Here is a 70,818-nt window from a genome sequence, read left to right on the forward strand (position 1 = left end):
TTTCAAAACCTTTAGGTTGGTGGCGACCAATATAGTTCCCCCTGGACAAGACCTTGCAGGGACTACTTGAACCTATGCCCCAGAGGTAGCTTTAGTAGCTTCAGAAAACTAGTCTAGAATGTTTAGAATTTATTCTAGAAAATCGGCAAAACCTTTTTTTAGAAGTTTATTTGGAAAGTTTATTGGAAAGTTGATTTTAGAAGTTATTTGTTTATTTGGAAAAAATGAGTAAAAATTAACTTTCACTTTGTTGGATACCCTACGAGTTGTTGTCGGCCTTCGAAAATCTGAGTCGGGCCTAAGCAGAGCCAACAGGCCTTGAGCAGCTGCTGCCAGCGGCAGCAGGAAACAGGAAACTGAGGAGCAGAGACATAAAATACTTTGCCCAAGGTCAACCATGAAGGACATAATAGAACTAGGAATTGAACCAAAGTGCCTCTCTCTTCACTAATCAATCTGCTTCCAAGCCAATATGATTCACGTTTCTATTCCGTGATATTTTATAGAGTATCCCAATTTCACTGTCATCACAGCCCTATACGAGCCATATTGACAGGGAAAAATCTGTTATCAGACGGCTAACAGGACTGATGGGGGGAGTCCAGTCCCTGCCCAGGGACTCCCATTCCGGGTTTTCCTTCCCACCCCGCTTGCCCCCGGAACAGACTCTAAATTGTCCCCTGTGGCCTGTGCTGATCCTCAGGGCCCGCCCCTCTGGAGGGTGGTCTCCTCTGAGCTCTCCGGTGTAAAAAACATAAACCTCCTGCCTCCCAAGATCTCCGAGTGCCGCTTGGTTCCTCTGCCAGGTGGTGTGGACCAGATTCCGTAACAATGTCATCTCCGTTTTTACATGTGAAGAAAATGAGACTGTGAACTAACATAGCTTGTTCAAATTCACAAAAACTAGGAAGACATAAAGGAAAAAGATCAACAGTTCGGTGCAATCTCAAAGCCCATATCCCACCAAGAGAGCAGAAATAGGTTGTATTTAGAAGAACAAGGTATCAAGGAAATGGTAACTGAGTGAACCCCAGCTCTAAATGAACATATTAAATGATCACATGTGAACTTTCATAAACTAGCCCCCGAGGCTACAGGGGATTTTTAATGACTCTACACATTGTCGGAAAGGGGTGCCTAGGTGGCTCAGTTGGTTAAGCATCTGACTCATGGTTTCAGCTCGGGTCATGATCTCATGGCATGATAGGGAAAATATAGGATAAAATAGGCAGGGAGGGAAAGGTTAGGACCTGAGGTTCCTGGGTGGAAAAAACCACATATTTTGGAAGAGTGCTGGGAACGTCTGACCCCAGCAAACTCCCTCAGGTCTAAGGCTTCTGTTAAGAATGTAATAGACAACGACCTCCTCCTCCTCAGGTTCCCCTCAGGAATTTGACAGTCAAAATACCTAACTAACAGAAGTAAACCATAAAACTTATGTTATACGAGGGACAGTATGACCATAGTCTGACTCCTCACACAATGGAATCAAGCCAATCAGGAATGGGCAGCCCAGCACCTAGAGTTAGCAAGCCAATAGGGATGGAACCTGAGGAGAAAGAAGGGGGAAATGATGTGGGGGACCAACTGGAACCTTCTAAATCAAAGACCCTTGCCTATGGTCAAGGGCATTCACTTTCAAATGTCCCCTCTCTGCAAAGAGAGCTGCCATACTATTCTTAACTTTCTAATCTTATACTCTAATAAAAATTGCCAGCTGCACATTTTCACTTCTCACATTTTCACATCCCACTTTTTTGTTCTTCAAACCGGGGAGACAACAAACCCCGGGGATTGAGGTAAAGAATCCTGCAAAACTGGTCCCTCAGATCAAGCCCCTCATTGGACTCCGAATTAACATCACAAAGCCTGCTTGCCCTCTTTCTCTGTCCTTCCCTCGCTCACTCATTCTCTCTCTTTTTCTCTCAAAATAAATATTTTTAAAAATTATCAGAAAATATTGTTTTTATTTTAATCCAAAATGTACACGCGCACATCAGGCTTGTCTTTCCCTATTCCATTTTATAATCAGAATTCTCTCTTCCTTTCCTCCATCCCTCCCTCCCTCTCTCTGTCTGGCTCTGTCTCTGTGCTCTGTCTCTGTCTCTCCTTCCCTCCCTTCTTTCCCTTTCTTTCTCTCTTCTTCCTCCTTTAAATTCTGGACAAAGGAGTTGTATAAAAAGGTTACAAAGTTTCCTGCTTCCCCCTAGTGGTATTATTCTGGAAGTGGAAGTCGCATTGGGAAAAATAGCTAATCTTTATAGAAAATAGAAATAAAAGGACACTTAGACTCCCTTAAAGTGTTTGGAGACAGGGAGCCAATTGGATGAGCGGAAAGAACCTGCGATCACGGACACTCTATTTAACCTCACACAGCCTCCGGAAATGCACGTGTGATGTGGAAATTAAACTGTCTCCTCACAGTTGTCTTGTGGGTTGAGATAATATACTAAAAAAAGGGTCTTGAAACACAGTACACTCCCAATAAAAGGTAACAATTATTTAGTTTTGACGGCTCTATAAGGTAGGAAACTGAAGCTCAGCACAACTTGCTCTTCTTTTTTCAATTGTTTATTTATTGGGTGGGGGGTGGAGCAGGGACAGAGAGAGATGGAGAAAGAGAATCCCAAGCAGGCTCTATGCTGTCAGTACAGATTGTCAGCGCAGAACCCTATGCGGGGCTTGATCTCATGAACCTGGAGATCATAACCTGAGCCGAAATCAAGAGTCCGACGCTTAACCCACTAAAGCCAGCTTCCTTATTCTTGAGCCAGCCAGCAAGCTGTAGAATTAAGCCCATAGTCCAAGTTTTCAGACTCTAGGGTTGTTCGTCACACTTCCATCTCCCAGATTAATAGTTGATAATGAGGAAACAAAGATTTTAAAAGTCTTAAAGGGATATCTATTTTATCGTGTTTTCCACTAAGTCCATAAAATATGCATTTCAGTGATCTGTGGGCACATCTCCAGAATTGCACTTAAAGTTACAAGAAGAGAAGCACACAAAGATGTGTGTCTGAAACAGGCTCACAAATCGTTACTTGCAATAGCACAAAGTTGAAAGCAAGCTAAATATAAGATATTTATTCAAGGAGCCTTGGTACAAATAATGATAATTTTATTTATTTATTTCTTTATTCATTCATTCGTTCGTTCATTCATTCATTCATTCATTCATTTGATTGATTTCTCAGGGCCAGAAGCTGTTTTAAGAATTANATTTATTCATTCATTCGTTCGTTCATCATTCATTCATTCATTCATTTGATTGATTTCTCAGGGCCAGAAGCTGTTTTAAGAATTAAAAACAGGTTAAAGCGTTCAATGAGGTAGGTACCATTATGTTCCCTTCACTGATCAGTCTTTTTCTGAGACAGATCCCTGGGTCCACTCCATATTTCATCACATGGTAGCACCTATGGTGGAAGACTGTGCAGCTATGGAAAAAAAGTCATATTTTCAATAATTATTAAACTATATGGAGATGTGCTTACATTAAAAATGTTAAGGGAAATAAACAGGATGAAAAATTCAGTCCTAAGTGTGTGTGTCTGTGTCTGTGTGTGACACAAAATCTAAATCTCAATAGTACCCTTGTCCAGGTAATAGGTTATAGGTAATTTTCTATCCTCTTTTATATTTGTCTGAATACTTTGAATTTTCCTCATGAGACACAATTGCTGTGATCATCAGAAAATTTAGATTACAAACTATTTTAGGGTGCTGAAAAAATACCATAATTTCATGTTTTTTAAATGTTTATCTATTTTTGAGAGAGAGAGAGAGAGAGAGACAGAGTGTGAGTAGGAGAAGGGCAGAGAGAGGGGGAGTCACAGAATCTGAAGCAGGCTCCAGGCTCTGAGCTATCAGCACAGAGCCCGAGTCTGACTTGGGGCTCGAACTCATGAACTGTGAGATCATAACCTGACCCAAAGTCAGACACTTAACCGACTGAGCCACACAGGCCACCCCCCAAAAATACCAGAATTTCTAAGAACAAGACTTAGTCTCTCTTCACAGTTAAATAATAAAATAGGAAGCATTAATGGGAAAGATCTGCAAGAAAAACAATTACCCCAATGATTGGGAATAGAGGAAACATGTTCAAACTAGAAAGGGAAGTACCCGAGAAAGAGTGTCTAACAGAACACCTGAGCTGCATGAACTTAGCACACTGGACCTTCCTTTTGATTGAGGGCAGCTGTTCAGAGGCTGTCTTCTGACCTTGGTCATAAGGATTCACTATAGACTGAAATAGTGTGGATAGAGGATCTGATGCCCTCAGAAGAGAAAACAGAGAAGAGCTGTGACCCCAACAGGTATAATTTCTGGATTGGAGAGTTTCAAGGGTACCATGCAAAAGCAGCAATGAGAGCCTTCTTTTTGACAGTCACCCTAAAAGGTGAGCTGCTCCTCGTCAGCCCCTTCTGGGCAGGGCCAGCCTATCAGTAGCACCAAATGTGCCTGACACAGGCCCACCTTGAGGCGGTACCTTTCCAGCGACTTGTGTGAGCCAATCATGTCACGCACAGTGAAACCCTGCAGCTCAAGATAATGTCGCCGGGCCCCAGACACTGTGCAGCTGGTGCCTTTTCCTGTCTTCCTGAAAAAGTTAAGGTTGAACTGCTGAGCCTGACCTTTAACAGGCCTTAGGAATTCCCCCCACACAGACTAGATAAGAGATTTTTTTTTCCCACTGGAAACTTAACAAGTTCACTTTAGAATCCCTTATTTGGTGCACAGATCTGGCTATTTCACAGAAATATCGGCTCTGCAAATAAGTTGGAGTTGATCTCCCCCCTCGGAAAAGCTGCTGGTTGGTAGTCATCAACAAGACGCGATCAGGGAAGGTTCTTGCTGAGACTCATGCAGAGAGAATCCTGAGGGAAAACACAGAGCACTCATTTCAGGATGAAGCTGCAAGAGCAAAGAAGTACTTTTAACCCAAACCAGTACCATCCACTGACCAACAGATGCAGGAGGGTTCTTTGCCCAACTACGACGACGGCCCCTGTGATGAGAATCTGGCTCCTTCCCAGGCGGCTTCCTCTCCTGATGCTGTTCTCTGCCCTGCAGACACCCACCCGGAGTTCAGAGGTAGGGCACACCTGAAGAGGAGACTTCTTTATGGTCAGTGCCCCAATGGGACACTTCCCTGGTGACAGCCTTTAAATGGCCTTGGGTTGCTTGGGATCTAGTTTCTTTCAGACATTTTAACAAATAATGCTAGCGAAGGGGGTTGAAAACAGTGATCAAAATTTGCGGAATTCGTTAGAGTTTATAAATTTGGCATTAGGGAAGCTGGGCGAGTAGAGTTATTCACATGATTCTCCATAAAATGTAAGTAAAACACTGTTTCTGTAGGATAAGTGATGCAAAATAGCCTATTTGACTTTAGACTGTGTCATATGGATCAAGTCAAAAGAAGTATTATGATTTAAAGTTCTGCATAAGGGGGGAGTCTGAGTGACTCAGTCAGTTAAGTGTCCGACTTTGACCCAGGTCATGATCTCATGGTTCATGGGTTCGAGCCCCGCGTCGGGCTCTGTGCTGACAGCTAGCTCAGAGCCTGGAGCCTGTTTCGGATTCTGTATCTCCCTCTCTCTCTGACCCTCCCCTGCTCACAGTCTCTCTCTCAGAAATAAATAAAACATTAAAAAAATTTTAAAGTTCTGCGTAAGGAAAAATCACCTAATGTTAAGAGATAACAGAGTACATATTTGAGATAGAGTACTATATTAAAGTTTTTAGAGCTTACAAGATTGAACAGAGCATGGTATTATTGATTTTGGATTCTTTTGGCTTAAAGAGATTCTGTAGAACTATCTGTAAACCTTCCATAAAGAATTATTGGTTAAAATCATTAAACAGCCTTAAGACTCTTCCATTTTACACACCACTAGACAACTTCGCATCATAAATAACAGTTAAAACACCAAATGGTATGTTTTTGAGTGTTAGCTGCAACATCTTTGACATTGACGGGATGAAATCTTATCTCCTAATATAATGAGTTCTGGCTATTAGAAAAGCATAGTTTCTTTGCCAAGAAGAAAACATCTTAGAATGTGGATAATTGAAAACGAGGCTCTAAAAAAATGGACTGATGATGCTTAAAGAATTTGTATTCAAATCTCTAACACTTTAATACAGACTAGATATTAATAAGTAACATTCAATGGACTACCCATGAGAAAATGTCTTTTTCATACCCCTGTCTTCTAAGAGGAGGAATTGTGCGAGGCACACTCCTGACCACTGTCCTAACCCCCGAGAGCTGGGCAAATTTAGTTGACTGGTAACATCAGGATTAATAACGGAGTATTCTGAGCCTGACTCTACTCTTCTTCCTGGCAGTTAGTCTGACGGCAACAGGCATGAGCTCTGTGTTCCTCCATGACCAGAATCTTAGTTTGGGCAGGGCCATAGTCTGCAGCAAAGTGGGCAAGTCTGCCTCATTCTGAGGTTTACTCTTAACAAATCTACTTTAACCTTCACATATGCTTTTTTTTCCCCCCTCAAGTTTTTCAACTGGTCCGAAGAGAGGGCTGTTATATACTGTGGCCCCCTTGGGAGAACCCAACATTACTCATCACTGAAGGTTTTTCTTAAATAAAATTCAAAGACTTACTATAGGTTTTAGGTATTCACAGAGAGAGATGTTTCTTAACACCCATGAGAGAATGTGAAGGAGTCAATAAGAAGGTATACATAAACTTTAAGATTACAGGTTTTTTTTTCAAAGTACTCCCTATGCAAAAGTACTGTTTCTGGTTATACAAGAAGGGTCACTTCCTCCCTAAGGAGAGGAGGTCTTTTTGAGCTTTTAGTAATATTCATCAAACCAAATTCAATCTCTAGCACAGGTCACTGATACAGGAAGTGCTGAGGTAGTGTGTAATGATTATGAGTGAAACTTACTTCAGCAAATAAGTTTTGAGGCAAAGACTTGCTTTTTTGGAGTATAGCAAGTCAGCCATCACATCTACCATCTGAAATGAACAGTTAAAATCAAGATTTTTCTTTTCTTATAGGTTGCCATTAACATCAGCTTTGACTTGGCACCAAATTCTTTTGATGACCAGTACCAAGGCTGCAGCCAACAGGTCATGGAGAAGCTAAGACAAGGGGATTATTTCAGAAAAGAACTAGACTCACATAGAAATTACTCCAGGGTCTGGAATAATGCCCACCTAACATGGTTGAACCAAGCAAAAGATCTCCCCAAGAACATTAATATGATACATGCTGTGGCCATCTTGGTTTATACATCCAACAACAGCATTCGCACAGACTTCATCAGAGCCATGACCAGCGCTGCCAGGACTCCACAGCAGTACCAACATTCATTCCATTTCAAATACCTACACTATTACCTGACCTCAGCAATCCAGCTGCTAAGGAAGGAGAGAGTCGGGAAGAATAACTCATTGTGTTATGAGGTACATCATGAGATGGAGGCTATCAATTTGGAAGCCTACAGAGGTGCCACCATCCGATTTGGCCAATTCCTCTCCACCTCCCTCCTAAAAAAAGAGGCACAGAAGTCTGAAAAACAAACTCTATTTACCATATCCACCTGTCTGGGTGCACCTATAGAAAAAGTCTCCTTCAAGAAGAAGGTCTTGGTCCCTCCCTATGAGTTGTTCAAAGTTGTAAATATGAGCTACCACCCAAGAGGAAATTGGTTGCAATTGCAGTCAGCTGGGAACCGGAGCACATTTAACTGTCAGCTGCTGAAAGGTATTATATTATTGATCTACACTGACTCCACTCTAATCGGGATCACAGACCACTGTTCTTTTATAAAAAGGTATTTTTTTCTGGGTAGGCTTGTTGAGGGAAAGACCAGAACCATGGAAACTGGCCTTCAGGAACGGTGAAACTGACAAATTAGAGATAACCTGCGTTCTGTCTTGGTTTCCCTCCTCTCCTTTTTCCTCAGCTACCTCTACGGGGGGAAATGTGTTTCTGCAATGGGGCATTCTAGACGCAGAGAGTAAACCTCTACTGAAAAACCTAGCACATAAAACACAGCATTTTTACCTTCTCCCTCAAACTCGTTTTTCTTGTGTGTGTGTGTGTGTCGTGGTCATCACAGGAATAAGCAGTGCTAAAAGTAAAGCAGGAAGCCTGATTTATTCATTCACTCGTAACTATTAACTATCTTCTATGTTCCAGGAACAGGGATGGGAGTCCCCAGGCGATACGAAATGAATAAAGCAAGATCACTATGATAGGGAGATTTGTAGTCGAATGAGAAAGGGAAATATGAACAACTGCCCACACTCGGAAACACTAAGCAACCCACCAGATGTTTAAGCAATGGCTGTGGCGTCCCAGTGTAGGAAGCTACTCATTATCTCTGGAGAAAGTGAGAAAGGCTTCACCATAGGGGACCACACCGGACTTGAAGTAGGAATGGGGGGGGAGGTTGTCGGTGAAAGAAGAGAGGAAAAGTCATTTCAAGCAGAAAGCAGCATATGTTGAATCACAGAGATTTCACATAGCCAGTGTCTTTAGGGAGTCTTCACGATTCTGGATGGTTGGAATGGAGGAGGGGTAGGACGTAGGACGAGTAGAAAGGGAACATGGGATTGATTGGGCTGCGAAGATTCAAATGAGCCAGGCCATTAAAACTCTTGTATTCTATGCTAAGGACTTTTCAAACCTCACGCTACAGGTAATGGGGAGTCATTGGAATTTTCTAAGGAGTGGAATATCGATTAGAACAGTATTTTAGCTAGAGCTCTGATGATACCATGAAAAAATGCACTGAAGCAGAAGCAATTGGAGACATCACAAAACAAATACATAGACATATTGTTAACAAAACATAGATATATTGTATATATATCGTTAAGACCCTTTTTAGAAAAATATGTGGTTGACTCCTTTCCATCCCTGTATGTTGCCAGCCACGGTCAGTGCACAAAAGGGTGGTGTTGTGGCAAGTGCTGTGCCCTGTCTGATCCAGAAGGAGGACCGTCCTTACCCACATGTGCACTCCTTGCCACTCACACAACTGCCGTGTCTACCTTTGAAATACTCCTGAATCTTTCTCTACTCCGTCATTATTGCTATTGTTAGTAATTCCGGCTGTCAGCATTTCTCAACATTTTGGGGCTGCAGTGTCACAAAAAGCCTGAAACCGTCATCCACGCTGAGGTCTGGGGCCTGCTCACTGTGGGCAGTCTGCAAACACAGACCGGGGGAGAGGTGACCTATCAGTACTTTTATCTCCTCCTTCTTCTCCTTGGAAGTGTGGCAGGCAGCAATACGTGTGAAATGAGTATCTGTTCCACAGAACCCCTGTTTTGCAGAGGAGAGTATGAAACAATAGAGTATGAAGAAGACAGTGAGATTTTGGTAATAAATGAGAACATTCACAGCCAGTTTCCAGGATTCTTTGGAACTACACTTGACCATAACGCTATTGTTTCATCCTCATCATGATGAAGTTGAGAGAGAAAAATTTTTCTAGTAGGGCGATGAGCACAATGAAATATATTAAGTAAAACATTGTAGGACATTGACACAACCCATATCCACCTATCTCTACTTATTACCAAAAAATTATATTAATTTCATGACGTTTGTAGCTCTCAGGAAACAGATATAGGAGTATATAATAGAAAGTATTACCCATGTTCCTTTCTCTGTAAGTCTCAAAGAAAAGGTATTTCGAGACCCTCCACATCAAATTAATGATCTCTGCTTTCCTGCCAGGAAGCTACTCAAGCACAACTTTGGGTTAAGGTTGAGCTGGGGTAGCCATGCATATCACTAGATTCTGGAAGCTTGGTTGGTCTTGCTGGATATCTGAGATCACAAATCATACTTAAGGGAATCAATAGTCTTGTATTGCTCTGTAAGCTGTTTGTGGGCAGGGATGTGACTACATAGTATTTAAGAGCTTGGCATGGAATCCAGGCACTTTGACCCCAGATCCACTCTGTCTAAATTCCTATCCGACTGGTGCCGTGTTTTAGCTGTGTTCTCAATCCAGTTGCTTAAACTCCCTTTGTTTCTTCAGCGATGGAAGGAGCATCATAACAGACTCCCACAGGGCTCGTGTGAAAATAAAATAAAATACTAAAGTGTTTCTACACTCCCTAGTATATAGTAAATGGTAAATAAGCATTAGCCAATGTTAATTTTAGTCTCCTGGCACATAGAGGTGCTCAATCTGTATTTGTTGAATAAGTAAGTGAATAAATGAAGCATTCTCTTTCAGTGCTTCTACGTGACCTGGGCTTTTTGGGTCAGATGACCAGATAACTCAATCGACTAAAAACAGTTTCAATACTTACTAGGACAAGAGAATATTCTAGAACCCTTAGTCTCAATCCCTAGTCAAAAAATAAGGAGCTGTAGCCACAATATAAATGATCTGGAATGTGGTCGCTTGCAATGTGAGTTATTATATCTAAATTTTTCCTAGAAAGTAGCCAACTGGCAGTCTTGGGAAGAGTTTGTAAATGGCGGAATGAGATGACCACTGGTCATAGAGGGTGATGTTTTGCTTGGTAGGCCAAGAGGAGTTGGAGCCTCTTCCCAGCCAGCACGACTACAAAAATGCTTAGGAGATTGAAAGAGGGCGAGGAACAAGCCCAAGCTGCTGTGATGCCGTTCCTCCTTTGACTTCTTTGGCTCTGACTGAAAGTTGCAGAGAAGGCTGCTCCATCCTCTGGTCCTGCCTTCCCTGAACCCCTTAGGGAAGCCAACTGAGGGAAGCCTCAAGGCTGCCCTTGGCTGGTTGTTAGCACAGACATTTTAGTTGAGTACAAAAAGACTACATAATCTTGAGACAAACACAACCGATATCCACCTATCTCTACTGACTACAAAAAAGTTTGATGACTTTCACAATGCTTGCAGCCATTCGCTGCAGTGGGATTTGTTTTCTCAATGAGCAATCTATTTCTGAAACCTTCCTTAAGTCATTTCTGTTAACTATCAAGTAACACTCTACTTATCCCGACTTCTTGGAGCAGTATTGGATTGATCCATACATGACCAACAGGAGGGGGAAGGTGGTGGTGTGTTTTTCTTTTCCGGGAGTCCTTCGCTGGAAGGGAGTCAGATCTGTGGACTCGCTCCAGACCTGTTTTTCTAGATAACTGCTATTGTTCACCATCAATCTCTGCCGTCTAGGGATTCACAGATGGTACTCTACTGATATCAGATTCCTCATGAAACTGGAATCCTCTCAGGTGACTGTTTCTTATTCTTTCCATTTTTTTCCTAAGCAGAAGCCACAAGATATTCTATGTCTCAACAAGTCCCTCTCACCTACTGACTTGTTTCATCTCCTGTTCCCCCTTAACCTGACAGACACCATATCTGAAAGACAACACGAAGACCTTTAAAATTGGTCAGCCAGGACACTGTAATTCTCCCACTGAAAGGCAGTAGATTAGAGAGCATAGCTTCTTCAGTCCTTCAATTTATTTCAAAATTGGCTCTGTTGACTTGTAACTATAGTTCCCAAGTTCAAAGAGTACCCAGGAATCTGTCGCCTTTGGAGCATCAAAAGGTCAAATTGGTAACATAATATATTTAAGCGAGTCCATTTGAAAAAGAAAAATTGTTTAAGGCATTCTAAACTAACAGCTCTCCATTCTGATACCTCTCTCACCCCTCACATGACCTATACTGGTTACCATAGAAACAGATGTTTTCATGCTCACTGAAACACTCGAAATATGTTATGTTAGTTATTTGTCCTTAAACGTTGCTTTGTTTAAGAGAATAATCCTTGCCAAAAATCTGTACACACACAAATGCATGCTCTGGTTGGATTCACAAGGAAGGATTTATTTGTTAAAATGTTTCACATAATCAAAATTCTTAAGCACGTTTCTAGAAAAAAAAATACAGTCAATTGTTTGTAGTAAGCCTCATTTTTACATGGTAACTTTGCCAGTTACTAGCAGTGAGGACATAGGCAAATGGCTTAGTTCCTCCGTGCTTCCATATATTTACATGTAGAAATATAAAGAAATTTTAATTTCAGGGGGAAAATTTAATAAAAGCCTACCTTATAAGATTCTAGTGAGTATAAAATGACTTATGCCTGTAAAAGCTCTTAGAACAATACGGGACACGTGTAAGTACTCCAAACTTTCAGCTACTGTTACTGTTAGATATTATTTATCTTATTAACTTCCTGTTTCCTGTGTTCTTTTACTCTGGGCTTTATCTCAAACTAGTTTTCCCTATTTGTGGTATCACATCTTGAAGGAGAGTGTCTATCTCACCCGAATGTATGAAACAATGAGTGACCGAATGACTCTAAGAGACCACAGCATGGTGGAAAGAGAAGCGACTTTGGAGCCAGGAAGGGCTGGACATGTGTTCGTAGCTTCGTGGCCTTTTGTCCATGACACCCTATAAGCCTGTTTCTTTACTCATAAAATGGGGGCGAAAGGGGATGTGTGGTAGTAGTTGGTATCCACACTCTCAAACACAATTGAAAAGCTCTGCAAAGTACTTTGCACATGAAAGTGGAATAATAGTTTCATGGCGCAAATGTGTGCTTCAGTGACACTGACAGTGAAAACTAAAACGAAGGAAGAGGCGGAAGAAACAATGCTTACCATTGTTTGAGTGCCAACTTTTTCCTAGAGAACTCTCTAAAATGGTGACACTCATTAATCTCTGCATTTTGACAGAGACGAGCTATAGATAGCATCGATTCCAAATACCAGATCACCTAGACACACTGCATGTCAGTTTTGGCTCTTTCTGGGTTTTTTCAAGGGATTGACGCTTTCCTTCTGAGCAATCTGATATAACTCACAGAGTCAGAGTTCATGAAATAAAAGGTATAAAAATCATTTGTTTCTCCACAGGCTGTACACCTTAAGGTAGAGATGACCAAATTTAGGTTATAAGACACTGATAAAATGATATTTATGTAGCAATTTCGTTGACAAAAGGTTTTCACACACATTATCTGTTGAATTCTTACAACTACCCTGTACATTGGGTTACTGACCACACGTACTGATGTGAATACTGAGGGTTACAGACGTTCAATGGCTCGTGTGAGATCAATCGGCTTATAAATGACAAAAGTAGGACCCTTTCCCATGTTTAATGACAAAAAGCCCATGACAGTGTTCTCTATAGAGTGTTCTCAGGAGATTTATTTGTCCGTTCAAAAATATTACTGAGAATTGGGGCGCCTGGGTGGTTTATTCGGTTAAGTGTCCGACATTGGCTCAGGTCATGATCTCGCAGCTCCTGGGTTCAAGCCCCACGTCTGGCTCTGCGCTGACAGCTCAGAGCCTGGAGCCCGCTTTGGATTCTGTGTCTCACCCTCCCTCTGATTCTCCCATGCTCACACTCTGTCTCTCTCTGCCACTCAATAATAAATAAACATTAAAAATGTTTTTTTTTAATATTACTAAGAACCTACCATTAGTCTCAATCCTCTCTGACTGTGACTGGATTATATAACTCACTTTGCATACACATAAATTACAAATATATACACACACACATATAAAAAGACAATCATTCACCACTGTGCATGCTGTTTAACTCGAGTGTTTTTTATCACAACCCATTTTATCACATTATTAAAGAGTGATGGTCATGACAGGGCATTAATGGATTGCAAACTCCAGTTTGAAAAATACCCCACTAGGGTACAGAGGGAATACAAAGCATGAGTAGATACTCTAGAAGAAAAGTAAAAACAAATACAAATGTCAATTTAATGTGAATTATCCTTAAATGAAAGAGTTTGTAGATTGCAGAGAATTTAATTCACATATGTTTTTCATTTATTCTCCTAAATAAATATATTGTCTGTGTAAAAGAATAATAAAGTGTGAGGTAGAAATTTAATGACTGTAAGAAAGGCAGAGAAAAAAGAACAAGAGAGGAAAGAAAAGTTACTTTAAGCCGACAAAATAAAATTAAAGCAAGTTTTTTTTAATATCCTGGCTATTATGAAGGGGGCTTAACAGGTAAAGGGGGCTTGAAGGATGAGTATGCTTACAAAATAGTGATATCTGCATGTCTGTTTCTTCTTGGAGCATCATTATAATAGCCATGAAGCAAAGTGGAGTGGTGGTGATCTGGGTATTTCCAAAAAACCTCAAGATGCTCTCATTTTACAGATGAGAAAATTGAGGCCCAATGAAAGCGACCACCATGGTAAAGGTCAGCTAAGGGCAAAGCTTCAACACGAAAGCTAATCCCTTCCAATACCTGTAATTTCTACCTGCTCTATTGGTTCACTGTCGATCAATATTTTCTGATAACTCTGCAGTAGAATCTTACCCCATTAAAAAGTGAGAAAGGGCAGGGTCAGAGGTGCTTGTAATCTCAGCCTCAGTGAAGAGAAAACAAAATAAAAAGTACTACTATAATGAATAACCTGCTACAGTGGTATTAATACTTCCAAGGTCCCTGTGAGAATTCAGATAATACAATTTTAACACAAAGTTTGGCAAAAGCTGAGAACTCTGCACACACTACTAACTTTCCTTACCTACTCTTATCGGTGAAAACTGGGGTTTTAAACATTGTATACATAGAATTCCAAGAAATTCCAGGAAACTCAAAGAATTTTATGCATTATTATGTGAAAGTAGTGGAAAAATATGTCTCCATCATCGGGTCATCCGATCAAATGAGATGTTCAAATATTAAGACAATCACAGAGGGGCACCTGGGTGGCTCATTCGGTTAAGCGTCTGACTTTGGCTCAGGTCATGATCTTACGGTTTGTGGGTTCGAGCCCCGCATCGGGAAGGGGGCTAGCTCAGAGCCTGGAGTTTATTTCAGATTCTGTATCTCCCTCTCTCTCTGACCCTCCCCTGCTCTCTCTCTCTCTCTCTCTCTCTCTCAGAAATAAATAAATCATTTTAAAAAAAGACAATCACAGAGCCAAATGTCTTCCTACCCCAAACATCTTTTCTACCCTAAATAATCAGTGAAGGCTGGGTAAAAAGGAGACTCCACTCTTTATTTAGAGCATTTTTAAAGGTTTCCATCTTCCATCTCATTCTATATCCTCACCCCATTAAATTCCCAATTTGTAGTGATACCTGACATGGTTTCTTGTATTCCAGTCTTGCTACCAGGAGCCACACCTAACTGGCTAACCTTCCCCATACTTCCTGTGGAAAGCATGCAGGTGTCGGCAGTACACACACACACACACACACACACACACCACCACCACCACCACCACCACCACCACCAAGCAAGACTGTGTGAATACTTTTGGCCCACTTTGTCATTAAAACATGGACATGCATCATATGGAGAAACAATAGAAGTGGTTAAAAAAAAATTTGAACCAGACTCCCCGAATTTGAATGCTTGCCTACACCGCACACTAGATGCGTGATGCTTGGTAAAGTTCTCCACGTTTTGTGTCTCCATTTTATCAACAGAAAAATGGGGATAATGAGAATAAATGCTTCATAGATTTCCTGTGAGGATTAAATGAGTTCGTCTATAGCAAAGTGCTTAAAATAGATCATAGCACAGAATGAGTTGCTTAATCAACGTGAGCTTTCATAATGATGAAGCCGATGGTAATTAGGTGGGGGTAACAGTGATGGTGAGAGTGGTGCTGATGGTAATAACGATGGCAAATCAGGAGATCTCAGACGCTGAGAGCTGGGGAACCCGGAGTAAATCTCTNGAGATAGAGACAGAAAGAGAGACATTTCATTTATTTATGTATTTATTTATGTATTTATGTATTTATTTATTTATTTATTTGAGAGATAGAAAGAGACACAGAGAAGTGGGAGAGAGAGGGAGACAGAGAATCTGAAGCAGGCTCCAGGCTCTGAGCTGTCAGCACAGAGCCTGATGCAAACAAGCTGACCTCTGTTAGAAAATATCTAAGAGAATATTTTTTTAAGTAGCCAACTTCAAATATTTTTATTAGGAATCTTCTAAGTTTAAAAAAGGGGGGAATCAAAGGAGAAGTGGGGTAGTTAAAAAAAAATCTCTGCCACCTAAAACATCTCTTATTTTGTGTTTGTTTTTACAGCTTCCAGCAAAAAGTACAACCCGGCTCCCATGGTTATTGCTTCTCTCTCCTTCTTGACCAGTGTCGTCGTCTCTTCCAAAAGTAGAGTATAAAGGAACCTTGTGATTTTGCTTTCTCTGTGCCCTTTTGCTCGATGCCGGCCAGGGCACCCTGAATACCCTTGGGGAATCACTCCGTCCAGCCCTCTACTGACACAGAGCTGACACAGCCCACTGCCTGTGAGAGGACCTGTAACTCCATATATTTCTTCTCCATGGACACAGAGATTCATACTGAAATAGAAAAGGGCCCAATCAGAGCGAGTGAGATACAATCATGGTACTTTTTTGACATTGGGATCGNGGATTAGCCTGGAGCTACTAAGCAGCAATCTTTCTACCTACCAGTAGGGGAGACTCTATCTCCTTGAGTATGGAGCGAACACAATGAAGGAAGAATTGAGAAATGAAAAGACACCATTTTGATGAGCCCCTAGATCCAACTGTGCCTGAAACTGGACTGACTCCTGGGCTTTTTTTATTACATAAATCAATAAAGAGTATGTTTGCATAAATAATTTGGATTGAATAACCTACCTTAAGCAATTAAAGGAGCTATGAATACAAGGATTCTCCGTGATTTTTATTTAGCAATCCTAAATAGAAACAAACCAGAGAAGCTTGAGTTCGAAAACAGGGAACAAATTCTCCATTAGATGGAAAAGCTTTGAAGCCCAGAGACATAACTAAAGTGTGAGATTTTTATCAGCATTCAGGACTAAACCAGTGTAGTCTCAGATAGGAGGAAATATGAGAACTTGAGAAATAAAAGGGAAAGTTAATAAAAGATGCTAGTGAAATCTCATTCACTGCCAGTAATGGGGTGCTACACGTGTTTCTAAAATATGACAGAAGGTAGAATTTAAATTCATATATTAATTTACAGAGGACTTTATGGCAAATTGAATTTTAAGCCAGCATCAAAAATTTAAGTACATTTATTAAGAATGTATGTAGATGTGTGTGGAGATAAAGATGTAGGAGAAAAAAGTCGGATGATAACCGAGTACATATCAAAGATATATGGAGTCCCCACTATGTGACAATAATTAAGTAAAAGCAAGTATTAATCATTGAACTTCACAGATGGGAATGTTCTCCAACCTACCTCAGTAGTATACAATATGAATGGGACAATGGGCTTGTTTTAGCTGATTTCCAAAGACCTTGCATTGGGCTACATGGAGTGAAGGGGAGGGTTAGCTCTATACCTTTGGATTTTGCAAGTCCATGCTACTTAGCCCCTCTGAGATTTGGGCAAGAAACAACAAAAGTGAGGTCAGCTCAGTTGACTCCAGGAGGACTGTGCCATGAGAGACGAGACTCGTTGGGGAATTCGTTGCATAAAACCACGTGGTAGAGAATTCAGGCATCTCATACTATCATTCGTTACATGGAATTTTGAGAAAAGGGCCAAGTGCATCTCTGTCACCTAGCCTACATTGGCCCCTATGCCTAATAAAGCAATAAAATTTCCATAAACACAATTCTCCTGATTTATTGCCCAGGGACCTTGGCATGTTAGTGGCTACTGAGTAGAGTTCCGCAGGCCTAACTGGGAACAAGCTTTGCTGTGAGCCTTAGCGAAGCAGTAGAAAAGCCTTCCAACATCTTGCATATTTTTTTTTCTGTGCCACATAACTGCACTTATTGCCATACTATGTACAAAGCCTTTTGGGGATTAAAAGTTGAATATCGTAGGCCAGATCCTCCATGAGTTCACAGTCCCTAGGGAGAAATTGAGAAAAGAACACAAGTCAGAGGAAATACCAAAAGAAAGGGAGAAATCAAACCTTCTGCTCATGACAGTTCAAAAGAGAAACTCCTTCTAAGTCAAGAGGAGAAGCCAGGAAGGCTGCAGGGAGGAGGCAGCATTTGAGCGAGGCCTTGGGACACGGGGATTGGAGCAAGGGGTTAGAGGAAGAAGATAGTAGTGTAGGTATGTGTCGAGTGCTTAGTGTCATCACGCATACACATAAGTGCTTGGTGTTTAGAGAAAAGTGAGTCCCTCTGGCCTATGGTTGGATACAGCTTTCTATCAGAGGTGAGGCTTGAGAGAGGGGTTCAGATGGGTGGAGAGACCTGAGTAGAAAAGAGACGGAGGACATAGGAATGAGCAGTGTATGTAAGGGTCCGGAAATACACTAAGCGCCCCTTACGGATTTGTTGGAAATGAGCTCTAAGGCCTGATCCCAATCCACGGAATCAGAAACCGGGAGCCTGTTTAAGAAGCCCTCCAGGTTTGTGACTTATGGGATTATGAGCCATAAGGGAATAGCCTCCTGCTGCTGTTTTATAGAACAAATCTCTAGAGACAGAAGTTATTCCCTTGAATTATGTAGATTTGTGGGGTAAGGATGAATGCCCCTCGTTTGCCCTCCCTCCATCTTTCCCTATGGTCCACAGTTTTTGTGCAAGAAAACTGTGCAGTGGACCGTTGATTTAAATCAATTCGAAGTCTAAGTTCATGAAATTTTAGGAGACTACTTTCAAAAATGCCACTGTAATTTCTGCTCCTTTTTCATTCTGGGATATCTTTGACGATAACATGGACGCTCGATTGTGCACAAATTCACGTGGACTGTTAAAAGAGCGCGTGTTATAAAGTTGCATAGTATTTAACTCCTATAGTAATTTTTATTAAAATAAAACATGCTTCTCTCCTTTTGTGTACATAAAAAATACTCTGGCCTCATTTATGATTTTATTTTTATCTTTATAATTTAGTGTTTTAATATGCCACCTGGGTGGCTCAGTTGGTTAAGCGTCTCACTTCAGCTCAGGTCGTGGTCTCACAGTTTGTGTGTTTGAGCCCCACATCAGGCTCTGCTGACAGATCAGAGCCTGGAGCCTGCTTCAGATTCTGTGTCTCCCTGTCTCTCTGCCCCACCTGGCTCACACTCTGTCTCTCTGTCTCTGTCTCTGTCTCTGTCTCTGATTCTTTTTGAAATAAATATTAACAAAAAATAATTTAAAATGTCTATGTGTTTTATTTTGTTTTGCTTGATGGCAGTTCACTTTTTCTTCCCCACTTGGGCTTCATTCAGTTAGGTCACACTGTGCTCATGGCCTCTGAGGAAGACTGAAACTAGATACGAGGTAGAAACTAGTGAGTCTTCCCCATGTTGCTTTTCAAAACTTGGAGGTATTGGTAGAAAATGAGAGGAACCCAAAACAAAGAATTTGAGAGAAACATTAAACAAGAGTAGTAGGTTTGAGAAGAGTGAGGCTTTGCCCCCCTCCCCCAATATCCCCACAGGCCGGGAAGCGGCCGCTGAGAAGAAGTCATCAGAGTGGGTAGATTAGTGGTCCTGGGTGGTGGGGAAATGTCTGTGAGAGGCACTGCCGGTGATGGCCAGCCTCACAGGGGCCACCAGCTTCTGAAAACCACTCTTCCTGGTGGGACCCCCTCCCCCGCCCGTTGTAATATCCTGGAATATAGCCTTAAGCCCAAGAGAAAGCAGGTGAAAACCAGAATACACGCAGTTTCAGAAAAAGTAACAAAGTGAGAGCCATGCCTCCCTCCTCCCATATATATATGTGTGTATTTCTGAACACAGGGTAGCAAATGGATCAGCTCAAGAACGTCCTCAAAACAAGACAGCTATTAACAGATGCCTATCGCAAACAAACAAGGTTTCAGCTTTAGAGCTGAGAGAAAATGCAGACTCCAGTGTATTGAAACGCCTCCTTTTTTCAAGCCCTCTAAACCCTGGAAATGGTCGAAATCCCCGTGGCCCTTGCCACAGGACATTCTGAAGGTGCAAGGACATTAGGGAACAAGGAAGAGATTCCTAATTTAAAATTATCGTGGTGATTCCAGTGACAGCCTTGGCTTTGGAGCTGAGTTCCTGACTCGGGCGATCAGAAGTGCAACTTCAAAGTAGCCACGACCGAGGAGGTGACCTGGGAACCTTGGTGGAAGTGATTGCGTCACACACTAAAACGTACCTAGAGTGCCATCTTCCCCCTCTCCATCAAACGCTCACCATTTCTTTCCAGTTTAGTTTCTTACGCTGCAGACTTATTTTTAAGTGTAGGGAAATATGTTTTCTCTTTAAAGAAGATGGGACTTAAAGCTTTACATGAGAAAATGTTTACATGAGGAAAAACTTAGGTATTCTCAGAAGAAAAATTCCAGTAAAGAACTAAAGTTACTGGAGAGCCTGGGTGGTTCAGTTGGTTAAGCCTCCAACTTCAGCTCAGGTCATGATCTTGCAGTCTGTGAGTTCGAGGCCCACATCGGGCTCTGTGCTAACAGCTCAGAGCCAGGAGCCTCCTTCAGATTCTGTGTCTCCCCCTCTCTCTGCCTCTCCCATGCTCATGCTCTGTTTCTCTGTCTCTCAATAGTAAAAACTTAAAAAAAAAAAAAAGAATAGGGCAATGTTGAAGGCATACACTCATTCTCATTGAATGAACGCCAAAGACTTTCTGGTAGGCAAAGGGACTTGTCTAAACTTTCTTTCCTCATACAAGCACATCTCAGAAATCCTACTTCTACAAGTGTTTAAGTCTCTGTGAAAGGTTACAGCACCTCTATTTTTCAACCTCAAGTAGTTCCTAATCACAAAACCTCAGTAGGAAACAAGACAAGAATAAATCATTTGCTCTGGTCTTATACAAGTAAGCAAGAAAACTACTACTCATCCTTCATTGTTCTTATTTAATTCTGGGGACGCCTGCGTGGGTCAGTAGGTTAGGAATCATAATCAGGCCATGATCTTCGGCTGAGGTCATGATCTCATAGTTTCATGGGTTCAAACCCTGCATCGGGGTCTGTGCTGACAGCTCAGAGCCTGAAGCCTGCTTTGGATTCTGTGTCTTCCTTTCTTTCTGTCCCTGCCCCGCTCATGCTCTCTCTCTATCTTCCTCAAAAGTAAAAAATAAACATTAAAAATAAATAAATAATTCACTTCTAGGTAAATCATACCAAAAGTATTTAGTGATGGCTAAGACGAGTTAAGGCACTGATGTTTCAGATTGATATAAAACAGACAGAAATGCAGAAGTTGATTTTATATGTGTCTCATGCCTGAACAGTAGTTTCTGCCAGATTATCTAATGGTAATGTTGACATTTACCCGGATTTCACACTGCAGAATCTAGAAATAGAATTACTAAGGGTATAAATTAGTTTGTAGTTATTTTAACTATGTTTTAAGATGACATGTAACATTTAGAAACATCCTCAAACAGAATACATTACCTTGATTTTCTGAACAAAATGTTCTTTTTAGTAACTGCCACTTCAAGCAGGCCTTCTCTGATTATTTTTATTTGACTAAAGCAAAATTTCAGGTAAATGGTCTGCTGGGCGACTACTCTTTGCACTTATGTCCGAACGTAACACATTTCTGGCACCGAAGGTCTTGGAACATACTCAAAAATTTCACAGGATTCGAACTGATTCGCTGACTGAAATGAGCACGCCTACTGGCCATTGGCCTTCTTAGGCGCAGACGTCTTGGTTTTCATGGTGCTTACGACTTTTTGGAGGACCTCTAAGATTGGTAGCAACGTTTTGACAACTTGCTCCAGCTGATCTGCAGCAGACTTGATGGTATTCTTGGCTGGCTCAGTTTTTAGCACATCCTGCAACTTCTTCAAGGTGTCGACTGTACTGATTTGGGGTGGCCCTGGACTTGTGCTTTTCTCAGATGTGATGGCACCTGATTGCTCTTTGGTGTCTTTTCTATAGAGGTCACTTACCCGAAGATTTATGATGGGATATTTTGTCAAGAGCAAGGCAGAAGATTCTAAACCACCCAGGATGTTACTACTATTCAGCACAGAGATAAGGATCGGTGTGTGGACATTTTTGAACACTTCTTTAGCTGACTGATGCAACTCCTTTACATTGGTGCTCTTCTCAACCATGGAACAAACAGCTGTTGCAATCTGGGCACACAAAGGTTCCTTTTGCATTTGGTCATACTTTGCCTCCAGTACAGATTGCATCTCCTTAAAAATTTTGAACATTTGTTCAAAGACACCCTTAATATCACCATCCTCTTTCACAGTCATGTGGTTGATCTGAGTATTCATACTGCAGTTAAACAATTCAGCAAGTATGTTAGTGAAGGAGGCAAGATCTCGCATATGAAAGAACAACATTTGGGCAGCTTGAACCAGCCTCTCTCTATCCTTTTCTGATTCCGAAGACATTTCTCCAACAAAAATGTTTCAGCACTGCAAAACAAAACAAAGCAGTAATCTGAATCAAAACTAATATCATATTTGTCAACCATGGAGAGACTGAAAGCATAATATAAATGTGAAGGTAACTCCTGTCAACGGTAGAAAAGCTACCCAAGCTATAAAGCAGAAATGATCCTGTGTTTTAATAAAAATAACAGCAAAGATAATTTAAAATATATATGTATTTATTTTATATATAAATTTATAAGGTAGGGGTGTTTTAATGAACTTAAATCGCACATTGGATAGAAGGTGCTGGATCCACAACTGGATGTGCTGGTATATGGAGTAACATTATCCTCAGATATTACACTCAATAACTATTGAATCGAGTGGAGAAGATGGTATACAGCTTACAAATTACATAGAGGGCCTCTGGTCCCATTTAAGATAGAGCAAGCACACTCCACCCAATCTTTCTTATTGAGCACAGCTAAAACTCCTGGACAGAATACATAAAGTAACTATCCGACAGCTCTGAGAGGTGGAGAACAGCAGACCAAGGAGGCAGAGTGCCTCACTCCAAAGAAGATCAAGGCCATCTGATGCAAACTCCATCAGAGTCTGTCTTGCCTCAGAATGTTTCTGTAGCTTCATTACAATTCCTCCTCTTCTGCTACAGAGAGGAGTGTTGGTGTCTCTAACCAACGTTCACAAGTAGAATTCCAGAGCAGGATTAAAATCCTGTCCTATAAAAAGACAGGATTGTGAACACTGGCCCGGGAGTCACAAACTAGCCATCCACAGGCAAACTCCAACCAGCAGGTGTGGTTTCTTTGATCCACCATAACGTATTTTCAAAACACGTATCGACTGCTAAATTTAGAAACTGAAAGAGAGAAATCAGGATTTCTATTGATTGAAAAACATGAGGTTAACTGGCAGCACTAAGCCCAGGTTATGAGTTAGAAAAATTGTCTCGAGCTATGGCTGTCCTTCTGAAACTAGACATCTACCGCCTACACCCTACTGTCTTACACAGTATTTCAGCTACATACGTTTTGTACATTTACTGTAGGCATTGGAGTCGCGTTTTTGGCGATACCCACTAATGTACCTTATACAAAGTAACCTTCTTAAAATCCAAACATCCTTATGTTATCTCATAATAAAAAATCTTCAATAATTCAGTATTGCCTAGAGAATAAAATACAGTTTCCTGGCATAGCATTTAAGGTCATCTACAAACTGTTTTCAATTTTCCACTACTTGCCTTCCCTCCACTGCTCTCGTATAGATCCTGTGCCACCAGCCTAGTGGATTATGCTCTATATAATGCTCTGAAAATGCTCTAAAAATGCTCTACAATATTTTGTTAGCTCCCTCCACCCGCATTATCTCCTCCCACACCTTCCCCCTCCACACCTATTGAAATTGTACTTATCCATCCATACTTACTTCCGATACACGGTCTACACAGCTTTCTTCTCTTTTTTTCCCATATGCCTGTACATGGTAAGTCCTAGGGTATGTCAAGTGCAAAATGACCCTCTGGAACAAAAGTAAAATTACAGCTCACTTAATCCTTTTTTAAAACTATAAAGTAGCACCTCTACATTTTACACATCCTCTAGTTGGACTTGATTCTATATTCTCTACCCACTCAATAATAACAGAAATTAGTGTTGTTAATATAAGAAGAATAGCTACCATTTAGTGAGTTTTTGCCATATTATACATGCATTTTCTCACTTAATATATACGACAATCCATAAATTACAAACTAATATTCAAATCACACTAATGAAAAAAATTAGATTCAGTGGCTTTCCCAGGGCTACACAGCTAGTAAGTGATACTTTAGGTACACGAAATCAGGACTGTCCAACTCTAAGCCTGTAATTTTTCCATTAAGTTGTATGGGGATTGAGTGATTTTCCTGCTTCTGAGGTGTCCCTGACTGCTGTAGAGGAACCAGTGGGTATTAGGGCAGAATCTAGAGGAAGAAGCATAAAAGACTCTAAGCTTTTATTTATTTTTTAATGAGAGAAGACAGGCACGTGCGCGCGCGCACACACACGTGGGGGAGGGGCACAGGGAGAGGGAGAGAGAGAATCTTAAGCAGACTCTGAGGTTAGCTAAGAGCCCTATGCAGAGCTCAAGCTCTCCTCGCAGTGAGATCATGACCATGTCAATTGGTTAGGCGTCCAATTTCAGCTCAGATCGTGATTTCACCGCGGCTTGTGAGTTGGCGCCTGCATCAGGCTTTGTGCTGACAGCTGAGAGCCTAGAGCCTGCTTCAGAGTCTGTCTCTGTCTCTCTTTGCCCCTCCCCTGCTCACGTGCTCTCTCTCTCTCTTAAATATAAATAAACAGTAATACATTTTTTTAAAGAGTCAGGTGCTTAACAGACGGAGCCACCCAGGCACCCCATGATTTAAGCTTTAACAAAAGGAGTCAAGTTGGTCTTTCAGGCTTTTCTATTGTCAAGACATTCACCAACACAACGGGAGACAGTGCGAAAGAGCAGAACTTCTACCCAGGGAAGAAGAGCACACACACAAATCACATTTGGCTGCAGGTATCTGGATTTACACCTCTTGAGAACCCAAAGCCACCAGCAACAGATGGAGGTATAAATGCAACAGAAGCTAAAGGAAACTTAATGTCTGGAACAGCACACAAGACAGGATCCCAGAATCTGAGAGCTGCAATCAAAGAGCCAACTTCTCTGCTGAATGGAATTAGCTCAGCTGTACAGCACTTCAACAACGAAGTCCATTCAAGAACAGAAAATTAAATGTTTCACTGCTTTATTGGTCTTTCTAATTATACTACTTAACATACACTAATTTTATATTAATATAGGAAATAGAATTCGGAGGACTAAGAATGCAGAAATAGTCAATAAACCAGACAGGCAGAGGGACCCAGCAGAGACCAGCAAAGCTATAAGTCATCACATTCCATGGAAACATCCAGATGAAACCAGATGAAAAAGCCCTTCAGCAATACTCCTAAACAACTGCTGGGGCTACTAAACTCAGACACACAGTAAGGTAAGCAATATGCATATTTCTACTAGTATTGATCTGATATTCTGTTTCTCCAGATTAAAGCGTGCCTGAAATAACATGTCAGTCTTGAATCTTAGCCGTAAATATAGTCACAAAACAACTTTGTTTTAAGAGGATCTGATGGCAGCTTCCTTGTGATTATTTATTTCTCTGAAGACACCAGATTAAAAAAATAATGAGAACAGCTCATATGACTGATTAAACCAGAGGGGGAGATAATGCAGTAAAGACATCACTATTAGAAAGGATTAAAGAAGAAATGATACCTATGTGAATGTGCACTGCTTCTTGGACTGTAACATTTCCTTTTATGTCTTTAACATCAATATAAGCACTCAGTATCTGTGAAAGAAGAAATGTACAATCTCCTACTAATTAATTTCTATTGCTTCTGTTCCTTCATAAGTTATATCACATTCAAATATCATTGGCATTTGCTGTGTGTCTCCAAATTGACTGTTACCTTCTTGAGGGCAAGAAACATTGCCTACTAATTTTTTTAAATTCCTTAAAGCATACAGGTAGAGGATTCTCACTTGAGTATTTGATACATCCTTGATATTCTGCTCCCTAGTCAGAAATTTTTTTTTGGGGGGGGGTAGAAATAGTTAAGGAGAGGGAGGAGGCAAACCATAAGAGACTCTTAAATACTGAGAACAAACTGAGGGCTGATGGGGGTGGGGGAGAGGGGAAAATGGGTGATGGGCATGGAGGAGGGCACTTGTTGGGATGAGCACTGGGTGTTATATGGAAACCAACTTGACAATAAACTATAAAAGAAAAAAAAAAGAGATAATACTCAGACACCGTACAATTGATACTTGAAAAAAAAAAAGAAATATTTTTTTGGAAGAACTCACATCCAAAAGAGTGTCATCACACCATGATCAGCTTCTTATTTCTGTTTTTTTTTTAATTTTTTTTAATGTTTATTTATTTTTGAGAGAGAGACAGAGCATGAGCTACGGAGAGGCAGAGAGAAAGAGAGAGAGACAGAATCTGAAGCAGGCTCTAGGCTCTGAGCTGTCAGCATAGTGCCTGATGAGGGGCTCAAACTCACGAACTGCAAGATCATGACCCGAGCCAAAATTGGACAGCGCTTAACCGACAGAACCACCCAGGCACTCCTGATTTTGTTTTTTTAATTAAAGGCCAAAGTTTTGATTTATAGAAGGAAGGTCAGAACTAGTTAGTAGCTGTTATTTTCTCCTGAAAAGCTTCTGGCGTCACCCATACTCTCTTCCCACGTTCCCAAAGAGGTGAACCTTGTGTGACCCAATATAGATAATGAAGAAAAGTAACAACTGGAGAGCTGTAAAACCTCAAGAGCACTAATGACTAAACACTAGAGGCTGAGAAGTGATCTTTTTCTTTCTTTCTTTAATTTGTTATTATGGGAAAGTTCAAACATACACAGAAGAGGAGATAGTAAAAAAAAAATCCGATTTACTCATCACTCAGCTTCAAAAATAATCAAAACAAGGTTGATTTTATATCTTCTGTAACCCTACTCCACTCTCCCTTCCAGATTATCTGGAAGCAAATCTCAGAGGTCAAGCATATCATTTTATCAATAACATATTCACTATGTATTTCTACAAAAGCAAAAACTTTTTGAAATTTAATTGTGTGCTCCCCAAATTAACAATATTTAACAGAACCATCTTTGACTTTGAAACATACACAGAGTCCTGTTGTAAAAATTTATTTTTTGATGGTAGTATAAAAGTTTTTGTAATGCAATTGGCAATACTTATCAAAAGCAATAAAAACTTTATTCCCCATGGATTACAGACTTCTTCTGGAAATTTATCCTGAGGAACTAATCCAGATAATTGAATAGGGAAAAAAAAAACAAAAACCTATGCATTAAAATGTCCATTAGAATATTATGATAGGGAAATAATTGGATATTTGTTAAATTATGATAGATATGGAATATTTTATATAATTATTATAAAACTAGAAGTAAAGTGTTTAAGTAAATTAATATAAGATTAAATTTTTACTTACACTGTTACTGCAACTTTGTAAAACTACTTGCAGCTTTAAACAAACTTTAGAAAGGAATAACCAAAAAAAAAAAATTAAGATGATAGGTTTATGGATGTTTTTCTTCCACTATTTTAAAGCGTTCATATATCAGTGCTATTGACTTTATATTTTGAAATACTTCTTTATCCAATCTTTTACTTTTAATTTCTTCATGTTATAATTCTAGCATCTTTCAAAACACACATCACATGTATTTCTCCATGAAGCTTCCTCTAATCACTGCAATATAATTTTCCTCTTTAAATTTTTGTGACACTTGACATTTAACTACTGTTATTTCACAAAAGTATCCTGAAAATTTTTTATTCGAACATGTGATAATCAACACATTTTCACTTTGTGAGGTGGTTCCTTCCCTGACAAAACCTAAAGCATTGTATGGCATCACTAAATAAACCTTAACTTTTAGACACAACCATCAGTATATTTCTACCATTTATATGCTCTTCAGTTTCGACTGTTGACTTCTCATTTCAACAAAGTTGACAAGGTCAATTTCAGTAAGAATCCATTGAAACTAATCTTTGTTTACATTCCAGTTTCCCAAGACAAAAACACCTGTGATTTACTAACTTCCTTTTAGCAACAGAACTCTGTCATCAAATAAAATTTTATGCACCCACAGTCCAAATACGGCAAGAAATCACAGCTGCTTCGGCAAAGGCTCTGGAAAAATAGGCATGCCAGAGCTCATGAGCTCCGCCTGCTGGCCAGCAATTCTCCATCAGGCTGCCCCAGGAATCTTGAGAACCTATTTCACAAACTAGAGCAATAAAATAACTCAAATAACAGTACAAACCCTGCTGTTCAGCAGTAGATGGTAATCACATAAGGGGAACTTTTTTTCACTGCCAGCGAAGGACTATCATGTGATAACAAATCATGTAAAAATCGCATTTACCACACAAAAGGTGCAGGTAGTATGACCTGGATGAGGTATACCACTTAGCTACCTGTAGGTGCTAATCTTTAAACATCTTTTATAAAATGACTTTGAAATGATTTTTAAAAGATTGAATTTTGAAGTCAATATTTAAAAGGTCATCCCCGGGGTGCCCGGGTGGCTCAGTCGGTTGAGTGTCCCACTTCGGCTTGGGTCATGATTTCATGATTCGTGAGTTCAAGCCCCACATCGGGCTCTGTGCTGTCAGTGCAGAGCCACTTCAAATCCTGTCTCCCTCTCTCTCGGCCTCTAGCCTGCTTGTGTGCTCTCTCTCTGTCTCAAAAATAAACACTAAAAAATAATAAATAAATACATAAATAAATAAAAGGTTATCCCTGAAATTGCAATAAAGATGGGGGAAATATATGGCCCAGACTCTTCTTAGGTAAGTACAGTATACTGTTGGTAAGACATCACGTGAGGCATGCGTAAGTAACACGTATGATCTTCAAGAACATTGGCTCCAACTAATTGCAAGGCTCTTGTTTTGCTGAGTGAAGCAAGCAATTTGAGGGCTGAGGTTAAATTGTCACGGGCAATAGTAGAAATGCCGCACGTTGCCACCTATTTTTCCACGTGGTGTATAACTTCTCCTCTAAATATCAAGCACTTATTTAAGAGTAACAGTTCGAAAGTGTACAGCTTGTTAACCTTCCCTAGGTGACTGAATGTTTCCATGTGGCCCTACTGTTAATACATATTAACCAGTGGGTTGTTTAAATTTGAATGTGATGGAAGCAAACCATAAGAGACTCAAATGCACAGAACAAACTGAGGGTTGATGGAGGCGGGGGAGGGGAAAGTGGGCAATGGGCATTGAGGACAGCACTTGTTGGGATGCACATTGAGTGTTGTGTGGAAACCAATCGGACAATAAATTATATTTTAAAAATTTGAATGTGATAAAGAAGATGTGGTTTATGTATACAAGGGAATACTACATGGCAATGCGAAAGAATGAAATCCTGCCGTTTGTAGCAACGTGGATGGAACTGGAGGGTATTATGCTAAGTGAAATAAGTCAGGCAGAGAAAGACAGATACCATATGTTTTCACTCATATGTGGAATTTGAGAAACTTAACAGAAGACCATGGGGGGAGGGAAGGGGAAAACATAGTTTCAAACAGAGAGGGAGGCAAACTAAGAGACGCTTAAATAAAGAGAACAAACTGAGGGTTGATGGGGGGCAGGGGGGAAAATAGGTGATGGGCATGGAGGAGGGTACGTGTGCGGATGAGCACTGGGTGTTGCATGTAAGCCATGAATCATGGGAATCTACTCCCAAATCAAGAGCACACTGTATACACTGTATGTTGGCCAACTTGACAATGAATTATATTTAGAACAAAAAAAGGTAAAAAAAAAAAATTAAATAATTTGTAGAGATTAGTAAAAGATTAAAATAAAATAATAAAATTAAGAAATTAAATTAGAATGTGCACAAGTCAAGCACCAACCCTATGATTTCAAATGACACATTACTTTCAGGTCAACATGTACTTTAAACATCTTAACTACTTAACTAGATTAGAAATGCCATAAAAGTAAGGACCACGTAGTTTTCATTTTTGTGTGCTTTCTAAAGCCTAGCATGCTTCCTTATACGTAGTAAAGTACTAGTCCATCAGATAAATTGTTACTGAATTATTAAACTGCTTCCTTCACCAGCCTCTTCAAATTTCACCTGTCCAAAAATAATTCATTAGTTGCACCTTAAAACCCTACCTCTTCTCCACCTAATTCTCTAGTGTTTATCTCACTCTTGGGATGAAAATAATCTTGAACTGTATTCAGTACTGGAGGAAACTTTTCAACGCCCTTCCCCAAGAGAAAAGGAGCTAGAAAGGTAAGCCCAACTCAGAAAAATAAAAGTCCTTTTTCATTAGACTTGAAAACCAATTCTGAGCACGTCATGATGTCTCTTATTCAAACTTGTAACTGGCACAAAATTATAGCTTGATATCTAGAAAACAGGAAGGTGGCTATAAACATGCATGTGTAAGGGCTTGGGTATATAAAAGAAAGAAAATATAATTGAAAAAGTACGATGTCTTTCAGGTAAGACTTAAGTTTTTTCATCAATTAATTAGCTACTATTCTTTTACTGTCCTGTTCAAAGTTGTTTGCTCATTTAGCTATTAGATTACCACTGTTTTCCTTATTGATGACAACACTCTTTGGAAATTCATACTTCATTTTTCTTGCATTTTTCCCCGTTTGCTTTTAGTTTTGTTTCTACATGGTCATCCTTGTTAGTCAGAATTTTTTGTCACCTTTTTCCTTTGTGTGACCTCCTCCACATAGACATCTGAAAATTATCCATTTTCTTCTAGGTATTTTATCATTTTTTACATATATTACATTAACTTTCTTAAATTAATTTTTTTAATGTTTTTTATTTATTTCTAAGAGAGAGAGAGAGAGAGAGAGAGCGTGAACAGGGGAGGGTCAGAGAGAGAGGGAGTCACAGACCGAAACAGCCTCCAGGCTCTGAGCTGGCAGTCAGCACAGAGCCCGACGCGGGGCTCGAACCCACAAACCGCGAGATCATGACCTAAGCGCAAGTCGGACGCTTAACCGACTAAGCCACCCAGGCGCCCCTCTTAAATTAATTTTTAATCCCCCCAAACTAGTCCGTTATGCCAGGAACATTTATAGAATAATAATTTCAATTACTCTCAGTTTGAGATTCTATGTTTATTATATATTAAATGTAAAGAAGGGTCTGTTTTCAGAACTATTTTGTTCCATGAGTCCATTTATTCTTATACCTGCACAATACTGATTGTTTTTGTAATGTTTTAATACTGGGGGAGGAAAAATTCCCATCATTACTTTTCCTGAAAAAAATAGGAAACCCCACCTATTTAGTTTTGTTTACTTTTATTTAAACCCTTGGGAGAAAAGAAAGAGAAAATGGTGTCCTGTATATCTGTGTGGGATCTGGTACATATTCTCTTTAGGTAAACAATATCCTGATTGTTATTTTATGATTAATTCATCAAGTTGTGTTAACACTGGGAATTGGCTGCGAAGAAACTGACCATTTGGAACCATTCACCCTCCCGCTCAGAAGGAAGGCTCATCTCTCCACCTTCCACCTTTTCTGGAAGCTATGCTTTCAGATAATGGTGTATGATAACTGCTAGAGATATCCTATGCTTCTCTTTTTTTAAAAATTTTAAATGTTTTATTTACTTCTGAGAGAATGAGAGAGAAAGCATGAGCAGGGGAGGGGCAGAGAGAGGGGGAGATGCAGAATCTGAAACAGGCTCCAGGCTCTGAGCTGTCAGCACAGAGCCCGACGCGGGGCTCAAACCCACGAACCATGAGATCATGACCTGAGCCAAAATCGGATGCTTAACGGACTGAGCCACCCACGCCCCAAGATATTTTATGCTTCAGGGTAAGAAAGACTCCTCTCACCTAAATATCTGAATAGGAATATAGTTGATGATCTTCCAAATTCAAAGTCAGAAACTGGAGTTTTCACTTCATGATAATATCTGAAAACTAGAAGCCAAAAAAAAAAAAACCCAAAACCAAATTTAATGGAAAATTTCTAGAAAAGAGAAATTAAAGTCCAGATTCATGGTTATTGAAGTGCAGTTTGCAACCCTATGGTGAGTTTGGGAATATTTAATAAACCCTCAGCAATTTATTTAAATGAACTTGAGTTATTTTCTAAGTACAGTTTCGTGGCAACTTGTGTAATGTGTTTGTGTGTGCGTGTGTGTGTGCGTGCGCGCGCGCGCTGGATCTGCATCAAATATAAAAAATGAATTTCTGACAGGGTCACCTGGATGACTCCATTGGTGGAACGTCCAACACGATTTAGGCTCAGGTCATGATCTCAGAGTTCGTGGGTTCGAGCCCTGCGTCCAGCTCTGTGCTGACAGCATGGAGTCTGCTTGGGATTCTCTGTCTTCCTTTCTCTCTGCTCCTCCCCGCTTGCACTCTTCCTCTCTCAAATCAAGACTTTTTTAAAAAATGAATTTCCTACCATCATCAAGTTTATGCTATCAGGGGTACCAAAGCATTTTTTCTAAACTTAACAGCATAAATGATTATGTTCCCAATCCATTTTTAAAAAGTGTACCGCTTTGCATTTCCAAATTATATCTTTATGACTTGGAGAGTAGGTTGTTTTCATGTTAATTTTCTTGAGAAAAAAGTATCTCCGTTCCTTCATTCCATGCTTGTGAGGTTCCTCATATCTTGGCCAAGAGCCATGGTCCCAGAATAGATAGGGCCTGAATTCCTCAGGATGTTGTTTACTCAAGACAGAATGTGCCAGACCCCACACAGATTTCATTTTCTCTTTTCTCCCAAGAGAATTTTAAACTAAAAATAGAACTGCCAAGCACGTCATAAGCCTATTCAAGGTATGCCTATGGAGTAACATTGTTCTTACAGGGCTCAAACTTTTTCACCCAAATAAACTCAGAACATGCTTGTTCCATTTTTCTCTACATAGTACTCTGAGCCAGAAGTACAAACACAAGGAGGCTCCTACCAGACATATTTTATTCATTTGATGGTGGGCTCTTGCTACTTATTCCTTACCACTTTCATGAAATGGCATTATCTTCTTTCTGAGGCTAACTCTAGCTTTTTTTTTTTTTTTTTGAGAGAGAGAGAGAGAGAGAAAGAGAGCAGGAAAGGGGCAGAGAGAGCGAGAGAGAGAATCCCAAGCAAGCCCCATGCTGTCAGCGTGGAGCCCTACAAGGGGCTCAATATCACAAACTGTAAGATCATGACCTGAGCCGAAATGGAGAATAAGATGCTTAACTGATGGAGCCACCCACGCGCCCCTCTAGCTAATCCGAATAGTGCCCAAGTGCATTATGGACAAGTCTAAATAATTTAACTTAGAAGCTTTGCAAGTGGACACTACAGAGGTAGTCACAACTGCACTGTCCCCTGCACCATGCCCACTTTCTCTCCAAGGGAGATTTTAATCTAAAGAATTTTGAAGAGGGGCGCCTGGGTGGCTCAGTCGGTTAAGCATCCGACTTCAGCTCGGGTCATGAACTCGCAGTACGTGAGTTCAAGGCCCGTGTTGGGCTCTGCTCTGACAGCTCAGAGCGTGGAGCCTGCTTTAGATTCTGTGTCTCCCTCTTTGTCCGTTCCTCCCCTACTTGCACTCTGTCTCTCTCCTCCTTCTCAAAAATAAAGATTAAAAAACAGTTTTAAAGATTTTTGAATATATGCTCTTATCATGAAAATTTTGTGTAAAGATTCTAATGTTATATCTACGTTGCCTTTGGATGTCCCCTAGGTTTAGAGAACAAATAATTGCCTGTAAGGACATATAGAGTGACTTGAATAGTATAAATTAAGGTAACAGTATACAAACAAAATTGGATATTATTAGCCCTGTAAACTCAGAGATCTTAATATTCTTCTGGCCTTACTAACTTAACTCCAAATATTAAGGAAATCAGTCTGGTAGGTCTAGTCAATGTGGTGACGAGGGTTTGGGAAAATTAAGGAGCCCTGGGAATCAAGAGCTAACTACAGCCTATGTCAAACATTATTAAATATTAGTTAGAAATAGTCACAGTTATTTGTTAATAATCAGATCTTGAAAAACACAAATGTTCCCCATCTAGGATTTCTCTCCACCACAAAGAGCTAGCACCTCAATTAATGCATCAATAGGTTGCATTGTTACCCACACTTTCGTACAGTGACTCAAAGTTTCGTAAGTGTAACTGTTTCAAAGAACCTGTTGCATTTTCAGAGGAATTCCTTAGCTTTTTTTCTATTCATAAAGTAAAAGATTTCCTGGGCAAATGTATGCAGACAACAGATACTTTTCAAAAGTTTTAGTGAAGATTTACTACTTTATTTTTCAGAGATTATATTTGAAATATGGCTCAGAGTGACTTCCTCTACCCCGATAACCCAAGGAGAAGGCAAGAAGTCAACCGTCTTCACCAGCAGCTTCTCGACTGCTTATCTGACAGCTTCCATGCCACCAATAAGCTGATTGGGGTTTTAAACACGCACTTGGGGTGCAGCCTGGCCTCTATTGAGATGCAACGAGGTGGGACCATCAAGGAAAACTGTGATATCATCATCCAAGCCATGATGAAAATCCAAAAAGAACTGCAAAAAGTTGATGAAGCGCTAAAAGACAAACTAGAGCCAACCCTTTACAGAAAACTCCAGGATATTAAAGAAAGGGAAACCGAGAAAATTGCAATAGTACAAAAGGTCATTTCAGTCATCCTGGGAGAAGCTACTTCTGCAGCCAGTGCAGTGGCTGTTAAACTTGTGGGCTCAAATGTCACAACCGGCATAATTAACAAGTTGGTCACCATATTAGCTCAAATTGGAGCTTCTCTCCTTGGTAGTATAGGAGTTGCTGTTCTTGGCCTTGGCATAGATATGATCTTCCGTGCTATCCTGGGAGCAGTGGAGAAAACACAGCTTCAAGCAGCCATTAAAAGTTATGAGAAGCATCTGGTGGAATTCAAGTCAGCTTCAGAAAAATACCATCATGCCATTACTGAAGTCACCAACACAGTGAAACACCAAATGAAATAAACAGCCCCTGTGCCACTTCTGCTTCTCAATATCAGTGTTTTGCTTCTTTGATTAGGTTTATTTTCTGTAAGTTTCCAACATGGACATAAATACAGTTAACAACTTGGAAAGATGGTTTAGAGATGCTGAAACGAGAGGACTCTAGAGTTTTGAGTCAACGATGAAAGCCTAATCAGCCGGTGCTAGACCCTGTGAAGTAAAATTCTATCCCAGGATACTTTCTTACAACATTACGTTTAATGCTATTGTGGAAGAGCAGGTGTAAGGGTTACCTTTTCCAGTTCCCTGAATCCTTAAAATTTACACGGAACGGGCTGACTTTTATTTCTACTACTAGCTTCAAACATCATTTAGTTCTAAGGCGATGTACTTAGTAACTGCTGCCTAGACTCAAACTGTGACCTCTGAATGAAATAGTTTTGACCATCAGTTTACATCCATAAACTGGAAGAGACAGAAATACAGTTCACAACAATTCAATCATGAAAGAACACAATGGTTCTGTAACTTCTACTAATTACACACTATAACCTGGATGGCTTTTTTAAAAGATAAAAGTTAAAACTAAAAAGATAAAGGCTCTGTTTCTATAATTAAAACCAACCCTAAGCAACTGTGGTGTGATGATTAAATATCCCTCATGTGAATGAACACTCCGGTACATTTAAAAAGAAACATGCATTTAGGATGCAGGGGAGGAAGCTGTTACTCTTTCAAGAATTTGTCACTTTGTTATTTAAAGGAGAGTTATAATTTTTATTACCCTAATGAGTTTTCAGAAAGATGAGATTTCATTTTCAATACTATCAGAATGGAAGCTCTCTCTGCTACATAAAACTTTAGGTGGCGAATTTCACTAATTACCTGATTTCAGAAAAATCCAGAAGCTAAGGAGGACTATGGTTCAGTTCATTTCTGCAGACACAAGTGTCTTTTGCCAACTAATAACTACCCACTGAGACTCTTAGGTTCTACTTACAAAATCATTAAGTTATTGACGCAAGAATGTGTTTGCTATCGTTTATTTTTTAAGATCTTGAGATTTTAAAAGCTCAACATATCCCCAAAATTAAAAAGCTAGATCAAACACTTTAATTTTTCAAATGTACTCTTCATTTTCTTTCTCTTCTGTCACTGCTTCCTAAGCTTAGTTGCAAACTAAATTTCTTCATATTCAAAATTAAATCTTATTTTTTTTATTACCTAACTTACAAGTTTTAAACTACAAGACCTTGTTAATGCTCTTTCTGGGATTCAAAATTGGATGGAAAACCAAATCGGGAAATTTTCTGAGACAAAGGTAAGGAACCGATCTTAAATGGTTTAAGTGCACATTTAAATACTCTGCTGCTAAAATTAGTTATATATCTCCTTCAATATTTTGGTGTATTTACACTAACTGATAGTAAGAGCTAACTATAGCTAACATTTTCCTGTAAGAAATACTAAGATCAGAAATAACCAAGAGGGTCTTTTAAAAGTAAAATTTTAGAATATTTAAGTATTTAAGGTTACCTTTAAAGGGAAAGGGGGAGGAGTCTTAGACAAACAGCAGATAGACCGTGAAGGACGAAAGCCTAGACCCGTGATAATCCGTATATAAGTATAGTGACATCATAAAAGGACTTCTAGTTGGTGAGAAGACCAAAAGGGAAAGAAGCCAATGCAAATCAACCTCGTCACTTGTAGATTTAAAACTGACTTCACTTGTATCTCCACATTTCCTCCTCAAAAAACTTATTGTAGATTACTGTAGATTAACTTATCGTCGATGAACAATCTGGAACTCGAACACGGGCACTAACGTGTTCAGGTCTACACAATGTTCTGTGTGCCTATACATTTCCAGACGGACGCTAGGAAAGAGCAATAAACACAGTACCAAGCGTTACTTGGGGGTCTGTTTTCAAACAGACACAATGAAAAGCGATCGCACGCGCTTACATCACGAAAAAAAATCCAAAACCCAAAAACGAATACAACTCCGGCCAACAGAAACAGACCAGAACAGCCCTCTAACTGGAACCGACCAGGCTCTCGCAGCGTAACCGGGATCCAGGAAATTAAGTCAGAATGTCTCCGTCCGAGAGGGAAAGTAGTCTTCTCATCAGCCAATCACCTATCCCACTTGCTTCGTTTTGCTTATTTCTGTTGGTTTAAAGAAGTGTCAGTTAACGTGGTTCTGCGCGATGGGGGTGGGCTCTTACCAGAAAGTCAACCAATCGGCATTAATTTGGAGCGGAAGAGACTCTGGTCGCGAAGTTCTTGGTTCCTCTCTATGGTACCAGGGCCGAGAACCGCTGAGATCTTCGGCCTTAAGGATAGGAAGTGACGTAAGGATGGCGGAGGGGCGCGAGGTTTCAAGATGGCGGTGGCTGGGTTGCTGACCGGGAGGCAGAGGTGAAGGCCCCTACGAGGTAAAAGAGGCCGAGAATCGTCCCATCCCCGCCTCCTGCAGCCCCAGGAGCCCAGCAGAAGTGTGAGTGCGCAGGATTGTTCCACTCCGTTCCTCCCTCTTTCCCGACCCTTCTCCGGACCCGCGCGGTTGCCTCGGGGACACCAGGCCCCTCGGCCCCGCTCTTCCTCTCCGCGGTCGGGGTCCCCCGGGTCGGGGGCCGGGGGATCTTGGAGCCAAGGGCGGTGTGGCTTCCAGCGTCTAAGCAGCCGTTCACCCGAGTCAGTCGGCGCCGCCTCCCGCCTGTGCGCGTTGACCGGCTGCTTTAGATTTGACGTCTTGTCCCTCGAGTCAGGGTCAACCGTCGCTATGGTTTCGGCAGTTGCTGCTGCTGTTGCTTCTCTTGGGGAACTGGGCTCCGTCCCCCTGCAGCCTCTGCGGTTAAATTTCGTTTCCCCGCCGTTTTGTGGCCCAGTTTGCCGGTCGTTTCTGCGTTTGAACGAAAAGTCGTTTGTGCACACTAAGGCTCCATTGTCTTCCGTAGAAATTCTGTGTAATTTGTATCTGTTCTTTGTTACAGTTGTGAGAGAGGAGGGTCAGAACATGAGCTTGAGGGTAATTGAGAGAGAACAGCAAAAAAGATACAAAGCATCAAAGACAGGAGAGCCTATGTTTCTACTAATTTTGCTTGTTTCCACCTCCCTTCTCCCCAACTCCCAGTGTTTCCTGTGAAGGAAATCCTGCGCAGGGTAAATTAGTTGCCATTCGAACAGCTCTGAACCATTTAGCCGAAATTATGGCGTTTGAACCCTTGCTGAAAGGGCATTAACGAACTTTCCTGACAAAATCTTCCTACGAGGAAGAAGGGGAGGTACAGTTGATTGTAGAGGCTACTAAAAATTCTGCTTCATGATCTTCCTTTCCCACCCTTAAAAGTCTCCTTTCAAAAGGAAGTAAATTTGGCAACTTTATTATTGGGAAAGGTAAACATTAAAAAGTTAAACCTTGATTGGAACAAGAAAAAGAAGTAATATGTCTCAGATTAATAAAAGTCTTGACTTGGAAAATATTTTCCCTCAAACACGACCATCCCTTTCAGTTTACCTTTAAACGCACAAATCAAGAGTCAAGTGGGTACAGTAGGAAAATGTGTGTCTTGACATTTTTGGACACTCCTTTATATAATCCTTTCGTTTTTAATATTTGCACCTTTATGTCTCAAGCTCTTGAGAGTCAAGAATTCTATCTGAATTATAGCAGGAAAGCTGAATTAAATAGCCCTAAATTAATGAGTTTTTACTGTCTTAAAGATGTTGGGAATAAATGGCCAAGAAAAACCATGGAGAGAGGCAAGGCGGAGCTTTGTTGTTTCCAACCCACATCATTACCTCCATTCTCTTTCACCCTAAATATAAACAAAGGGAGGGTGTGGGAAAAGGACTAAAGGTTTTTTATATGCATGTTTTGTCCCATATTTTTGAAGCATATTCTGATTTTCTTCAGTTGACAGAGTCGGTCTGTGATCCATTTTAAAAAGTTAATAATCAAAGGAATGTTTCTTTTCAAGAGGTTGGTAGACATTTTGTAAATAGAGGAAAAATAAGCTATTTCTTTGTCTTTGCAGTTTTGTTTTTTAGTTTTTTATGAATAAGTAAATCACACAAGTTGTCAACATGGGACGGAGATCTACATCATCCACCAAGAGTGGAAAATTTATGAACCCTACAGACCAAGCCCGTAAGTGTCCTTTAGTATGGAATGATAAAGAAGAGGAGTAATTAAATTGCAGACATTAGAGAATCTATTATGCCTCAATTATAAAATCAGCTGTGCTAGGAGTCCGTTGTATAAAGTTATCCAGTGTTCTTGTGGGCACATGATGAAAATTAAACATGCAAAAAAATTAGTGCCTATATTTTTTTAAGTTTGCTTATTTATTTTGAGAGAGTGTGTGCGTGATCAGGGAGAGGGGCAGAGAGAGAGAGAATCCCAGACAGGCTGTGCACTGTTAGTTTAAGACATGGGGCTTAAACCCAGGAACCACGAGACCACGGTCTGAACCGAAACCAAGAGTCAGAGGCTTAACCTACAGAGCCACCCAGTACCTACATTTTTAACTTGATTGACTTGCAAAGCGAAATTGGCTTAAAATTTTCTTCAGGTATGCGAAATTTTGAACAAGTTAGTTTTGTAAATTTGTTTAATATTTTATGACATCTTTTTCTTTTAGATTCATAGTTATTTTTTAAGAAGCTTAAAACAAAAACTTCTCAGGACGTTTTTGGTTGACATAATTGAAGGGTGCTGTTGGCATCTCGTGGGTCGAGGTCACAGATGCTGCTAAGTATTCTGCATGCACAGGACAGCCTCCCACAATAGGAATCGGTATTAAGTCGGAGAGAATGTTAGTGTTCAAGATTTGAAAGTTTTATATTTTCTCTCTCTCTAAAGGAAAAGAAGCCCGGAAGAGAGAATTAAAGAAGGTATGATTTCAGAAGCATCCTATGAGCCAATAAGTGGCGTTTGGCACATCTTACTGTTTGGGTTTAGTGGATTTCAAAACAACGTTTACAATTATTTGTCAGAAAAGACACTTTACGTTGCTTATAACAAACCATAAAATTTACTAAGCCAAAATACCGTATTTGGAAACTGAACTGAAAAAACTTCGCAGATAAGCTCATGATGAGTTATCGTAACATTGTGTGATTATCTTTCCCACTGAGTTAAGTAAATATCTTTGAAAGGAATTTCTTTTTGCTATTAAAGCATACTGCTCTGTGAAAAGCTACTGAATTAGTGAATGGAAATAAATATGATTCTAAATTGTTTTGTGGGTTCCTTTTTGTCATTTGGTAGCTGTTGGCTTTGTGGTAAAGTATTTTCCCAGAATAAGAAAGTACTTACTTTTTAGTATCATGCCTTAACACATTGAGAGAATGCAGATTTTTAACCGTTTTTAATTAGGTTTTCTTATTTCATTGTTTAGTATCAAATATGCAAGTTTTTTCTCTAATATATAATTCTAGAATTCAGCTTAAAAAACTAAGAATTTTTAAGTAATTGCTAAAATCCTCACAAAATTCAAGGAAATACTTGCCTAAGAAAGCACACATAGTAAATAATGTTTATCTCTCTTTGTCTGAAGTTGAAACATTTTTGAGAGCAAAAAATTACATAGCTTTGGTTATGGTGGTTGAAATGAGATCAGAAACGAAGGAGAAGTTCAGCTTCATTTTAAATATGAAATGAATAGATTCTTGATGCAAATTGAAATAAAAACTCCTATGAGTGTCCAGTTTCTTGACATAGTGCTCATTTGTGTCTCTAAGAACAAAAAACAGCGCATGATGGTACGAGCTGCAGTTTTAAAGATGAAGGATCCCAAACAGATTATCCGGGACATGGAGAAATTGGATGAAATGGGTAAGAATTTATAAAAAGGCTAGATTTCATAGCAGGGATAACAAACAGTCTTCTACATAGAGGCAGATAAGCAGGTGGTAATGAGTAAAGCAGCACAGCCATGAGAAAAACAAAAGCATAATTGCATTTGACAGGCTTAGTTTTAGTGTCAGGAAGACAAAATGGAGGGGTGGGGAGCGATTTGCACACTGAAGATCTTATCTAGAGTAAGATGAATGCCATTATTTAGCTTGAACTAATTGTTACCAAAGTAATGAAAGCCTATTTTGACCAGTTCATTTTTCTAGAGAAGACTGAATTCTGGTTTTTGAAATCTGGAGGTTTTTGTGTGTTTTGGTTTTTAATGTTGGCAACTACCATGTAAATCTAAATATTACATCACCATGAATTTATCAGTTTCCCATTTTTCCCAATGAGATCAGAGACATTTGACCCACTTAGCAAGGTGGCAGAAGTCATCGAATGCTTAAAATCTAATTTTATAGAATATCGTATTAAGATTTCTCCCTATTTTCACATTTTTTCGAGTAATTTCACTCAGTTTCTTCCTGTGCATCTTCAGTGTCACAACTTTCTTTATAACTGGAATCACACGAATAACTTATCTTTCCTTGCGTCAAAGTTGCATGAGAATTGTCTGTGTGATGCTGCCGTTGGAAATTTTATCCCAGCCCACAAAGACCCATTTTTTAAATATCAGAACGTGGGATTTATTTTTCTGGCTCCTCTACCATTTTTTCATTGAATTTAATTTTTATTTTTTAAATTTGTATCCAAGTTAGTTAGCATATAGTGCATTAATGATTTCAGGAGGAGATTCTAGGGATTCATCCCACACGTATATAACACCCACTGCTCACCCCAGCAAGTGTCTTCCTTTACTGCCTCTTGCCCATTTAGCCCATCCCCCCACCTCAGACCACCCTCTCAGCAACCCTCAGTTTGTTCTCTATATTTGTTTCATGTTTTGTCTTCCTCCCTATTTTTGTATTATTTTTGCTTCCTTTCCCTTAGGTTCATCTGTTTTGTATCTTAAATTCCACATGTGAGTGAAGTCCTAGGATGTTTGTCTTTCTCTAATTTCACTTGCATAATACACTCTAGTTCCATCCACGTTGTTGCATATGGCAAGATTCGTTCTTTTGGATTGCTGAGTAGTACTCCATTGTATGTATATACCACATCTTTATCCATTTATCTATTGATGGACCTTTTATTAATTGCGTAATTTCTACCTTTTTTAATTGCACAATAAAATTATTTTTCTAAGTTTTTTTTAGCAAAAGTTCCCAATTTAAGTGGTTTGCCAAAAATCAGATAGTGAGTGAAAGACGTACAGTGGATCTCAACAATACATTAAATGGGTTTAAAAAATCCAGTGATGTGGGGTTATGGTATTAGAAGCTTTGTTAAATAATGTGGCAAAGCTTGTACGTTTAGCCTGGGCAAGAGTTCTGGGTCAGATTGCGTGATCTCACATCTTCCCCAGTTCAGCTGTAACTGATCCGTTTGTTGCCTCTGCTTTAAATATTTCTGTGGACAGTTGTTGTCCGTAAGATGTCAAGACGTTACCTATTAAAATGACTTCAATAATTTATGTGGGTTTAAAAGAAGATAATAGTCATAATTGAGGTTTTTTTTTTTTAATGTTTTATTTATTTTTGAGAGAAAGATAGAGACAGCATGAGCAGGGGAGGACCAGAGAGAGAGGGAGACACAGAATCCGAAGACAGGCTCCAGGCTCTGAACTAGCTGTCAGCACAGAGCCCGACACAGGGCTCTAACCCACGAACCATGAGATCATGACCTGAGCTGAAGCCGGATGCTTAACCGACTGAGCCACCCAGGCGCCCCATAATTGAGGTTTATTGAGCTCTTGCTATGTATCAGTTTTTTGCCAGATGTTATTTAATCCTTACAACAGCTTTTGGGTAGGATTTTACACGTATTTTATGGGTGAGGAAACTCAGACACATACTTTCCTCGAGGTCCTGCTGTTAGGATGTGGCAAGCTCGGATTAAAGCACAGGCATTCAACACTTGTATTAATCACACTAAGAATAGTGTGTGATGTAAGACTCTGTCTCCCGAATAAATCACCAAGGTTAATAGGATTTAGGGAAGGAGATCATTAAACTTCCTGTCTGTAAAAAAGAACACTGTTGATCAGGGTTCTAATTACAATTTATAAAACTTACTCAGTTTATAAAACATAGTACAGCCTAGTTTAGGATTCCCTCTGGTAAATCCCAGAGGGAAGCCCTCCTAGAAAACACAAATATTGAGACTGTCCGTCTGTCTGGTCTACTCTCTCGTTAGCCTCATTGAGTAAATTGCCATTGAACTTCTTGGGATGGAAGGTGAAATATGTGTGTGGAATTAGTGGGACACAAGGTTATAGCTTTAGGTATATTTTATCCCTCCTGTAAAAAGCTTCACTCTCTCACATCCACATTTAAAATCTCAGAGAAAGATCTGGTTTCAGTTTGGATCATGTGCATTTGCTTTCTGAGTCTATCACTGACAGGGTAGTGGAGAGAGTCCGGTATAATTGACCAGGCAAGCCCAGGAGTCTTGTGCTGATGATCCCTCTTGGGGCAGACGACCTGAAATGAAGCCCTGTGTTGAACACATGGAAAGAGAAAGGATTGTATGATAGGTAGACACCAGTCCACTATAAAAATAATTAAGCGGTGAGCTAGACACCACTGGATATTTTATTTGTGACCCCGTTTAGTCATCAGAGCTTTGTTGTAAAGTAGTTGATGTCCCCATTTTCCAGACGAAGAAGCTAAAGATGATAGAATTCAAGTAAAGTGCCCAGGGTCTCAGAATTAAATGACAGAGTTCAGGTCTGACTGAAGCCTTACTATAGCAAGTTGTTAGCATAAGGGAATGAAACTTGATTTTTATTACAGTGATGATGAAAATCAATTAATTAGGTGATGTTTTTACAAAAGAAAGTAAAATTAATGGCTATCTTAGAAATGTTGAATTTCAACAAATGTTTATTGCACTTTTAATTTAGAAGTGTATACCTGGTCTAGACCCCTTTTAAAAGTTTTAGCATATAGGGAGATTGTATTAAATGATATAGCTAGTTGATACCTAAATGAAATGACTTACTGTGTTTAATTTGAGTATCTACTCTTTTCTCTTAGAGTTTAACCCAGTGCAGCAACCACAGCTAAATGAGAAGGTGCTGAAAGACAAGCGTAAAAAGCTGCGTGAAACCTTTGAACGTATTCTACGACTCTATGAAAAAGAGAATCCAGATATTTACAAAGAATTGAGAAAGCTAGAAGTAGAATATGAACAGAAGAGGGCTCAACTTAGCCAATATTTTGATGCTGTCAAGGTAATCAGTTTCTTTAGAGAGAAAAACTAAAATGTGTTTAGATTTGCTCTTAAAGTTGTCAGTGTAAGAATTGGTCATATTAAACTTCCTCTTGACAATTTTTTTTTAATGTTTATTTATTCTTGAGAGAGCACAAGCCAGGGAGGGGCAGGGAGGGAGGGAGGGAGGCGCAGAATCCAAAGCAGGTTCCAGGTTCTGAGCTGTCAGCACAGAGCCCAACGTGGGACTCAAACTCATGAACCGTAAGATCATGACCTGAGCTGAAGTCGGATACTTAACCGACTGAGCCACCCAGGTGCCCCTTCTTGACAATTACTTACCAAACTAAACATACACCTGCCCCATGAGCCAGCAAATCTAATGCTACATATTTACGCAAGAGAAATTAATCCATCTGCCAACATACTAATAGCTAAAAACTGAGAATAGCCCAGATGTCCGTTAATAGGATAATGGATAAACAAACTACTGTATTTATAAAATTGAATGTACTCAACAATAAAGAAGAATGATCTACTGATCATCAAAACTGCATGAGATAAAAAAAATTTTTTAAAGGATATGTTGAACTTCTTTCATAATTACCACGTTTGTATGACATCCTAGAACAGGCAAAACTAATCTGTGGGTGGAAACATAACCGTGGTTGCTTTGGGATATTGTTAGGGATTGACAGAGAAGTATGAACTGTATGCATTTGTCAAAACACAGAATGTATACATTTCACTGTGAATTTTGTTTCAAAAATGTGGGAAAAAATGGTATAGTTATTATAAAGTAGGTAGTATAGGTCCCATTTTATAGATAAGGAAACTAAGATAACTTAGTCACACAGCTAGTATGTGGCAGAAATTCAGCAAAGGCAGACTAATTTTAGAAACCCGAGCTCTTCCATGGATTATATGCTATTTCTAAGTTAATTGGTAAGTGCTGTTGATCATCCAGAATATTTAAAAGGGTGGCTTTGCTGCTAGATACTTTTAACAGTTGGATTTCTATAAATAGCAGCTATTTCAAACCATAACCCGAAAGGATACATTGATAATAGGGGAGACGAAAACAACAGTTTTGTCTTTTAGAGGTGCTAAGGGTTTTTTTTTCCATTCGTTGACACATTTTGGAAATATTGACAAATATTGATTTTTTTTTTTCCTGATATTTACGTGGAAAGCAAATCCACTTTATGAAACAGCAGATAGTGAATTTTTAGTGTTTAGTTTGTGGATTGCTCTTATCATACTATTGAAAAATTTTCTTGTTTCAGAATGCTCAGCATGTGGAAGTGGAGAGTATTCCCTTGCCAGATATGCCGCATGCTCCTTCCAACATTCTGATCCAGGACATTCCACTTCCTGGTGCCCAGCCCCCCTCCATCCTTAAAAAGACCTCAGCCTATGGGTAAGGAAGTGGTGGCATAATCAGATAGCATTTATTGAAAGGACCTTTTGACCAGTGCCAAAATTATTGTAGTGGGAAATAAAAGGTAATGTGAATGTAAGTGGTGCCTCACTTGATTAAATGTGAAGAAATCCCTTAAAAATATTTGAGAAGAGGAAATAAGTATCTCCTCATTATTAATGTGATAACTAAATTTTTCTTCACAGACCTCCAACGCGGGCAGTTTCTATAATTCCTCTTCTTGGACACGGTGTTCCACGTTTGCCCCCTGGCAGAAAACCTCCTGGTCCCCCCCCTGGTCCACCACCTCCTCAAGTCTTACAAATGTATGGCCGTAAAGTGGGCTTCGCCCTAGACCTTCCGCCTCGTAGGCGGGATGAAGACATGTTATATAGTCCTGAACTTGGTAAGGAGTGACTGTTCCTTTTGCTTTTAACAGCCTTTCCACTGTCCTCTTTTAAGTTGGCTCTGTTTAACATCTGGTTTGCTATTTTCAGAACTCGGGAAATAAATGAGGTTTACATTTATTAATGTAAATTAATATGCTGTGCTACTAGCAGATGGGTAACTCCCAGAATTTACTAAGTAAAAGCATTATACATAAAGAGGTATAGAAATGTTTTTGTGTCTTAAAATAGGCTCTGTGTAGAGCCTATTTTAAAAAAAATTTTTTAAATTTAAATTTTTATTTAAATAAAATTTAAAAAGAAATTTACAATTTCTTAAGACTCAGATACTTGTTTCCTTTTCAGTTTTATTGTCATCAGACTAGAGCATAGTTTCATACAGCCAGTGATGGTATATGTGTGTGTGTACACAAGTTGCCACATAGAATTTGATTTCAGATTTAAACCTTATAAAAAATACCTTCTGTTATCAAAAAAATTTTAAAACTGTTACCATATGGGAATGTTGTTGGACTGTATAAAGAGCTCATATCATATACAGAATCTTTTAAACAGTTAAGTTATTCTGCGTTAAATAGCAGTTTTCTGTGCTTCGGTACACCCTGTGTCGTGGAGGGTCCAGTCATAATGCTTGTTTCCTGCTCCTTCCTACTTGGTCAGCTCAACGGGGCCATGATGATGATGTTTCCAGCACCAGTGAAGATGACGGGTATCCTGAGGACATGGATCAAGATAAGCATGATGACAGCACTGATGACAGCGACACTGACAGATCAGATGGAGAAAGTGAAGGGGATGAGTTTGTGCACCGTGATGATAATGAAAGAGAGAACAATGAGGAAAAAAAGTCAGGTATGTGCTGATGAGAGGTCCATGGTATTGATCAAAACTAGCACACGAGACAAAGGTCCTGACTTATTAACACACCTGTAAACGTGATTGTGAGCGTCTTGAAAGAAGGGATCGTAGCCCTCTCTTCGTCGCCATTTGTCCGTCTCAAAAGTTCTCGACACACGCTACCTACTCCGTGGGTGTTTGTGACAGAAAAATAGATCAAGCAGCGTGTGTAATAATGAAATCTATGTAATAAAGTCCACTTTGGGAGAAAAAGGTAAGAACTGTTTCAGCAGCGTGAGGATGTACTCTTGTGGGTGTGTGGAGGGAGAAAGGAGGATAAGCACATAACCACATTGAGAAAGCCGTATTCGCATTGTTGTTTTTTAATAAGCCTGTTTAAATATTTTACGTTTTCTGTGTTGTATCTTAACACGAACCAGACCATAATTATAATTCAGGTACACTTGCAAGTGGGGTCATATAGTGGCAACATCCAAAATGTAGGTTACGTGTCCATTTGATTATTATAAAATCAGTCTGCATTATGTGTACTTTTAAAAAGTAGTTCTGACATTCATCAAGAAAATGTTAAGCATCATGATAGAAACTGAGTAGTGCAAAGTGTATAATAATCTCTCACACCTTTGTAGTCTTGGAGTGTATTTTAAAATTGTTTTGCTAACCGACAATACCACGTTTATGTATTAGTAATACTACTGATGCATTTATAACAGTGACAAATCTTTCCTCTGATAATTTCTTAAGAATCATGGTTGCAAACCAAGAAGGTTGTTTACAGGGGTGGATAGAACTGATCATGAAAAATTATAGAGGAGCTAGCAGTGGACAGAGGGGGTGGAGGTAGACAGAGGGGGTGGCAGCGGACAGAGGGGGTAGCACTGGAAAATAAAATGTCCTTAGAGCCACAGCAGCTCCACTTTTGTCTGGCATTGTGTGATCCTTTGCCTCATTTTCCTCTTTTTCGCCACCTTTTTTTACTTAATGCATACCCATCAGTGTACATGTGCTGCAAGTGGCTATCCTATGACATTCATCTAATATTTGTTCATTTTGTACTGTATGCAAGGAATTTTCCTAGACAAAGGATACAAAGTGAACAAAACTAAAGTCCTGCCCACATGGAACTTTGTAAATGTTTACCAACAAAGACTGCTTCTAATATTGTACCCTATAGCAAGAGGTTTATGGGGCGCCTGGGTGGCTTAGTCGGTTAAGCGTCCGACTTTCGCTTAGGTCATGATCTCGCGGTTCGTGGGTTCGAGCCCCGCGTCGGGCTCTGTGCTGACTGCCAGCTCGGAGCCTGGAGCCTGTTTCAGTCTGTGACTCCCTCTCTCTCTGACCCTCCCCTGCTCACGCTGTCTCTCTCTCTCTCTCCTAGAAATAAATAAAACATTTAAAAAAAAAAAAAAAGGTTTAATAGCGTCTAGTGGATAGCTCAGTTTATAAGGTTGAAAAGGTCTCTTCTAATCCTACTTTGGTTAAGAGTTTTTATTATATTTTTAAGCATCTAATGGGATATTGTTATGGTTTTTCTTTGTGTTGTTTAATGTAATGAATTATATTCATGGCCTTTCTAATGTTAAACCTCACCTTGCATTTCTGGGACAACCCTGCATGTTTATGATGCATTTTTTTTTTTAAAACATTGTTGGACTCAATTTGGCTATATAGTTGGCCCTTGAACAATGTGGTGGTTAGGAACACCGACCCTGTGTGCAACCAGAACATCCGTGCATACCTTTTGGTTGCCCCAAAACTGAATAGTCTGTTGTTGACCAGAAGTTTTTACCTATAACATAAACCATTGATGAACATACGTTTTGTCTGTTGCATGTATTATATACTACAGTCTTGCAATAAACTATGTTAGAGAAAAGAAAATAGTGTTAACAATTCATAAGGAAAGTGCAGTTTCAGTACTGTACCGTATATATCACAAAAAATCCATATGTAAGTGAACCCACTCAGTTCAAACCCATGTTATTCGAGGGTCAACTGTATTTAATAGTACGGTAGTTTTGGTATCAGGGTTGTGCTGGCTTCATGAGTTCTGGATTGCATTCCATCTTTTCCTGTGCTCTTTTACAAGAAATTTCTTTAATTGCATGTTTGGCTGAATTTCCTTGTAAAATTATTTGGGCCAGGTTAAAAAAAGATTTTTAAGTACCATTTCAATTTTAAAAGTTCTGGTCTTACCATTGCTGTGGCCAATTTTTGTATTTTATATTTTTATAGAGAACTGTCTCTTATCAGGGTGTTCAGTTTTACTGGCATAAAGATATTGGTAATATTCTTTAAGTTTCTAAAATTTATAGGTTGAAATCACAATTGCATATGTTTACTACCAGTTGGCACTTCTTTTACTACCTTTTATACGGCTATCTCTTTCAGCACTTAACTTCTGCCAAATATTGTGGGCAGCAGTCCTATCTGGTGCTTTATGGTATTAGATAGTAAGCATTTACTGAATTTTTTGTCCCTAACCCACCCCATTCTCTCCTTCCCCTGGCCCCTTAGGTCTGAGTGTAAGATTTGCAGATATGCCTGGAAAATCAAGGAAGAAAAAGAAGAACATGAAGGAGCTGACTCCTCTTCAAGCCATGATGCTTCGAATGGCAGGTAAAACTGGGAAAGAGTCGGGAAATCACCTTGTGGGTGTTTCCTCCTGCTAGGTCCTTTACATATAGTTTCCCAGTTAGTGTCTCAGCAGCCCTAAAGTTTTGTTTTACAAGTTAAGGTTTGGAGACATTAAGGTTAGCTGCCCAAAGTTGCCCAGCTAGTAAGTTGTTACGCTGGCTTTTAGATCCAGATCTGTCTTGTTCAAAAGCCCGGACGTATTTCACTCTGCTCCACTAGCCTAGACGAGTGGAGTACTGTTTGGGTCTTCCACATCTAAGGCTTTTATTGAAGAAGACTATTGAGTTAATTTTAAGAAAGCGCTTAACTGAGCCTGTGTCTTCAGGCATCACTTTTTTACGGGCTGTCAAAAATGAATCCGCTCCATTTACCTGGTTTAACATTTCTTGTAGGTCAGGAAATCCCAGAGGAGGGACGAGAAGTAGAAGAATTTTCAGAGGATGATGATGAGGACGATTCTGATGATTCTGAAGCGGAAAAGCAATCACAAAAACAGCATAAGGAGGAATCTCTTTCTGACGGCACGTCTGCCTCTTCACAGCAGCAGGCGCCGCCGCAGTCTGTTGCTCCTTCTCAGATACAGGCACCTCCCATGCCAGGGCCACCGCCTCTGGGACCACCGCCTGCCCCACCTTTGCGGCCACCTGGGCCGCCTACTGGCCTCCCTCCCGGGCCACCTCCCGGTAAGCTGCGCTTCCATGTCGCGAGGAGTGACCACATCTCCCTGTGGTGGCCTGAGGACATCATTCTAAAAGTATACACCATGGCTGTTGATGTTTTATTTTCTCCCTCCTAATACCCTGAGACAGAACGGATAAGTGCAGTTTTTTCCTACAGCACTGCTTGCAATTCATAGTACCTGCAGCAGCCGTCTTTCTCTCCAGAGCTCTTCTTTTCTTGGGGTTCTGTACTTCTGATGGTAGCAAACAGAAACTGGACTATGGAATATGGGGGTTTCTTTAGTACTACGTTTTAGTATGATAAGTTGGCCCCATTGTAAATTGGTAGCTAGTGGGACTAGGGCTCAGTAAATACTATCAGGTATCCTTTGGTTGGAAATTGTTGGGTGTCAGTCTTTAGAGACAAAAGTGACCACTGTTAATATAGTTTGACATACAAGTATAAGAAGTTTATTTAAAATTTTAACTTGTTGGCTATTTATGATTTTATAGTCCTTCATACTGCAGTTGGCCAGTTAAGTTTTTTTCACTTGAGTTTATCCTTTTCTGATTGGTGGTGCAAAAGCAAATGACCAACTTATGTCATTTTCAGAGGTCCTTGTCACGATCTTACTGTGTTTCAGGGGAATTCTTAAAGCACCTACTCTGTATTCCATTTTCAGCTTTATTTTGGAATTTTAGCATTCTTCTCATCTTTGTACAACTTCTAGCCCAGCAGAGCTGCGATTATGTTTTTTTGTCAGTGCTGGCATATAAAGAGAAATGATCCATAACAAAATTACTATCCTATCTGGTGCTCAGATATTTGTTGAATGAATTCAATTTCCACATATGTTTTGATCAGTTTTTGAAGTTCGGTGATTTCAAATTAAAATGATAAGCCAGGCCACATGCTTATACCACATTTACGATTTCATATGCATTTGTCTGAAATTAATTTGTCACTCTTCTCTTTACAGGAGCTCCTCCATTCCTGAGACCACCTGGAATGCCAGGACTCCGAGGGCCTTTACCCCGACTTTTACCTCCAGGCCCACCACCAGGCCGGCCCCCTGGCCCTCCCCCAGGTCCACCTCCAGGTCTGCCTCCTGGCCCTCCTCCTCGGGGACCCCCACCAAGGCTACCTCCCCCTGCACCTCCAGGTGAAGCTTTTGGTTTATACTATAAAAATTTGACTACCACATATTTCATCTGCTCTAAGACATATTTTCACATTTCAGTATTCTGAAATCGAGGGCTATCCTAAAATGATGTTTTTAAATTACTTTTGGCCTAGGTTGAAGTTGAGTTTTTCCAAAGGGTATTTGCATTGGATTCTGTCTGTCATGTGAGGGACTTTTCCCAGCCAAAGACCACTTTGGATTAAGCTCTCCCATTTGAGTAGGATATTTTGCAGAGACGGGAGCAGGCTTCTAATTATGAAGTCATTCCATTTATTTACATGAGTGTGAACTTAAAGTTTAAAATTATAAGGCAGATTCCTGCCTCCCTTCTACCCAATATCATTGTTAAATATGCAAATTTCTTTGCACTCTTAGTTTATGTGGTATGTATATTTCTTGTTTATTACATTACTCCCAGCTTAATGTGAAAGCCTCCTTTTAAGCTCCCCAGACTCTCATTGATATCTGGGATAATTATGAGTCTGTAAAAGCAGTAGCATCTTAGGTTCTATGAAATTGTGTCCCTTGCATTCAATCTTAAAAGTGGTGCTTGAAGAAAAATAAATCTGGAGGTTCTGGGTAAATGACATTGGTATGTCAGAAACATCAAAAGGAATGAATTCTTTTCCGGTGGTGGTGACACACTGTGTGTGCTTAGTTACGTTCTCTTATTCCAGGGTTAAAATTATATTTTCCTGCCCATTAGGTTACCCTTCTCAGGGGAGGGATGGTGTGGAAATCCGTAAATAATGCATGAGAATCAAACCTCCGCTAGCATCTGCCTTATACAGCTAGTAAAATGTCTTGGGCTGTCAGACTTGAAATTTGACAAATTTGAAATCCTACTTGAAACCAGTTGGTGTTGTCAACTTTATATGTTAAAACAGTACGTTACTCTGAGAGGAAGAGAACAAGTACAGGGATACAGACTGAAAGTGAATAGTGTTTCATGATAAAATATTTCTCACTGTCAAAACATATTCCTTAGTTTCAAATAGCAAGCAGCATCATTTTAGCTTATTTTCTCTAAATTGTCCATTTTGTAAAAAATTGTCAACCTGTGTTTTTAACATCCTTAGTGGTTAAAATGTCTTCGCATAGTAGTCACGCGCCCGCTTCCTCCTTCGTCTAGGTATCCCTCCGCCCCGTCCTGGCATGATGCGCCCCCCTCTGGTGCCTCCACTTGGACCTGCCCCACCTGGGCTTTTCCCACCAGCTCCCTTGCCGAACCCGGGCGTTTTAAGTGCTCCCCCCAACTTGATTCAGCGGCCCAAGGCGGATGATACCAGCGCAGCCACCATCGAGAAGAAAGCCACAGCAACCATCAGTGCCAAGCCACAGATCACCAATCCCAAGGCAGAGATTACTCGATTCGTGCCCACGGCGTTGAGAGTACGTCGGGAGAATAAAGGGGCCACTGCTGCTCCCCAAAGAAAGTCAGAGGATGAGTCTGCTGTGCCTCTTGCCAAAGCAGCCCCCAAGTCTGGTCCATCTGTCCCCGTCTCCGTGCAGACTAAGGATGATGTTTATGAAGCTTTCATGAAAGAGATGGAAGGGCTTCTGTGACAGCTTTTAATGCCAGAACAGCTTTCTGTTCACGTGAGCGGTTCGTGGGGAAAGAGGCTCTTATTAAACTTAGTGAAAGAGCTGCTTTCACTGTCAGGGTATTTTTAAATTTCAGTTCAAGGAGTATCCTAAAATTTAGCCTTGTTCAGAATTTATTGCATATAAGAGAGAATTATTTCATTCAGAATAGATTCGTTACTGAAGCCGTGCTGCTCACATCCATTCCCTTCATGCCGCCGTTGTCATCCCGTCTGTGCCCTTCTCCGGTTCTCTGGAAACGTGATCGCGGGATCCTTGTTACTTATTTGTTTTGATTCTCTTCTTGTGTGCTGTGGGCACTGGAGTAGAGATTTCTGGGGGAAAAAAGTTTATTTTACCCCATCTTGCCTTTTGTGTTTGAGTTATTTTAATATTTTCTTGTAAATATTTTGTAATATTTTAGTGAAATGGATCGCAGTGTCATTTCCTAATACAAAGCAAGATATGTGGGAAGAAATTGTACAATTCTTTGATTAAAATTATTTCCCACTGACCTAAACTTTGAGTGTTTCATGGAATAAATAAATAAATGTTCTACACCAAGACATCCTCTGTGTTACTGATAATATGTAAAGATGATATCTGTGTTACGCACAGAAAAGAAACAAGTAGTTAAAGCTTGGGTTTTAAGGAACTCCCGTAGCTGGTACACAATGAAAATCTTATTGAAAATACGGTCAAAACTAGGTTTTCAGTTTTAAGGGATAAAGAAAAGAGACTGACTTTCAGGATTATCATATTGGCTTTGGAGAAATTGAAAGGTAATTAATTGGGTGGAAGATGAATCTTCTCAAAGATTATTTACTTTTCCAGAGCTTTGTGTGCTGACAGTAATTGATGGTAAAAGTTTCTTTTAAACCATTTCTAAACCATTAGATAGCCAGGTAAGGTTACTTCTTTTACTTTATTGAATTTGTCAGTTGTATAAGCTTTTCTTATTAAAAGCACATAAGGGGCGCTTGGGTGACTCCGTCAGTTAAGCATCCAACTTCAGCTCGGGTCATGATCTCGGGGTTCGGGATTTCAAGCCCATGGGCATCAGTCTCCGTGCTGACAGCTTGTAGCCTAGAGTCTGCTTCAGATTGTGTCCCTCTCTCTGCCCCTCCCCTGCTTGCACTGTCTCTCTCACTCTCTGTCTCTCTCTCAAAAATAATATTTTAAAAAGGCACATAAAGTGAGGGGCGCCCAGGTGGTCAGTCGTTAAGCTCAGGTCATGCATGATCTTGTGGTTTTAAGTTCCAGCCCTGCATCAGGCTCTCTATTGTCCATGCAGAGCCCACTTCAGATCCTCTGTCCCCCTCTCTGCCCCTCCCCTGTTTGTGTGTGTGCTCACTCTTAAAATTTAATAAACATTTAAAAAAACTACATAAAATGAATAAGAATGCTTAATTTAATTAATTTACATCAATACCATTTTCTAATTAATTCATCTAGCCAGTATCCTGGGAAATGGTGTTCACAGATCTTTTCCCCATTTTACAAATGAGAATATTGAAGCTAAAGGGTTTGTGTGACTTAACCAGTGGCCCGAAGTGTGAATATTCTATGAACAAAGACACATGTACAAGTGCAATGAGACAACACATGGGTTGAGTTTAGGCTAAGCATCCCTATTCTTTCCATTAGATCTTAAATACCTTTCATGTGAGTCACCAAAAGTTGGTGGTGTCCTTAAAAGATAGTACAATAACACAATAAGGCTGTCATTCTCTTGAGGGTGATTTCTTTGATGGGTTTTTAGATTTCTATTCTGAGATCGTTTGTGTATGTGACTTTTCTTGGAAGTTACTCTTTCAGATTAAAGCAAATCCTGTCAAGGCAGTGTATGGATCATTGGGAGGATTTTGTTTTTGGTATAATCAGTGCAGGCCAGTAAGTGAATGGAATCTTTTATCACTGAGGTACAAGATTAGAACACAGTTACATCATCATCACACCATCATCAAGTCAACATTATAATCTAAGTGTAAACAATTCTTCAATATTTGATCTGCAATATTTCTAATGTGCTTTTTATGCTTTTTATGTTTTTTTTTCTGAATGGTTTCTGTTTCACATTTATTAAGGGAGCTGTCAACAGTTGATCTTAAAATCATTTCCTAATATCGCACTAGTTTAATTTTCTGAAAAGTTCATTGCACAGTGACACATTTTGTAAGTTAGCCGTATCTGCAGGAAAACGGAATTAGCAGTTCAAAATTGGGGTATGTTCTGAGTAGGCACTTACTGTCAGGATCCTAATTTATATCATGTTTTCAAAACACTGGTTCGATCACTGCTAAGCTTGATACAAACCTTTAAGCAGATAATATGGATAAGTATTACTGTTTCCTTCTCAAAGTGTCACTTCACACATGAATTGCCCTTTAAAGTCATTTTGAAATTCCTTTTGCTCTTTTTCCTGGGCTTTAAAATGTGAAGGATCACAATACTCAGCTGTGGCCTAGGATCAACGTAAAGCCCTAGACGACACCCAAAGTACTGTTTAGTTTCAATTCTCATTTTGTATGTTACAATTTGTGCTCTTTATAAAATTCCACTGGACATACAGTTGGGAGGCATTTCTTAAATATTTCCTCAGCTTTCTTTGACTTCATCAAGTAATTCTTCGGGCCACAGAAGATGCCACAATCACCACCTCCTACAGAACTGCACGCTCAGGTTTTGGCCTCCATTCCGACTGCAGCAGGTCTAATCTATGAAAATGTTCATCCATCAGAATCCATTTGGAGGACAGGCCTTTACAGCAGCACGTGTGAAGTTCAAAGCTGTCACTGAGCAGAGCTATAGATAATGTCTACACACCCAGTCCTGGGTTCAAGAAGGGATAAATGAGCTGTGGGGAAATTTTTCTGTTCTTTCCATCCCTGGGATGAAGGACTCTAGCAAAGGCCGGAGCTGGGACTTCCGTGAGACCAAAATAACTCTCCCTACCACAGTTCTCTTAGTTCTAAGAATGCCTTCTTGTTTGGCTGTGAAGGAAAAGTAGGGAGGACCGAGTGCAGACGGGTGAGGACGGGCTGAGCAGAGGGCTTTTGGTTAATCAGCATGCTTCGTTTTGCTGAGGGTCAACAGACAGCATTGGGAGAGGTTGGAGAATGAAAGGGTAATTGATGGAATGAGGTATCGGAAGGCTTGGGGAGGTGTGAGAATAGACTATTTATTAATAATATTTATTTATTAAATAGACTATTTATTCTGTGGCTGGTTACAGAGCGCGCCCTATGAGCTAGATGCAGGGAGAAGAGCAAAATCAGATGAGGCTCCTACCTTCTCGGTCCTTAGGGAAATTTCAAGAGCTAAATGTGAGTGTCTGTATCACTTGTGTCCCATACCTTGAATACAGTATTAACCAATGCTAATTTTTAAGAGAATTTATTTTATTTAACCTGTGCTAATCAACACAATCTTTCTTTTGAAAGAAAATTACCCGACAGCTGTGACATGCCACGTAGCAGTGAAAGACCTATTCATCATATTTTTATAATCTTTTTATGTTACCCTTTTAAAAGAGTTTTTTAAAAGTGGAAATGTTTTCTCTGACAGTTTAAAAATACTACATATCAACTGATTACCTTAATAGTGCTGTGACCAAATAGAAAAAACATTTTGTTTTTTTAAAAAAAGTAAATGCAAAGAAAAGACCATGGATTCCCATATACATGTCTTTCCTTGATCTGTTATTGTATTCAAACATTATTTCCCCTGTTAGGCTTCTGTAGGCCAAAAGTAAGCTGTCTTGTATTACAATTTACCATAATGAATCCCTACTTAGTAAGAATTGTATCACATTTACAGGAGATAAATAACTGATAACTAGGAGAATTAACACTTTAAGAATGCTGTGAGATGCAAAAAAGAAAGTGTTTTAAAGATTTGTATTGCAATGTTTTGGGAGAAAACTTAGAATGCAAAAGAGTTTATATCCATAGAATCTCAAGAAAAATTAGAATCCAAGGAAAAACAACTCCATTATTATCATTTCACCCAACAACCTCGACTCCACTAAAATGGGGAATGAAGGTAAGAAAGAAGATAACAGCCAAAGTTCAGGCAGGGAGAGGGAAAAAACAGATATTAATATAACTCTGAAATCTTGTCTGATTTTAAAAAATACACTACCCACAAATGAAAAGGCCACTCTATCTTTACGAAAGCCAGACATTTTTCTGGGAGTTGATAAAGGTTGCCATAGCTAGGGACTTAACTGCAAAACAGAAACCAAAACGAACAAAAAACTCCATACCTTCAAATAATATTTGTTGGCTTTTTTGAGCGATAAGAGAATCAAAATACAGGCAGAGTACAAATCCAACATCTACGAGCATTCTTATTGCTGCGTAGCCCAGATCATAGGAGGAGCTGTTTCAAAATCCGTAATTTGTACTGAGTTTATTCATAGACTACATGTTCCTGAAAAAGCTTATGGTTAACATAAAAAAAGTAAAGAATAACATAACATACCACATTCATGGAGAAAAAACTAGAACAACCCAGTTATTCAAATTGACACTTTGCATTTTTTTTTATTTTGTATTTTCATTCGTTTTCACTGTTAGACTAGAACAGGGATCAGCAAACTTTCTGTAAAGGGCCAGATGGTAGGTATTTCGGGCTTTGTAAGAGCCGTGCAGTCTCTGTCACAACGACTTAATGTTGCCTTCGTAGTGTGAACCCCGCACTGCAGGCAGGTGGCTGGCCTGTCACACCCCCGACCTCACACAACCACCAGCACCGAGCCAGCAAGATCTGTCCTTTCCTCTTGCAGAGCCATTCCGGTGCCCTCTACTGAGAGAGACTCACATGCTTGCCAAAAGGGAAACGTCACTGAAGGAATTATCTTTTCTCAGAGCTAGTGCTGAAGTTCGGATGTGAAGCCCAGAGGCAATCAATTCATAACTGGCACCTGTGAGTGTGGAGAAACTCCAGTCTTCTCTATGTCCACTGTCACGGCCCAGTTACAGAATTATCGGCACCAATTCCTTTGACAAAAACAGGGAGTCTTTCTCAAGCTCCTCCTGGCAGGTCATTAGGCACCGTTAGCTTGTGTGTGCTTGCTCATGATAAAAGTCTCGTTTCGTCATTTTTGTTCTTTAAAAAATCTCAAGAGAACCCTGGTTGACTGGTAGAGTCCATGTTAGAGGTTTGATAAATAGAACAAAGCTAAGAACTAGGGTTACGGTAAGCAAAAAATGCTCTGAGAAACTCAGGCAGAGAGAGTGGCGTTCACTAAGATCTTCCAGCAGCTATTCTACAGATTCCAACCTTTACAGTAAGATTAAACATGGGGCTAGTTCGGGGCGCCTGGGTGGCTCAGTCGGTTAAGCGTCCAACTTCAGCTCCGGTCATGATCTTGCCATTCATGAGTCTGAGCCCCACATCAGGCTCTGCGCTGACAGCTCAGAGCCTGGAGCCTTCAGATTCTGTGTCTCCCTCTCTCTCTGCCTCCCCTCCTCTCACACTCTGTCTCTCTCTGTCTTTCAATAATAAATAAACGCTAAAAAGTTTTTTAAGAATAAACACGGGGCTAGTTCTACTCAAGGGACTGAAGCAGAGAATAGGTGTGAGATCCCCCATGCTTCTACCTCTACTACTGGAAGAGACCGGAAGTAGTGGTATATATATTTTTTTACAAATGGCAGAACAGGCTAGAATCTGTAAGTTTTATAGACTTCATTTAAGGTCTACTCTTGTGGGAGCTTCAGGAACACAGGGATTTCATCTATTCCGTTTGCTCTTGCTAGCACACTCTGTGTAGCAAGGGTTTTGTGAGGGGGTGACCTTTGTCATGCCAAGGGAAGCCCAGTTACATTCTTCCCCTTTGGCAGTGGGTGCCTGCTCACTTCGCACTTGGATTACTAAGAGGGCTGGCCCTCCAGAGCCCCTCTTTCCATGTCTCCACTCTGTTCTATGGCCCCAGGAGACCGAACTGTGGAGACTGCATCAATGGGCTTTTTTGTCTTTCGGCCTTCATTTGGGCTGGCCAATGAGAAGCAGGATATTGGAGGAAGGGGGGAAAGGGAGGTCATGGGAACGATTCCCTGGGCGCCTCCCTGCATGGCTGTCTTGGATTCCATTCTCTTGGCTCTTCCTGTCATGCAGGCCCCCCCCACACAACCTTGCACCAGGTCTGGCGAGCACACCTTCCTTGCACTCCATCAACCCTAAGGGTGGCAGTGGAGCCCCACCTTCACTAACCCCCTTCCCTGTGGCTTCCCTGCGCGCTGTTCACAACACTGTAAATAATCCCGTTATTATAATTTTCTCAAATCACCGTATTTGGGCCATGCCATCTCTTTCCTGGCAGGATCCGGGTTGATTTAGCTCCTGATTTATTGAATAAATATAAGACGTATTGAATAAATAAATAATATATGAAAGAGGGAGAAGTCTTGGAACACAGATAACCAATGAGTTAATAACATAAAACTCTCAGAGTAGCGTTGGGCACATGGTAGCTACAGTGTGCATTTGCATTTCAGGACAGACCATGGCTGTGACCCAGGGGACAGGCCGGCTGCAGGGTGGAACACCGGAGCTGGGAGACACAGGCGGAGACCACCGCAGGCAGCAGGTGAAGAGCGCCCAGACTAACACAGAAGTGCGGAGGAGAGGGGCTGAAGGTCTAGTTCGGAGACAGAAAGCACAGGACTCGATAGTCCAGGTGATCCAGGGGACGAGACAGAAGGAGAAATGAGAGCATCGTCTCTAGCTGAGAGCTTTGGTTGTACGGCAGTGACATTATTCCGAGGACTTGCAAAGGGTGTGGCGCTGCTTTATTAGGCGTAATGGATGCTGAAGAGGAGGAAACGGACGATACGAGCGGAGCCAGCGGCTGACACTTGCAGAACATTCGCTGCAGCAGTCCCTCTGCTTTGTGTGCAGCAGTGTATTCAGTCCTTACTACACCCCAGTGATGGAGCTGCTGTCATTGCTTTCATTTTACAGACGTGTCCACTGAGGATGCCCAGAATGGCTAGATAACCTGCCCAGGATACACAATGAAGGGAATCAAAATTCAGACCTAGGGAAGGAGTAGTAGAATGAAGGGTACTGGTCTAGTTTGGAAGAGGCTCCGGTTGAGATCTCTGAGAGAAAGCCCCATGGACACCTGAAATGGGTGGAGGAAGTATGAAGTTTAGGGGGCAGGTGGGGGATAGAGATTATAACCACTGACGGAGAGACAGGCAGTACAAAAGGGAAAGAGAAAAGCCACATAAAAAATAGAACATGGGGGCACCGGGGTGGCTCAGTCAGTGAAGCATCCAACTTCGCTTCAGGTAATGATCTCATGGTTTGTGAGTTTGAGCCCCGCATCCAGCTCTGCACTGACAGTCTCCTCTTTGTCTCCTCCTCTCTCTCTCTCTCCAAAAGTAAAATAAAAGTGCTTTTTTAAAAAAAATTTATGTTTTATTTATTTTTGGGAGCAAGAGAGAGCACAAGGTGGGGGCGGGGGGACTGGAAGAGAGAGAGGGAAACACAGAATTGGAAACAGACTCCAGGTTCTGAGCTGTCAGCACAGAGCCCGATGTGGGGCTCGAACCCACAGACCGTGAGATTATGACCTGAGCCAAAGTCAAATGATCAACCGGCTGAGCCACTCAGATGCACCCAAAAACAAAACGCTTTAAAAAAAAAAAAGATAAGGAAAATATAAGGTAATGATCATAACGATAGCAGTAATTTACTGAGCCCTTACCACACACACTATTCACTGTGTTATGACAAGGGATAGATATTACTACCTTATTCTTGTGCATGAGAAATGGAGGCTGAGCAAGCTTATAAATAAATGCCTATATTTTTATTGGGTTGTGGTTTTTTTTTCTGACATGAGTTCAAATAAGAATAACATAGTTATGGGGCGCCTGGGTGACTCAGTCGGTTAAGTGACCAACTTCGGCTCCGGTCATGATCTTGCGGTTCCTGAATTCGAGCCCTGCGTCAGGCTCTGTGCTGACAGCTCAGAGCCTGGAGCCTGCTTCCAATTCTGTGTCTCCTTCTCTCTCTGCCCCTCCCCCGCTCACACTCTGTCTCTCTCTGTCTCTCAAAAATAAACAAACATTAAAAAAATTAAAAAAAAGAATAACAGTGATTTCTATTTGGGCTGCACAGGAGCAGAATATTGGAAGACAGGGGGAAAGTGAGATCATGGCATATACTTAATATTTACATTTAAACATCTAAAAGTTATATAAGTATATATAAAGACAATATAAATTTAAAATATCATTTATTATAAGCGTTACTTGGATTATCACATTAAAGAAACCAGAACATTCTCACCCTATCCGAAGACACACACAAAAATATTCAAGATAAAAAGCGCCTTGATGAACATGACAAGAGGCTACTGTTAGCGGATCTGGCTGTTTGAAGTATGCAGATGTGGGACAGAAATACCCATAGACAGTAGCTGCTTCTTTTGCATGGTGCTTGGACACTGCCAACATCTGTCTGGAAATGCCCTTGGCCACTTCCACGGCTCAGCAAGCCCTCTTCGGGGGGTCACATTTTTTCTTTAGCCGCTGAGAAAGGGAAAGGCAGTGCATGACAGCTTCATCATGGGTCTGGACTGCCAGCCAGGCCTTGATGCTGGCCGAGGGGTTGGCCTGAGAGCCACACCAGAGCGTTCTGTGGGCCCTAAACCACATCATGGAACACTAACGGCAGACCAGGCCATTCCGAGCCCGTGAAAAATCAAAACAAAAACAAGACTCTTCTGTAATTGTGTCTGACCACAAAACCACACGTGTCGGCCAAACCACAAAAATGACCAAACAGGCTGATGTGCATTTGTCAGATTCACCAGTTACAGCCGTAGCCTCACTTTATTCCTCGCACCTTATTAGATCCATAGACGAAGCTACCAGATCATAGACTTAACTCTACCCACAACAGCATGCCATCCGGGGGAGAGCCCCTGAATCAGTGAACGCACACGGAAAACTTGTAATAAATCCTTTGTGACATCCTCTTTAGTGAGACACCCCACATTTCCCCATAGCGTGTGTCCCTCAAGCCGCACAGAGCACAACAACCCAACTGGTTCAACGACAGGCGTGCTCCTAGCGGTGTTTGGCTTGAGGGCAGAGACCAAAACACAGATTCAGCTAACGCTCCCATTGCTTGGACAAGACTCTTGGCTCGGTAAGACCATGGACCTCCAAGACCCCCTGTGAGACTCTCTGGATGAGTGGCACTTGCTCAGGGCTGGGAAGCACATGCATGCAGAAGTGAGCTGTCATATTTTGTTGAAGCTTCCGTGTTGAGTTAATTTTGTGTCCCTTGGAAGAAGAGCTCTCGGAATTTTTTGGATTTCCTTATCACATTAGTATCGTTTGATAAAATTATTTTTGGTCCTTTGTTCCTTGCTTTTATTTCATTGTCTGTGGGTTTGCTTTGATATTTTGAGTTGTGCTAAGAGGCAAAGCCCACAGAGCAAGAGTGGACATTGGCCTGACGAGTCTGTTTCTGAGCTCTTCCCCCAAGGGCTGAGGTGTTCAGGTCTCTTCAGACCAGCGACCCTAGGACAGGCTTTGCTTTCAGTCACCATTCCTAAATCAGATAAAGAGCTGTGTCTTTGTGTCCCCGAGGACTGGTCCATTTAGTTTTGTCTGTCTGGATCTGTGATCAGTGATGCCTGGCCAGTGGCCAAGTTGTGGGAATCAGAAGTTAGGCCCACCCCTTTTTTCAAACGTTTACTTATTTTTGAGAGGAGAGAGATCGAGTGGGAGAGAGGGGCAGAGGTGTGTGTGTGCGGGGAGAGGGGGTGTTGGGGACAGGATCCGAAGTTGGCTCTGCACTGAGAGCAGAGAGCCCAAGTCGGGGTTCGAACTTGTAAACCGTGAGATCCTGACCTGAGCTGAAATTGAACACTTAGCCAAGTGAGCCACCCAGGCACCCCAGAAGTTACCCCATTTTTATAAACCATGTTATTTTTCCTAGCTGTCACAATCTAAAACTGCACCTCTTCCAAGCCAACCACTTGCTTCCTTCAGGTTTTCTCATTTGAACAGGAATTTGTACACCTCTGTCTCTAATAAACACAATTTCACCGGGGATATTTTAGAGTTGCAGTTGCCACTTGGGCTTTTGAAATGAACAAGAGAGTTCATCTGAGAAGTACTTTAAAACAGAAAACAAATAAACCCACATGAGGAAATTGGTTGGTCTGATTTGTCTTTAAAAAAAAGAAGGTAACTTAATATAGGACTTATCCCTCCTTCCTTGTCAATTGGAGTTAAGCAGTACTGGCTTTTTAACTGCATGGCTTGATAAAATTATCAAGGACCTGAGTTTCTATCTAAATGTGAGGTCATTCTCTTTTATGTATGTATACCTTAAAATCTATTTTTCAATACCTAAACTTTCTCTCCTGTCTCCTTGTCCAGAAAACAAAATAAAGCTTTACAATAGTAATTTCTTATCTGCCTGAAGCCAGTTGGCTTCCTTTCTTTTTTCTCTTTTTTGTTTTTGTTTTTGTTCCTCTTATCTCCATTTCCCTCCCTTGGGGAACAAAACATTAGCTGATTAAAGAAAATTTAATTTGTCCAGGTCAAATTTCTCATTTCAAACATTTGAAAATACCTGTGTTACACTAACTCAAAAAGACATGTGCCCTCCGACGGTCAGTGCAGTATTTTTACAATAGCTGAGATATGGAAAAAACTCAACTGTCCCTGGACAGATAAAGGGATAAAGAAAATGTGGTACACACACACGCGCACACACACACACACACACACACACACACACACACGCACAGGAATATTATTCGGCTATAAAAAAGAATGAAAATTTGTCATTTGCAACAACATGAATGAACCTAGAGGGTATTATCTAAGTGAAACATATCAGACAGAAAGTCAAATACCGTACGATCTCACATATATATAGGATAAAAATAAAACCACCCAGCTCATAAATACAGACCATAGATTGGTGGTTGGCAGAAGCAGCGTGTGGGTTGTGGGGGTTGGGCCAAATGCAGAAAGAGAGTCAAAAGGTAAAAACTTCCAGTTATAAAATAATTAAGTCATCAAGATGTAATACATAGCATGATGATTAGAGTTAAGAATACTGTATTGCATATGTTGAAAGTTGCTAAGAGGAAATCTCAAAAGTTCTTATCACAAGAAAAAAATTGTAACCATGTGTGGTGACAGTTGTTAACTAGATATAAATATTGAATCATTATACACCTGAAAATTATATGGCAATTATAAGAATATAACTTTCTACAACTGATATTTATAAGCATTATGTATTTCCTTAAGAAAGTAAATAAATTAAATAAGTAGTTTGATGAATTGATAAGTTACCACAGTTTCTGTAACTTCTTTAAGATTAAAACTTAAAACTTCAGTTAAAATGAAAACATATAAAAAAAAACAATTCAACTAAATGGAATGATAATAAAGGACATATTATTAAAGGGTTCTTTCCCAACATTCTTCCCAGAGTTTTAAACAAATGCTCTCTGTCCAACTTCAGCTCAGGTCACAATCTCACAGCTTGTGGGTTCGAGCCCCGCATCGACGAGCCTGTGCTGTCCGCACAGAGCCTGGAGCCTGCTTCAGATTCTGTGTCTCTGTCTCTCTCTGCCCCTCTCTCGCTCATGATCTGCCTATCTCTCTCGGAAACAAATAACCATTAAAAAATGTTTTTAAACAAATGCTCTTGCTGTCACCAGATACACCCTGAATTTCTGTCTGTGCAAAGTGAGAATGCATAGGGTAAAAATGCATATCCATTCCAACGCCATTAGTAAGCTGAGTCAGCCTGTCCACATGTCCTGTGTGGGAGAACGTAATAACTTTTAAAGAACATTTTCTAATTATATGGCAAGGTCTAAGCAAATTAGAGGTGTCCAGGAGTTCAGGGATGCAAGCTGTGCGAAATCTCCATCCTTCGACAGCCTGTCTCATTGGGCCATGTCCTTCCTTCTCGGTGTCTCCTCTCCTTCTGCCAGGCGATTAGATCTCATAGATCCCCACATGCCGTTCAGCTGTGGCTGTTTTCTGTACAGCCACTTATGCATCTACACACATATTCTGTGCATGTATATTCCCTCTGGATGATTGTAGCCACTGACCATTTTTAGGTATGATTTCTAAATTCTCATCTCCCGGCCAGATCTTCTTCCCTAGACTCACATCCAATTGTCTTTTGACTCCCCTGTCTTGGTGTGTGCTTCCTCTCTGCCTGGAACCACCCAATCATGTCAGGTTAACTCACACACCTAGACAACCAGGCTGAGTGATACAGGTACCTCTGTTCCCTGTTACTGAAATACCCTGGGCATCTCCCTTTTTTTGCATGTAGCCTGTTATACTGTAATCATCCTTATTACATTATAATCATTTTTCTGAACAGCTGGTTATCAATCATAGGTTTAAGACATAATATATATGCAATAAGTTGTTGAACAAACAGGTTCCATTTTTAATCTGCGTGGGTGTACTTAAGCCATTAATTCCTAAATAAGTTGTCTTTTGGGGGGGTGGAGAATGCAAATTAAGATTTTAATCTGAATGGCTAACAAGCTTTAACCATTTCTTACTCTCTTTCCTGTTACAGGTTGAGTTGTGGATGTCTTGTAATTAGTAAAACAGCCACTAAACTTGTTTTTATGGCTTGTTATCAGGAAAGTCACAGGATTGCTAAAATGCGGTTTTGCTATTCCCATAGGTCCCACAATTATTGCAACTCACTCTAAATCCAGTTGCACATAGACGGAATAATTACTATTCGCTGAGCTTGTTTCTACATGGGAAAATTCTGCGCTCTCATTCACATTAACTCAATGACTCCTCTGCAAAATCCACTAATATAAACTCAACTATTATGCCCACTTAATAAATAAAACTGAGGTTTAAAGAAATTGGGTAACATTTCCAAAATCACCTAACTAGTACGGAGCAGAGTAGATTTGAACTTAAGTCTTGTTTCACACAGCTGGAGTCCTTGAACACCTTGGTATATGACCTTTCAAGGGCATTTGTGGAGAGTACATACAGTAGGCCAGTCATTACCAATTACAAGGACAGACTAAACCTTTTAATTCCAGGCAGACAAAACTAAACAGACCAGTTCTGAGAGAAACAAAAACAAGACTAGTCCCACAGGAAAAACAAAGCACAAATCCTACCTAAGTCACAGCCTGCCACATGAATGACTTATCTAGGCAGGAAAGAGTATGTGTGTCTATAAATACAACTATGGATTATTATAAATGTACTAAAAAATCAGAATTCTGGTCCCACCTGTTCTGTCCTAAGTCATCTTCTATGCAGTCTAGTGATTGAAGAAATATTGGCCTTTGCAACTAACAATTTTATATTGGCAAGAACTATTTGTTCATCGAAGATCACAGGCTGAATTGGTTTTGCAGGAACTATGTATGTTTAACAGCCAATAAATTATTCAGATTTTTAAAAACCCCGAAAACAGCAATGGTGAGGGGCACCTGGGTGGCTCAGACTGTTAAGCATCGGACCCTTGATTTCAGCTCAGGTCATATCTCACACTGGGTGTGGAGCCTACTCAAGTTTCTCTCTCCCTCTCCTTCTGCCCCTTCCCTGCTGAAGCGCAGGTATGTGTGCTCTCTCTCATAGATAGACAGATAGATAGATGGATAGATAGATGATAGATAGATAGATAGATAGATAGATAGATAGATAGATAGATAGATGATAGATAGATACTCAGATGAATGACAATTGGTGAGAGACTGATTGAACCTTGCAGCAAGGGAAGTATTTGAGGGAAACAGAATCCGTGGGGCAGTGGAGGGGTGCGGGGAAGGGGGGTAGTCATTGTACTTTCTAGCTTGCCCATTTTGCTCTTCATGTAACAGGGTTAGACAGATTCCTATGAATCTTCAGGGAGACAGGAAAAACAACGTTTTTCTAATAAATGTCCTGGTGGCCCATGTTCTTGTTCTGTCACCATTTTGGTAATAACCTTTCAGATGCCTCAAATCTTCTATGAAATTTAGACTTAAATGCCAAAACCGGCATGGGGTATATACACACTTTATATAGTCCTCCACTGCTTACCATGTCCCCAAAGTGGTAACACTGAGAGCTATCCTAACAATTGTGTGCTAAAAAACCGATTCAAACCAAACCAAACCAATCCTGTTATGGTTATACCCTAACCTATAAGGGTAGGCCCAGATCTTGTAGGAAGCGTACTTCTTTTAATTTATTCAGCACCTAATATGTGCCTCATATATATAGTAAATGAACTATCCCAGTCCTTAAAATTGGTATTATGACTGTTTTACACATGAAGAAGCCTTCTGGATGGAAGGTGGGAGTGGAGTAAATAGCTGTGGACATCTTAGCACCTGCCCATGGTAACTTTGGGGTCTATTCTGGAGAATCAGAGGGCAATAATCTGCCTCCTGACAGAGGTGTGTGTAGCCTGATCTTTGTGCACCTCAAAGATGACCATGTCGGAGAAGTAATCCCAACTTTCACTCCACAAGCAGCAGAGAGACACGAATATTAATGGAAGCTGAAGGGGAACGCTTTTTCCGGTATTAACTTATCTGTTCACTGTTCTGTGTTCAGTTACGAAGAACATGAAGGAAGCTCCCAGAGAGAGTGGAAATCTAGGTGTCCTCATTCACAGCTGTACTCCCATCACCTGGTATTGAGCATGACCTACTGAAAAGCTCAAGAAATGTTGGGAAAAAAATAAAGTCCACTGGGATAATGGGCCACCCATTACCAAGAATGAAGTACTTTTTTTTTTTTTTTAAGGAAGACGGCAACTCTGGCTCACAGCAAAGAGAACTCCAAAGATGTAAAATCTGAACTGGGATCCTACTTGCGGGCCCTGTGGGCCAGGTAGAAGCTTGCAGAAAAGGGTGGGATGGAAAGGTCAGGTGAGGGCGGAAGGGGAGGGCTAGGGTTTAAACTTTGAAATGTGGATTCCTGATCTGAAATGTGTTTCTTCTTGCACGGAAGTCATTTACCCTTACATTCTCACACATCTCATGTTTATTTAAAGCACTGCTGTACAATTAAGCAATGCAACCCCTAGAAGACTGTGGGAATAGGGGCATTACTCCAGGCCAGTGGGGGAACCTAAAAGACTTCAAGCAGGTTATTTGGTGTCAGGAAGCAAAAGCAAACGGATTACATTTCCAAAGGAGTGTAAATTGGTGGAGACAAGGCCATCATGAGAAAATCATTTTAAGCATAAGTAACTCATGACTAAAGACACTGCACAGTTATGCAACAGGAGTGTCAGGGGAACAAATTTACTCATGACTCATGCTTCTGTATTACACATCTTACTGGACGTTTCCTTCATTTTGAAGAAATGTGAACACAAGTGCGTATATAAAAATATCTGATATCCAAAACATGAAAACACAACAGCTATTAGGCCAAGAAAAATCTGTTGACACGGTGTCATCAGAACCACTCTTCCACGACTGAAAGTTACTCCCTCTTTTGAAAAGTATAGCCAGTGAGCCAACTTCCTGCTAGACACACCAGCTAGCCCCTACCGCGTCTACAGAACTGTGTCCGCCTGAACAGCCCAGACAAGACAGAAGAGCGAAGGCCCTGGGAAAGATTTAAAATAATCCAAACGCACCCTACTCTGCCTCTTTTGCATTAAAGGCGCGTAGGGACAGAGCCCAACTCTGCCCCCTTTGCAAGCCAGTGGGTCCCTCCTGGTCTCCTTTCTCCGCCCACAAAACGCCTTGAGGGTGCGGACCGAAGCAGCCCACGAAGTGGCAGAAGCCAACCCACCAGTACCTGCTCCAGAGGCCTACCCGGTTGCCCCCCCGGGTCATCTGGAAGGTTCCCCCAGACTACATATCTCTCTCCACCACACGATTTTCATCGACTTTATTGGCCCTGGACTCGGCGGGCCCCTTACCACCCACCTCCCCACTAAATCGCGCCAGCCTTCCAGGACATCGAGTATATTGAAAAATAATGCGGGCGGCTATGAAAAGAGCCTCTGCTGGGGAAGCCAGCTCCCCTGGGGCGGCCTCGGGGTCACTTGCTCTTCGCCTTCTGACTCTCCGTCTTCTTGGGCAGCAGCACGGCCTGGATGTTGGGCAGGACGCCGCCCTGAGCAATGGTGACTTTCCCCAGCAGCTTGTTCAGCTCCTCGTCGTTGCGGATGGCGAGCTGCAGGTGGCGCGGGATTATCCTGGTCTTCTTGTTGTCGCGGGCGGCGTTGCCGGCCAGCTCCAGGATCTCCGCGGTCAGGTACTCCAGCACCGCCGCCAGGTAGACGGGCGCGCCGGCGCCTACTCGCTCCGCGTAGTTCCCTTTGCGCAGCAGGCGGTGCACTCGGCCGACCGGGAACTGGAGGCCCGCGCGGGAGGACCGCGACTTGGCCTTTGCCCGCACTTTGCCGCCCTGCTTTCCGCGACCAGACATGTTTCCCTCTCGCCGAAAACTCCTGCGAGGGGCGCACGCAGCCGCCCGGCTCTCGGTAAGCAAACGCGAAGCGCCACACCGGAACTGCCTTTAAGGCTGAGTACCGGCCCCGGGCGATGGCTTCTCATTGGGCGCGGCGACATCCTCGGCTCTGTTGGCCAATGACAGGCAGGCTCCGCTTCCAACCAGAGCTCCCAGCAGGGCCACCGCCTTCATCGGCTCTCTCCAATCAAAAGCGCAAACTCCTAGTCCTCATTTACATAGCGTCTCTTATGAATGCGCAGGACCCGACGGCTCTGCGTTCGGGGCCTCCGTTGAATTCATTGGATCCTGGGATTTCAACGTCCAAGTTCGCTCCCGGGCCAAGAACGTCTTAAGAATTAAGGAACCATGATCAGGAACTGAAAAATCTGGAAGAGCTACTCTGTCTACAAGTACGAAGCACTCCAGCAAGAAATACTTAAAGCCAGCGAGGACGCATGCTGAACCCAACTTTGCTGTGCCCCGTAGGTGGGTTTTCTCTCCCTTTACAGCATCCTAGCCAGCTAGTTATCTGACTCCAAAACCCGCGGGTGTGGGCAACAGTGCCCCCCTGCCTGCCATTTTTTTTTTAAAAACAAGCACCTTGTCTCCTGCAGATCCAGATGTGTCTGCAGTGTGGGGAGCTGGCTCCAAAAGATGCCTCGGACTGAACTGGCCATCAGAAATTAGGTTTTGGGTTTTTGTTTTTTTTTTTAAATTTTTAATGTTTATTTTATTTTTGAGAGGGAGAGAGAGTGTGTGTGTGAGAGCAGAGGAGGGGCGGAGAGAGGGAGTCACAGAATTAAAGCAGGCTCTAGGCTTCTGTGTCAGCACAGGGGCCCATGAGGGGGCTGGAACCCACAACCCGTGAGATCATGACCTGAGCTGAAGTTGGATGCTTAACCAACTGAGCCGCCCAGGTGCCGGGGCCATCTGAAATTTCTTTTCTTTCTTTTTTTTTTTTTAACGTTTTATTTATTTCTAGGAGAGAGAGAGAGACCGCGTGAGCAGGGGAGGGTCAGAGAGAGAGGGAGTCACAGACTGAAACAGGCTCCAGGCTCCGAGCTGGCAGTCAGCACAGAGCCCGACGCGGGGCTCGAACCCACGAACCGCGAGACCATGACCCAAGCGAAAGTCGGACGCTTAACCGACTAAGCCACCCGGGCTCCCCAGCCATCTGAAATTTCTTAATCAGACCAGATGACACTGGACTCCCTGCACAATTCTGCTGTTCACAGGCTGCCAGCCTTCGCTTCTAGGGGCTGGGAAACTCGAGTGCTAGACTAGACGCGAATGCTTTCTTCGGTAACAAGCTCGCGTAGCCAAAATCTAACATCTCTTGCCTTTCTGGTTATGAGCCTGAAAAGAGTCTCTGCGTTCCATGGAGAGGCCGCAGGAGCAGCTCAGTTTCCGAAGCACAAAACCTTGGCCCTGGCTTGCTCCTTGTTCATCACTGCACTGCTGATCACGCTCTCCACGGAGACTCCGGTCGCATAAGACATTCTGGTGGCACTTGGTAGTTTCTTTTCCCAGCCCTCTGCTGCCCATGCGGTGCTCAAGTCCTGTAAAGACTGAACGGTAGCAACTGTCCTTACCTAAATTGCAGAGCCATTGCA

The 70,818-nt window shown here is 40.9% G+C and overlaps 5 protein-coding genes across 12 annotated transcripts; 3 read left to right on the plus strand and 2 right to left on the minus strand.

Moving 5' to 3' along the window:
* The first annotated feature begins 4,663 nt into the window (after nt 1-4,663).
* Nucleotides 4,664-16,367, plus strand: ART4 (ADP-ribosyltransferase 4 (inactive) (Dombrock blood group)). 2 transcript variants are annotated; one of them, XM_077756392.1, is made up of 3 exons: nt 4,664-5,097; nt 7,035-7,743; nt 16,031-16,367. In XM_077756392.1, exons 1-3 carry the CDS (start codon nt 4,912-4,914, stop codon nt 16,120-16,122), a joined length of 987 nt encoding a protein of 328 aa, XP_077612518.1. In that variant the 5' UTR covers nt 4,664-4,911; the 3' UTR covers nt 16,123-16,367. The 2 variants fall into 2 exon arrangements, with proteins under 2 accessions (XP_077612518.1, XP_077612517.1); XM_077756391.1 differs by lacking the exon at nt 16,031-16,367 and having other exon boundaries at nt 7,035-8,070.
* A 1,183-nt stretch (nt 16,368-17,550) lies between these two features.
* CUNH12orf60 (chromosome unknown C12orf60 homolog) lies at nt 17,551-37,186 on the minus strand. Of its 5 annotated transcripts, none has more exons than XM_077756429.1 (4): nt 37,044-37,186; nt 23,665-23,757; nt 21,275-22,257; nt 17,551-17,796 (listed from the first exon to the last, which is right to left on the minus strand). In XM_077756429.1, exon 3 carries the CDS (start codon nt 22,231-22,233, stop codon nt 21,499-21,501), a length of 735 nt encoding a protein of 244 aa, XP_077612555.1. In that variant the 5' UTR covers nt 22,234-22,257; nt 23,665-23,757; nt 37,044-37,186; the 3' UTR covers nt 17,551-17,796; nt 21,275-21,498. The 5 variants fall into 5 exon arrangements, with proteins under 5 accessions (XP_077612555.1, XP_077612557.1, XP_077612559.1 ...); XM_077756431.1 differs by lacking the exon at nt 37,044-37,186 and adding an exon at nt 36,867-36,974; XM_077756433.1 differs by lacking the exon at nt 37,044-37,186 and adding an exon at nt 36,840-36,855.
* On the plus strand, nt 24,927-35,788 carry SMCO3 (single-pass membrane protein with coiled-coil domains 3). Of its 2 annotated transcripts, XM_077756436.1 has the most exons (3): nt 25,235-25,264; nt 30,030-30,127; nt 34,143-35,788. In XM_077756436.1, exon 3 carries the CDS (start codon nt 34,159-34,161, stop codon nt 34,834-34,836), a length of 678 nt encoding a protein of 225 aa, XP_077612562.1. In that variant the 5' UTR covers nt 25,235-25,264; nt 30,030-30,127; nt 34,143-34,158; the 3' UTR covers nt 34,837-35,788. The 2 variants fall into 2 exon arrangements, with proteins under 2 accessions (XP_077612560.1, XP_077612562.1); XM_077756434.1 differs by lacking the exon at nt 30,030-30,127 and having other exon boundaries at nt 24,927-25,264.
* Nucleotides 37,186-53,308, plus strand: WBP11 (WW domain binding protein 11). 2 transcript variants are annotated; one of them, XM_077756428.1, is made up of 12 exons: nt 37,186-37,253; nt 38,856-38,968; nt 39,683-39,714; nt 40,564-40,657; nt 43,819-44,015; nt 45,280-45,413; nt 45,620-45,819; nt 46,481-46,672; nt 49,196-49,297; nt 49,708-49,998; nt 50,955-51,137; nt 52,291-53,308. In XM_077756428.1, exons 2-12 carry the CDS (start codon nt 38,905-38,907, stop codon nt 52,722-52,724), a joined length of 1,923 nt encoding a protein of 640 aa, XP_077612554.1. In that variant the 5' UTR covers nt 37,186-37,253; nt 38,856-38,904; the 3' UTR covers nt 52,725-53,308. The 2 variants fall into 2 exon arrangements, with proteins under 2 accessions (XP_077612554.1, XP_077612553.1); XM_077756427.1 differs by having other exon boundaries at nt 37,230-37,315.
* Nucleotides 53,309-68,621: 15,313 nt separating this feature from the next.
* On the minus strand, nt 68,622-69,268 carry H2AJ (H2A.J histone). Its single transcript, XM_077756393.1, has one exon. It carries the CDS (start codon nt 69,179-69,181, stop codon nt 68,792-68,794), a length of 390 nt encoding a protein of 129 aa, XP_077612519.1. The 5' UTR covers nt 69,182-69,268; the 3' UTR covers nt 68,622-68,791.
* Nucleotides 69,269-70,818: the final 1,550 nt, after the last annotated feature.

The sequence above is a fragment of the Crocuta crocuta genome, unplaced genomic scaffold, assembly GCF_008692635.1.
Source record: "Crocuta crocuta isolate KB4526 unplaced genomic scaffold, BGI_CrCroc_1.0 scaffold262, whole genome shotgun sequence".
NCBI lineage: Eukaryota > Metazoa > Chordata > Mammalia > Carnivora > Hyaenidae > Crocuta > Crocuta crocuta.

Bases quoted from the DNA above. Each gene is read 5' to 3' on its own strand.
- ART4 (XM_077756391.1), top strand. From the start codon at position 4,912: ATGAAGCTGCAAGAGCAAAGAAGTACTTTTAACCCAAACCAGTACCAT. The intron at 5,098-7,034 runs GTAGGGCACACC...CTTTTCTTATAG, and splicing joins CACCCACCCGGAGTTCAGAG to GTTGCCATTAACATCAGCTT.
- CUNH12orf60 (XM_077756429.1), bottom strand. From the start codon at position 22,233: ATGTCTTCGGAATCAGAAAAGGATAGAGAGAGGCTGGTTCAAGCTGCC.
- SMCO3 (XM_077756434.1), top strand. From the start codon at position 34,159: ATGGCTCAGAGTGACTTCCTCTACCCCGATAACCCAAGGAGAAGGCAA.
- WBP11 (XM_077756428.1), top strand. From the start codon at position 38,905: ATGGGACGGAGATCTACATCATCCACCAAGAGTGGAAAATTTATGAAC. The intron at 49,298-49,707 runs GTAAAACTGGGA...CATTTCTTGTAG, and splicing joins CATGATGCTTCGAATGGCAG to GTCAGGAAATCCCAGAGGAG. The intron at 51,138-52,290 runs GTGAAGCTTTTG...TCCTTCGTCTAG, and splicing joins ACCTCCCCCTGCACCTCCAG to GTATCCCTCCGCCCCGTCCT.
- H2AJ (XM_077756393.1), bottom strand. From the start codon at position 69,181: ATGTCTGGTCGCGGAAAGCAGGGCGGCAAAGTGCGGGCAAAGGCCAAG.